Consider the following 72,089-nt stretch of genomic DNA (forward strand, 5'->3'; position numbering starts at 1 on the left):
TTTCGGCAATGTCATTCAGCATGGCCGTGCCGACGAGCAACCGCCATGCCGCTTTCACTAGTCGTCTTCCCTTATTTAGCCCACTTTTTGAATGATTCCCTGACTTTCCCAGATTATCCGAAATTCCCTGGGAGTTCAAGGCTTTCCAGGTTGGCAGACACCTTTTGAAATTTCGGCACGCGTTTGCGGGGTTTAGTGATCGGGAAGCTGCTCGAAAACAACATAACTATAAGAGAAGCTGGTACAGTACTGCTTACACGACTGTCGCCCCTTCACAGAAGGCACCCGGCAGGCGGCCGGGAGCCGCCGTCCGCCCGGAGTGACCGCCGTCGGTCTTTTTCACGTCACTACGGATCACATAGTGAAGTGGTCCGTAGTTAGCTCAGCACCGAGCAGTTCGGAGATTTCAACACTTCACTCGCTGCTTCAAATGCGAATCTTGACGGTCGAGCTAAGAAAATTGCCCGGGCACGTCCGCCGTACCGTTAGAACTCCGCGTTCTGGTTCCGTCCTACATACCTTTAGACTCCGCGTTCCGGATGGGTTCGACGTATCCTTCGACTCAGCGATTATGGAGGAGCTCCCGTGGTTAACGATTGCGGATATTTTAATTAAACTCGAACGACCGAGCGATGTCCGAGGTAGTGATCCGAGCCCGTACGAGAAGCACGGGACCGAATCTGGCTTACTCTGAATTAAGTAAAAAAGAAAAGCCTCATTCCCTCGCGCTTCACGTTATTCCTACGCGGGAGAGCACACAAAACCCTCAAAAACTGAATTCCGCTCACGAAATCTACACACTCCGATCAACGCCCACAACGCTTCCGACACGCACTGGGCGCTGCCATCTTTTCGTTGACGCCAGAGATTTGGTCTAGTTACGTCATAGATTTGGCCTGGTCACGTGTCTAGTGGTCAAAATTGTACAACATGGCGGCGGCCAATCGGGGGTCACTTTTGCCTGATGAACGGTATACTAGTTTATCACTCTAAGGCCCTCTACCTCGTTGGTAGATTTGCACAAAAATCAGTAGATTCTACGAAATTTGTTTTGCCATATTTTGCCATTTCCATTAAACCATTTTTCGAAGAAATACTGTAGAGCAAAAGATAACATGGTAATAAACACAAATAAAATATGAAAAAACAAGAACAGTTCTCGAGTAATTCTTTATGAAAAACAAAGTAAGATGGCACCGTGAATATATATATATATATATATATATATATATATATATATATATATATATATATATATATATATATATATATATATACCGGGTGTTTCTGCGAAGAATTTCAAAAATCCTAAAAATTAACGCGTCAGAAAAAAAAATCTTTCTTCGGGAACAAACTACCAGCCACGGCGGACGTCAGGAATTGCCAAAAATATAGTAACTAGCCAACTAATTAATTAAAATTTGTTAATTAACTTTTTAATTAGTGAAAATAGACATATGGTTCTAATTAGAAGTTGCTGAGCGTTATCAAAAACCACTAAATCAGTCATTTTCAAAAAGACCTTCGGCGCGTGAGAAGCGTAGTATTGTACTAAAGTTACCACTCGTGGAGCAGGTACTACAAGGCTGGAACTAGATAAGAGACGGAAAAATCGCGCGGGCGCCTTATCGCAACCGCTAGCTTTGTACCTGCTCAAAGAGCGGTAGCTTTAGTGCACCACTACGCTTCTCACGCGCTCAAAGTCTTTCTGAAAACGACTGATTTAGTGGTTTTCAATAACGCTCAGCAACTTTCTAATCGGAACCATATGTCTATTTCCCCTAGTTAAAAAGTTAAGTAACAAATTTTAATTAATTAGCTGGCTAATTAGTATTTTTTTGGCAATCCCTGACGTCCGCCGTGGCTGGTAGTTTGTTCCCGAAGACAGTTTCTTCTTTTTTCAAACGCCCTAATTTTTAGGATTTCTGAAAGTCTTCGCAAAAACACCCGGTATATATATATTATCAGCATTGATTAGTGTTGCGATTTCGAGGATTATTCATTGAAATCGAGACTGAGCCACTTTTGGGATCAACAGATGAGGGTGACATTGGGACATCCACCTGTCGGTATTACTGAGACGAAACCAAAACAAGACGTTCCAGCAAGTGCGCGCGTGCATGTCAATTTTTATGTCCTCTGCAAGCTGCCATTTTTCCTTACTGGGCTGTGGAAGGTTTTTGACGCAACGCTGTTGGCGCGGAGCACTGTCGAGGCTACGCGTCGTCTGCTGCGGGGTTATATCTTTTTCGCCTGACTCAAAGCTTGCGTTCGCACGTGGAGAAACTCAATTCGAGCCACCGAGGAATAACATTATATTATTTTCTTGCCAAAGCCTGGCAAATAAAAGTTAACAACCGAAATTTGGATGTCGAGCCCATGCATTCTGCCGGGAGAATGAATGAAAATGGCGGCCCTCCCCGCTCAGCTGGGAGCAGCCGAGAGTTCACGCGCATGCGCTCATGCCTCTCGCTCTGCGCCGCAGGCTGATTGGCTCACTCGGGAGGGAGACGTTACGGCGGCGAGATTATAGACTGGCCAAACTCTCCCCATATATGGCTCTGGCCCGGATGTCACCGTCGAACCCAACGTTGGTCGAACCTGCTCTGTGTGAATAGATATGAACATACGGTTAAATCGCTCAAACAGGTTGGGTTTCTGGGCCGTCTAGCCAGTGCTTCGTTTTTAATTGTGGGAGAATATGAGTTTCCTTTGATGGGTGACCCTGGGAACTGAGGGTGATTAATAATAAATTTTTAATATGTTTACTAAAAAAAGTCAGTAGATTTTCTTCTTTTTCAGTGAATCAGTAGACCCGGAACTAAATCAGTAGATCTACTGACAAATCAGTAGACCTGGCAACACTGGTTTCATGGTACATGTATTTTCCCGATGACATTGAGAATGCATTGTGCCACATTTGAAACAACAAAAAAAGAAAAAAAAACTGTAAACTATTTTTGTGCGGTACGCGCGCGACAGAACGAAGGCGACTGGAATGTATAGTTCTAGTTATTTGTTGTTTTTTTTCTTACGAAGAGTTTTGACGGCGCCGCGGGATTCACCGCATGTGAAACGACAAAGCGCTTTGCTGTCAAAAATGAATTGCAACAGAAGACGGCCGAAAGGCATGCATTTTTCACTCTCACAAATAACGTGTTTACCGATGGACAGGGCGCGGACATACAATTGAGGAAGTGTTAACATTCGAACAATATATCGTACGTACCACACAATGCAGCGTTATCCGAAAAGAATTTATTTGAGAAAGATCTCAAATAGCACAGTCACTGTCGACGACAGTCACATCTTGATGATCGGACGGAATCCGAGATGACTTCGTTTTGGGGCACGTTTTGGGGAGAGCTTCCTTTTTTTTCACAACCGCACCAAGGCAAAGAAACCAACGCGACTGACCCGTTTTTCACCCCAACCCGGAGAGCTATTTTTAGAGATGACTGAGGATTCTACGCGGATTATCTCTGGGTGGGGGGAGAACAATGTTTGCAAAATCGCGTCGAGGGTCGTTCGACGTACTTCAGCTCCTTCGTTTCCCGTGAATGTCGAGCAGAAAAGCTTGAATGGCAGGCACTTACCAGCCTTATTTCTCACTATGGAAGATAACACAGAAAGGGTAGACAGCATGCATAAAAAAAATTAAGTGGAAACTTTCAAGAGGAGCGAGAAAACGTCGAATGCAAAACCGCAAAAACGTAGGTAGAGAACCGCGCTGAGCGGGTCTTCACAGTCCCAGAGAGTGGCAGAAACTTTCTAGCTGATAGAGGGCGCGAGAGTCGCACCAGCCGCATCAGCATCAGCAACATGGCGGCGGCCTAGGAGCGTTTTTTGGAAAGGTGTATACAGGGGCCTTACTACTAACGAAACGTGATGCGCAGGCCTTGTCTTCTAGGTGGTATTGGTTCAAAGCTTTCTTGGCACGCCTTAGTGCCGTGTCTCTGTGTCTTTGCACGCTTGGATACCGACCAAAAATCGACGCTGTGGGAATGTGCTTTACGAGTGCAATGTGCGCGAAGCCGTATGTGCCTCTGGATCAGCGTCTTACTTTACTCTGACGACTGTATACTTGTGGCCAGGACCAACTTGAATAGGGGGGAGACCTGTCTATCGCGCGCCCCTCCTATGGGAGAGCTACTGGAGCTCTAGTTGGCGTTGCGGCTACGAGGCGGCGCGCAAAGCCCCCCCCATCAATTTGAACTGGGAAGGCTGCGCGAATCACGGTGCGATACTGAAACCGGTGATTTTGTCTTACAGGCGTCTATTAAAGCGTGAAATTATTTAGCACTGGTGCAGCTTATGTGCGCAAATATTTCATTTTATTCGATTCACACAGTAATAATTAAAAAAAAAAACATATATAGCTTTTTTCACTAATTACAAAACAAATTTTATGCGTGCTTTTTCATAGAAGTCCTACACCTTCAACACAATTCGGGAAGTCGGTTTTTCCTTTTATGACCTACTTTGCCTGGTGCTCCTCCATCATGTTTGATGCAATGATCGTCAGAAAAGGCCTCGTGAACTTCCTGACGACGACTGCAGCCAGGGCCGGTTCTGTGATCTTGTCAGTCGGTGACTCCACAGGCAAATAGCAGGTTGCTCGCAATTGCCGGCAGAACCCTTTTAGTAAACGTCAGCAGTGGCTTCCTTGGTGCAAATAACCCCGTCTGGGCAGAATTGGCTGCGCTCTCAAACGTAATCAGAAAGTTGACGAAGCGGGGGCTGGGGCTGCGCGTTACCCCACGGTCCAGGTTGTGTGCTATCGTAACGGTTGTGCTGTTGTGTACAGGAGACTTGAGCTGGTGCAAGCACCTGTCGCTGGCAATGTTGTCTTCAGCCGCCCTCACGAGGAAACCTCCGATGTGTGCCTCCGCGCTGGTTTGCAGTCCTGGAGCTGGAAAACCTACCAAAAATTTTGTTTCGCGTTTTTTACTAGCTTTAATTTGTTATAAACAATAAAATGGTTCCTTATCTGGGAACGTCTGAAGTTCGTTTAAGAAGGGGTGCAAAATATGCTTCATATTTCGCGGCGGAGCAGCAGGCTGCAGTTCTGGCTTTTGCAGCAGCGCACCGATATCGAACTGTGCCGCTCCTTTGTGGAATGCCCGTAAGAACCTACAAGGATAATAAGTGATGATGATGATGATAAGAGTTTTGTGCAGAGAGGAGAGGGCGCCTTAGGCATCCGTTCAGCCCCACCGCAGAGAAGGGCGACTCTTCTCTGTGTGAAGAGAACTTGGACGTTAAAACGTACTTGACTCCTTGGTCCAACAGATTGCGTGTGCACAATACAGTAGACAACGTTTTGATTGCTAAGGCTTCGCGCGTCTCGGACGTTAGAAATACGCTGAACGACGGTGCCGTTCTCTTCCAGTTGTCCATGCACTCGAAGATTCTGTTTTCAAGCGAAAATATCGAGGGGTCCATCGACTCCGCCTTGGCCCCTCTGAGGCAGTATTCCTTCTTTCACCGGGCTCGCCGTCCGTAGCAGATAAAAATCTTGTGTCGCCATGTATAACTCTTACAATTATCCTAAGAAATGAAATGCACGCAAAAAAAAAAAGCATACTTTTTTGTTTTTGCTATGGTGGTGCGGGCGTCGCCGGGTGTTTTCAAGTCTGCTTTGAATTGCACTGTTTGTCGATCGGATAAATATCGAACACGGAACATCGTTGGCACCGTTGTTTTTTTTTTTTTTTTTTTTTTTTCAAATTTACATTTTCCTTATCGTCGTCTGCTGTAAAATTCTGAGAGCATAGGACAGTGCCCCCGCTATCACTTGGGCGCCATTGGGAGTTCTATTCACATTTAAAAGAAAAGAACGAAAAAACAACAACAACAACATTGAAACATGTCCTGAATGCCTTTTTTTTCTTCTAATACAATATGACGCTATTATTCTCATTTTTCCAAATGACTGAGATGAAAAAAAAGTCGACACTTAGCCGCTCTTGAGATTCTTTTAATCCATTCTGCGGATACTTGGTGATGGAAATTTGTGAAATAGAAATCATTCGCCCTTTTTGTTGTGCGAGGTACACAGCGGCACGCAACAGTGCACCATTTACCCGCAGTTCGAGTCGACACTTCAATTTTCGTATCGTAACACACAGATTCCAGCGGCGTAGCCACTTCGCTTCGGTGTTTCCCAAGGCGTCCCGGACTGGATCCGGGAGGGAAGCTAGGGGGGCTCCGAGCGCCACCACGAGCGTTCGTGAGGAATGCGCGTACTACTGAGCCGGCGCTGAGCCTCCGTTCAGTAGACAGGTCTCCCCCTTATTTAAGTTGGTCCTGCTTGTGGCCCTCGCGTTTAGAAACGAGCTTAATCCAGCGTCCACTAGTGACGGAAGAGGGGGGGAAGGTATGTCTTTTTCTTTTTGTGACGATTTACACAATACCGTGCACAACAGCTCCTCATCTCTGATCAGTGCTGGCTCATTATCAACCTACTTAATTGCACTTTATGTTTGAGCGCGGCTCGCCTAATTGTAATTGGTCAGCATAGGGTGCCTACATGTTTCCGCCGCTCCGCTGTTTAGGGTGGCGACAACGTTTGTGATACCTGTTGCCGACAAACCAGTGTTGCTTACCTCGTTACCATGGCAGCCTCCGCTGTTTCGTCGACCATTTTATCACACTCGCCAGTCGCTAATCCTCCGCTAATCCTCGTTAGGGCTAGGGAGCGTCCACCGCTCTCGTTCCGACGGCGAGGTTTCGGCGTGCGATGCCGGTCTGTTGCGTTCCATTTTGTCGAAGGGACTCACGTTTCGATAAACGCAACGCATACTTCCTGCTCGCAACTTCAAAGTATGAAACACCCGAATAAGGAGAGCGACAGCCACGACGACCGCCATTCCGCTGAGCCTCCGACTCGTCCGACTCTTCTTATGAACGGAAACGGAAGTGGCCTCAGAGTGTTGCCGGTGTGTCGAAACTACGAAAACTCAACGTTGTGTACGTTTAGCCAAATAAGAAGTGGGTCAAAATGGCGGTGGGAGAGGATCTGGGAAAGGGTAACAAGAAGTTGGCGCCACCCTAAAGCGCAGCGGAAACATGTAGGCACCCTAGGTCAGCAGATTGCACACGACCATATCGGCCGCGCTTCGAAGATTTTCATTCTCGCCGCCTTATACTTTTGCTTTCGAAAACCCTCCTTGCTCCACAGCGTTGCTCTATTCGTGCTCCCAGGCAATCAATTAGAGTACATTTGGAACATAGCCATGGTTAATAGTACATAAGAGCACGTACAGATCACCCCCCCCCCCCCCCCCCCCTTTTATGGATAGCAAGTCACCGAAAGAGCTGGACGTTGGGGAACTCCGTGGCCGATATATATATGATCTAAAGACGTCTACGCGCGGCACACCTTCAGTACTTTATTAGTACGGCGTCGATTCTTGATCGGTATCCAAGCGTGCGAACGCACAAAGATGCAGCACTCGGCGTGTCAAGGAGGCTTTGATCCCGCCGTGAGACCGGCGAAACTTGCTTTCGACGAGTGGTCGCTTTTTGCTGCTGCACTGCGCACATAAACCGGAGCGCCCCTAGCGGACGTCACCGGCGCCGCGCATGCGCCGTGGATGGTGGGCAAGAAGCCCGCCGTTGCCCATAAACAGACCATTGAATTGCGTTGTTGTCGGCGTCGGTGGGAGTCCCCGTGCTCTTTTTCGCGCTGGAACTGTTGATTCTACGTCCTCCTAACAATGTCTGACTACTTGAGCGGCTTCAGCAAAACTAACGAGGCAAAACTTTGCGTGAATAATGTGACTTGCGGCGATTCATTTCACGTTGACGCCGCAGAATGGGCGCTAAAACCTGACTCCCACAATGAGATTCTGCTCGCTATTTTCAGTCGCGACGTCGCTCGGGCTGCAAAAGCGCGGACCGTAGCTGAGATGGTGGACGTCGATACTGAAAACCGCAAGTAGAATCGGGCATTACAAGTCGGTGATGGCCACTGGTAACAATAACGATAAACATCTTGTATCTGTTTACACTTAGCCTACTTACCCCAACCAACCTTCAAAAGTGTTTTGAGGCCTGCACTTAGTTCTTATCGCAATTACCGGGTCAACGTTTGGTTTCCGGGCCGCTGTCATTTGAACGAGCTGACGACAAAAAGCAGTCAAGTTTGAAAGAGCAGACGACAGTTCGAACGCATGCGTAATGGGGTACGGGCAAGAAGCACCGCGTCCCGCGTCAACAAACCACTCGAATGTCACGTTGTCGGCGTCTGTGTGAGTCTGCCTACTCTTTTTCGCGTTGGAGTTGTCGATTCTACGTCCTCATCGCAATGTCTTACCACTTCAATCGCCTGAGCGAAATTATCGAGGCTCGTTACGCCGCCAAACGTTCCGTAAATAATTTGACGTGCGGCGATTTATTCGCATGAACGCTGCAGAATGGACGCCAAAACCGTGATGAGATTCTTGTAGCTATTTTCGGTCGCGACGTCGCTCGTGCTGCAAAAGTGTAAAAGGTAGCGGCGATGATCGACATCGATACTGAAAATCGGAAGCGGGAAGAGAGAAAGCGTAACAAGTAGGTGATGGCCACCGGTACCAATAATTAACATATTGTATCTACTGTTTACACCGAGCCTACTTAAGTCTTTTGAGGCCTGCAATTACTTCTTATTGCAATCACCGGGTCAAACTTTGGTCTACGGGCCGCTTTTGTTTGAACGAGCAGACGACAAAAAGCAGACAACTTTGAAAGAGCAGACGAAAGTTCGAACGATCAGGCGGCCGTGTGAATTTGAAAACGCACTGAATCCGTGGGTGGTCCGGACAACTTGGGGGTTTTCTCTCGGTCATGTTGGAACAAAGCAAATACATCTGGCGACTACAAATTGTGGCCCGCACACGCAATCGTAGTTCGACAGCGTCAGGTTTGCCCTTTTCACGGCTGCTATCCACGTTCTCGGACGAACGGAGGGTGCAAAAACACATGAAAACTGATCTTCAAACCTTCCCAGACTCTCTTGGTAAAGCCCCCATCGCAGCATTTTGACGAGAAGGCAGGTTTTTTTCCTCGTTTCTTCCAAAGGAACACAGGAATGCATGCCTGGCACGGCGACTTCTGCCCACCGCCCGAGACCGGAAGTGCGTCCGGCGCGCCACCACCGCGGCGTGACGTAGGAGAGTTGAGTTGGTGTATAACGGCAAGTCTCAGCAGTACACAAAGTCTTAAAAAACTTCTTCAGAGAATGACGACGAACGAGTAGTGAACGTGTCTAGATCACGCTGGAAAATTACAGCGAAACGCTAGCAGAGCCGCAAATCCTACCCTAGCAAGATGGCCGTCCGGTGGGTTCAGTTGCGGGAGCGGGAAGCGCGATCCAGCATTAGACTTCTTCCAAAACCGAGGCGCCCCATTGCGGCGAAATACCACGCAGTGCACTCTAGGAACTAATTGGCCACTCAGTTTTGGTTTTGATTGAGCAGCTTCATCTCATCCTAACACGCCGCGACCAAACGCGCTGCTTGCTTTTTCGATTATCTTACTTTTCACGAATGTACAATACACTCATTCTCGAGCGATACAAAACGAAGACCGGGGCACTTTCCTTGGTTCCCGAAACACCGGATATTGTGCGAGCGTATGCAAACGTAGTAAGACGTGGCTTAGTCACCTCACCCCTCGAAAGCTTCTTTGAGCTCAATTTCAAAAATCCCGTCTAGTACCTGTGAACTACAACTGCAATTTGGTCACCTTGAGCCCTACACGTATTTTGTTTGCCAAACGTCCACTTCTTGTTACCTAATGGGGCGGAAAGCAAACCGCATCCTCAGAGGGGTATCAAAGCGGAGCCCAGCGTTGACGCACAAACTTTTAAGGAAACGCAATAAATTTGATCTCACTACTGCACAAAAGTTACTATGATGTCTTCCTCGTGTCATCATATATATCTCCCACTCAAATTTTATGCTGATAGAAGATTGAGTTTTCGCAAACACTGAGATCGGCTAGCTACGGACTAGGGTCCCCAAGTCCTCGCTAAGCCTTTTTGGACGAGCTTTTAGTGACGCCCAAGATCAGTGTCTGAACGATGTGTCTGAAATTATCTCGGCATACTCAGTCAGGAAGTAAGAAAACACATAACAGATATTATGGCCATTAGCAACCGTCAGATGCACTTTGAATAATTTCGTTCTTTTGGCGCACAGCATTGGTTCATTCCCGTCGGCGCGCTTCCGACGAACGGTGCGACGTTCTTCACACAAGTGCTCGACTTTTGCTTTTTTAAAATGGTTTGTATGTGCGAATGCAACCAATAGGTATGCATACATCGAGCTCGCGCGTTTACATTACTGTTGCTGATCAGGAAGTTTGTTTATTTCGTGCGTCCATAGACGAAATATTACTTTTTGCAATTACTGTTTTCTTAATACGCCTGTGTACGCGAGGTAAAACTCGGAGGCGCCATTGAAAAGCTCAATTATAACACACTTCTTATATCTCTTATCTTTACTGACCCGCAGCACTGCACGAAACGAAGTCCCCACCCACTTGCATTTTACTAATATTCAATATCGCGTATGTGCGTAAAGTTATCCGGGAATCGTATAGGCACATTCGCACATACAAACCGTTTTAAAGGGATACTTCAACGAAATTTGAAATGTTTCCGTCGTGTTCAAAAAGAGGTTTAATATGATCCACAATATCCGTAAATGACAATCGCACGTTTGTATTTTGAGCCTGGTGGCTGTAGTTTTCGTTATAAACGGCCCACTCTGGCAAGCGCTCGGAGAAGGCCCAGCGGAGACCACGTGACATCCAACGCAATCGTGACGTAGGTCGTCTCAAGACGAGCAAAGCTACGGCAAGGCTGACGTCGAGAGGATGGCCTAGTCGTTCCAGCCACCGAAGCGGCTGCTTTTGTACACATTTTGAGTGACGGCTTAATCTTCTTTAATCTCGTAGAGGGACAATAGCGACTTTTGCGACACACAAAAGGCATTCTCGTCGTGGCCGGAGGCAAGACAACCTCCGTCACTAGCTGCCAAGGTTCCTAGACGGGCATTACAAGGGAGGCGTTAGCGACATCCACCAGGTGCTCTTTGCTAATCGTTTAATTCGTTTTAAAATTCCTTTTCGTGACTTTTTTAACAAGATATTGGTATGTTCGATTTGATGGTGCTTTTTTGAACACATATAGACCAAAAAATTAGCGCCGAAATTTCCTTGTAGTATCCCTTTAAAAGACACATGCAAAGGAAAAAAAAAATTTTAGACAGCTTAGATGGAAAAAGGATGTCATAAAACGAGTTTACAACGAAGAAACAAAATTTTTAGAGCTATATTTACGGCGCTATACGAATTTGTAGTTGGCGCTCGCGGGAGCCGCCGCTGGTCACGTGGTAGGCCCGCGCGCCGCCGCGCTGCGTCGCCGCCGCACGCTGAGCGTTGTGCGAACGCCGCTTCAACGCGTTTCTCCACGCCGCCGTCGCCGCCGCCGCACAAGTTCGTCTGCTTCGGGGCGCCGCCGCCGTCGTCTGACCGGCGCACAGGTCTATCACGTCTGCTTGCGCTTCTCAAGAGTTTCCTTTGGGCTCTAAAAGTTACTTATTCGTCTTGGTTTTTTGTTATACTTAAACAAGGATGAATAAGTTACTTTTAGAGGCCATAGGAAGCTTCCGAAAGAGCGCAAGCACCACGTGATAAATAAAGACCAGTCACGTGATAAATACAGACCACTTTTCCGCGGTGCCCGCGGGCGCCAACTACAAATTCGTTTTGCGCCGTAAATATAGCTCTAAAAATTTTTTTCTTCGTTGTAATATCGTTTTATGGCGTCCTTTTTCCATCTAAGCCGTTTAAAAAAAATGTTTTTTTCCTTTGCATGTGTCCTTTAAAGGACACACGCAAAGGAAAAAAACATTTTTTTAGACAGCTTAGATGGAAAATGGATGTCATAAAACGATTTTGCAACGAAGAAAAAAATTTTTAGAGCTATATTTACGGCGATATACGAATTTGTAGTTGGAGCTCGCGGGAGCCGCCGCTGGTCACGTGGTAGGCCCGCGCGCCGCCGCGCTGCGTCGCCGCCGCACGCTGAGCGTTGTGCGAACACCGCTTCAACGCGTTTCTCCACGCCGCCGTCGCCGCCGCCGCACAAATTCGTCTGCTTCGGGGCGCCGCCGCCGTCGTCTGACCGGCGCACAGGTCTACCACGTCTACTTGCGCTTTTTCAGGAGCCTTCTTTGGGCTCTAAAAGTTATTTATTCATCTTAGTTGTTTTTTTATACTTCAAACAAATATTAAAAAGTTACTTTTAGAGGCCATAGGAAGCTTCCGAAAGAGCGCAAGCACCACGTGACCAATATGGGCCCGTCAAGGGCCACTTTTCCGTGGCGCCGGCCGGCGCCAACTACAAATTCGAATAGCGCCGTAAATATAGCTCTAAAAATTTTTTATTGGTTGTAAAATTGTTTTATGATATCCTTTTCCCATCTAAGCTGTTTAAAAAAAATGTTTTTTTCCTTTGCATGTGTCCTTTAAAGGGACCCTGCAATGATATTTAAGCGTCTACCTTTTATGCGGTTTCTACGTCTCTTGGGGTTCGGGCAAGCCAGCGGGCACGGAAAGAGTAGCTAAATATAAGTGCGCCATATTTTAACCAGACGACACGGAAACCTCCTCCAACGACGAGGGCGACCCGCGGTACCGAAAGCACGCAAAATGTGACGTCTTTGGTCCTGGGCTTACTATTGGCCAGAGCCACTAAAAACTTCTTTTTGGTCGAAATACAAAATATAAGTGGCGCGAACAGTTTCAATTATTTATAAGGGTAGTTTTTGTTCACTATTATAGACGAAAAAAAAGAAAGAAATGCAGTTTGTAAAGTACGGAAACAAGGAATGACCCGTCAACATACCCGCCGCCAAGCGGTGGAAAAGGCGGCGCATACTAGAAAGGAGTAGTGGGATAAGGCGCCGACACGGAAAAATCCCGGATGTGCGCGGTGGCGCTGCAGTGGTATGGACAGGAGGATCCGACCCAGACTTGTACACGTACGTTACTGAAAAATAGTAAGGAATTAGATTTACAGTTACTCAAGGCTAAATTGTAATTTATTACAATTACAATTACCCTCCCATAAAAGTAAGTGACCGCTACCCACAAAAGTAATCCGTTACTTTCGTGGCGTTACTTTTAACAATATTGTCCCCAAGGAAGAAACAAAGGGAAGAAGGTTATTCAAGTTCTTATCGTTGCCACCTGTTCCATTTATTGACCTTGAGTATTTTGAGCAACAGCTGACTATCGAAAGTCTCGTCAGACATTTTGCGTTATTTCTTGCTGAAGATGTCCACTGATACGCTGAACTCCCACTGAACTTAGGCACTGGATGGCTGCTCCATAATCGTGCCTCACAAATGTTTTATGCTCTGTGTCGAGCTTTTTCAGCGAAGCAAGGGAAGTACTATTTACCTCGAAGATAAAGCAAAGCTTGGTTGTTGCAGCCGTTGCCTGATATTCGAGAGTTTGAATAGAATTGGTAACAGTAAGGGTGATAATTAAATAATAAACAAGGTTTGGCTCGATATTCTTCTTCCTTTGATTCTGAACAGGTTGCGCCTCGGTTGAGACGGTGGTGAATAAAAAAACGTTTCCAATAATTAAATACAAGTAATCGAGAGAGAAAAAAAAAGCAAAACAGGGCACTCCTAACAACAATTTATTAGAACCTCAGTTAAAACATGGAAATGTAAACGCACGTTTGGCATGTGTACCTTTCTTGATGCCATTCAAAAACGCACGAAGCACGAACCGACTGCAGTTTACTCCGGTGTTCTCCAGATAGACGTGCCCTTCGCTGCCACGGGCAGCGAAGGGCAGAGAACTATGTAAGCCACGCTATGTAACGATAGCGCGAGTTTCACTCTTTCCTCAAGCCCAGAATATCAAGTCTTCGTCAGACGTCAGCCACCATTATGTTTTATTTGTAAAGATATCTGCTTGGAGATAAGATGCGTCCTGCTGGGGGAAAAACAGAAAGAAGAAGAAAGGAAGACTGTTACCATTTTCGAAGTGCTCGCAAAACGCTGACTCACAAAAAGGGTCACTGAAATGCAGATAACCTGGCTGGAATTCACAAATAAGGTGGGAGTCAGAGCCGTATATTGGGAGAGTTTGGCCAGCTATTGTGGTGACGAAGGCGCCGGAGAGGAGAAAAGTAAAAGAGCGCCGAAGGAGCCAGAGAGAAAGAAGGGAGCAGAGAGGAGACTACCGCCATTTTTTTTTGGCAACGCTGTCGGAGACTGGTCGGAGAAGAGCAGTGCTGAGGCTACGCGTCGTCTGCTACGGGCCGACTTCTTTTTCGCCTGAACAAAAGTTTGTGGCCATACGTCGAGAAAACTTCATTTAATAGCTTTTTAACCCACCGAGGAATAACAGAATGTCATTTTCTTGCCAGAGCCAGCGATATAAAAGGAAATAATCGAGATTTAGACGCCGATCCCATGTATTCCGCCGGGAGAATGAACGAAAATGGCGGCCCTCCCCGCTCAGCTGGGAGCAGCCGGGAGTTACACGCATGCGCTCATGCCTCTCGCTCTGCTCCGCGTGCTGATTGGCTCACTCAGGAGGAGAGCGTTACGGCGGCGAGATCATTAGACTGACCAAACTCTCCCCATATACGGCACTGGTGGGAGTGGGCCAACCCTAAAACTTTGACTACAAAAAAATGTAAGCAGCTTTTAAAACAGGATCAAATAAGGTGAAAGAAGCAAAAAAAAAAAAACACATCCTGTTTTTAAAAGATGATAAGTTTAAATCGACGAACGAGGATTGGGGGGGGGGGGGGGGCATTGGCAATAACACCTTCACGTATTATCACATCTCTTTTAGTGAATTTTAGGGTAGACGGAGCCTTATCTCGTGTTGTGACATTATGGAAATGGTCCTGTCACTATAACCGAGAAGGACATTGTTAGTTCATGTCTGAGCACTACCACCTTGAGCTTTTCGAAGAGGCACAATCACTTCTTGATATCCTCTCCCCGCCTTCGATCGCAAAGAAAAAACAAAGGCATTCAAAAAAGCGGATATAACTTGCCCCCGCCCCCTTTTTTTTTTTGTAGAAATGTTTGTTTGGATCTTTTGACATTGTTGTTAGGGTCTTTAAAAAAAATAAATTCAGGGGCTTGGTGTTGCAAACAAAAAAAAAAAAGAGGCTTTGAGGGAACTGAAGAGTGCCAAGCCTCCCTTTACGCTGATCAATTCGCGTGACAGTGTCACTGCGCTCGACCTCACCAAAATGAAAACGACCTTTTCTTTAGAAGGGGAGGGGGGGGGGGGGGGGGGGGGGCTGGTCCTGAAAAAATGTAACGGATTACAAGGAATCCGTTACGTCAAAAATGTAAGGGAATTACTTTAAAATTACTCTAGAAAAGATGTAATTATTCCGTTACTAAATTACCGATAAATGTAAGGGATTACAAGTAATTTCGTTACTTGTAACGGATTACGTACAAGTCTGATCCAACCTGCTCCGAGCGTTCCGAAGGCCTTCGGCGAGAGGCTTTGTCTTGCGGTTTGGCCGTTTCGCGGTATGGCAGCGCGAAGTGGGCTCCCATTCTGAACTGATCTTTACCCCGTGTTTGCTGTCGTTTGTGGCCAATGAAGTGTCATGCCGAATTAGTGCTTAATCGCGCAGCAAACGCAATGAGAGCCGCTTTGGCTGCCCGCTGCATACAGCCTATCCAGAACATGCTTTAGTGGCGCCCTCTGGCGCCGTCGACACGGAGTGCGGCGGCCGTGAGCGCTCGATAAGCTCTATTCGTAAATACTAAGGACCATGAACATCTTAACGCATTTAAATCTTACCGTAACATACTTACAAGGGAATTAAGAAATGCGAGCGCATGGTACTTTAATAACTACTTTGTGTCCACAAGTTCACGGCCACTCAAGCCAGGACCTACGACGTCATGAAGGTGGTTATTTTTTGCTTGTTTTTGTAATTCTAAATTGCCTATAACTTTTAAAATAAAGCGAATTTCGCGAAAAGAAAAGTTTCACTAAGTTTCTACGTTCAGTGCGCTCAGGTTCGGTGCAAATTAAAAAAAACAGTAAAAAGTCCTTGCAGGGCCCAAGAAAGCAAAAGTCGAGCACTTGTGTGAAAAATGTCGCACCATTCGCCAGGACGAACGAAATTATTCAAAGTGCATCTGACGGTTGCTAATGGCCATAATATTTGTTATGTGTTTTCTTTCTTCCTGACTGAGTATGCCGAGATAATTTCAGACACATCGTTCAGACACTGATCTTGGGCGTCAGTAAAAGCTCGTCAAAAAAGGCTTAGTGAGGAGTAGGGGACACTTGTGAGGGCCCCCGTCGTAGCTAGCCGATCTCAGTGTTTGCGAAAACTTAATCTTCTATCAGCATAAGATTTGAGTGGGAGATATATATGATGACACGAGGAAGACATCATAGTAACTTTGGTGCAGTAGTGAGGTCAAATTTATTGCGTTTCCTTAAAGGGACACTGACAGGGTATTTATGCTCGCCGAGGTTTTTAGTTGTACGTGACATATGAGAGCTCAACTACCCAGAACAGAATTTGCGGCTCGAAATTCGGTTTCTTTCCACCCGAAAACCGCCGATCAAGAACTGGCCGGTTCGAGTCTCGCTCACTCTCTTTTCCGCGATCACGGGCCGTTTTCTAAGGTATCGATGCGACCACCAAATTTAATCAAAGTCGTGGGTCACTGAAGGCAAACACTCAGTATTAAAAATAGAAAAAAATATGAAACCCATTTTTTGTGGCTTCTAAAAAGCTGCAAATACGTTGATTGAAAAAAAAGTTCCACAGACAACCGGAAGCATTCTGTGCGTGCGTCGTTTCGCGTATCGTGGGACTCGCAGGGACGGCGATGGCAGCGGACGACGGGCGTGGGACCTCTATTTCAGAACTGTCGTTCGCGGTACCGGCAAATTTTGTCTGCTTTTAAAAGAGAAATTTGGGACTAATCAAAAGAATTGGTATTCATCTTGTACGACACGCCCGACCACCAAGCCGATTTGCACGAAGACGTCGCCGAGCCGTCGCTCCCTTCTCGTGGCTGAAGACATCGCTCGCGCAAACGTCAAGCACGACGTGTCTACTTCGAGTTGAATATGCACGCGTACGATTTCTTTACTAGGTGAGAATGTCGCCAATGCGTGGTGCATCCCGACTTCGACCCGGGAGTGCGTTTGCTAGAGGAAAATCGGCAGCAAACTTTCCAACTTACAGTTTATTGGCTGAATTATCACCAAGGAGAGAGACCCCAGTTTGGTATGCCCCAGTAGCTCAGTGGGAAAGACGTCCGCTTCGCACGCGGTAGGACCGGGTTCGATCCATCATGAAACTTTTGTTTTTGTTTTTTTCAAATATTTTTTTTTTTATGTTTACATTTCTTTTTTTTTTTTACAATTATCATTGAAGAAACAAAAAATAAAAATAAATAAGAAACAAATGTTGTGGACGACACGTCGCTGAATTAAATGGTATGGGATTTCCTTTTTGACACCTGCGAACTCAATGTAATCACTTTCCACAAAATGCAAGGAGCATATAAATCAGCGTCCGCTTTCCGAGGTGCCCGTAAATGGTCTACAGGAATTGCAGCCAGCCATTGGTCCCGATCCCGTTGATCTTTCGGAAACTCTGTCGCACAATGCCACTTCTGTTTCGGACGCAGGACATGTGAGCCAGCTCTTCACGCAACATATTGGGTGTATTCTTTTCGGAGCCGATCAAAATTCACCACGGGCACTCACTACTCATCTCCAACTCCTCAATGTACAAAACATCTCATCTTGGAGTACAGAACGACGAGCGGAACATACATAACTGCAAAAGAATCCCACGGCGAACAGTTCCCGTACGCCGCATGTCGTCTGCTACCGGGAAGGAGAAAAAAAAAAAAGCACACGGTCGGGTGTAGATACGTGACTTCCGCCGCTCACTCTCTTCTCTCCACTTCTCCGACCTCCGTCGGGTTTCGGTTTCGGTTTCGAGCAGTTGCGTCTTTTGGCTTTATTAAAAAAATACGCTACTCTGTTGCAAAATATTAATTGGGTAGTCCTCCGACACCATAATGAAGCGCCTGGCAAAAAATTAAAAAAAAAATTTTGGGGGGTGTCAGTGTCCCTTTAAAGGGGTTATGACACGTCAAAAATAAAATATGAGATAACGGTACTGCTAGGACCCATTGCATGTTCCTATAATCCTGCTAAATTCGTTTTGACGTAGCCAGCCTCCAGCGCGGTGTCTCCTTGCACGCACTCACAGTCTTGGCTCTCTTGGCGTATCGAGCAGCTTCCTCGTTTACCTTCCACGTTTCGAGCATGCGGTTCGTGACGATTACGTCTACGGCATCGCTCGCCTTGTCGAAGTGTTCAACATTGATCGCAGCAGCGATGAAAGTGATTGCTATCAAGAGGTATTGGAAGCTGTTCATTTTGACTGCGACCCGCTGGCGACCAGCTCCAGCGACGACGAGTAACGGACGAACTCGCCGTGGTCACCGTCGTCCGGGAATATCTCGCAGGCACATGCAGGGTGGAGGGTCAACGGGCTGGGGGTGAGAGCGAGAATAGCTTTCGGGTTACCGAGTTGTGTGAGCGGTTTTGATCTTATCGCGACGAGGAGAGCTTGAGCAATCATGGGGGCGCCTAGAATGAGAGAGTGTTTATGGTCACGTGGTTTATGGACACCATGGTGTGACTAACTTGGGCAGTGTTGCCTGGTCGCCAGATGAAAATGATAAAAATTCGTAAATTGAATATTGCTATTACCAGAGCTCCAAATATCGCGTAACTTGGTGTTTATACTAAGTAGCCTATGAGCTTTCTATTTCCAGAATAATCTATCCGTTTAATTTCCATGTCATGCGTCAACGCTTGGCTCAACTTTGATCACCTATGAGGATGCGGCTTGCTTTTCGCCCAATGAAGTAACAAGAAGCGGACGTTTGACAAACATAATACGTGTAATGTTCCAGGTGACCGAATTTCACTTGTAGTTCACTGGTACTAGACGGAATTATTGAAATTGAACTCAAAGATGAGGTGACTAAGCCACGTCTTACTACGTTTGCATACGCACGGATAATATCCGGTGTTTCGGGAACCAAGGAAAGTGCCCCGGCCTTCGTTTTGTATCGCTCGAGAATGAGTGTATTGCACATTCGTAAAAAAGTCAGATAATCGAAAGCGCAAGCAGCGCGTTCGGTTGCGGCGTGATAGCATGAGATGAATCTGCTCAGTCGAAACCGAAACTGAGTGGCCAACTAGTTCCTAGAGTGCACTGCGTATTTCGCCGCAATGGGGCGCGTCGGTTTTGGAAGAGACTTCCATCTGACAGCATTGGCGCTGATCTGATCAAAGCCAATCCAAGTTTAGCTTTTGTGCGTGTTGGCGGCATGGACTACTTGCGTTTTGTTCGTTTGGTATATTTTGTTATCGCTGATGTTTTTCTGCGAATTTTAGCTTAATGTCAACATTTATTTGAAGAGGAATGTGAACAACACGGCGCATGGAAGGCACGGACACACGGATTGCGGCGCTGGATGCTTGGAAGAGTATGGTATTGTAATTGCGTGTTTTGGACTTTCATTTCCTATTATTTGTTTCAGGAGAGTCGGGAGCGGTGGCAGTCAGTTCATCGAAAGGCGTTTCATCGACACGCGATGTCTCACCGACAGATTGCTTCATCGACAGCTCAGATTAGCTTTTTTCAGTAATAAGCTGCCTGAAATTCGCCGCGCAGCGGCGTGTACGGGTCATCCCAGTGATACACGCGTGGGCAAATGTCCCTACAGCATGCAATTCGCGTAACGTGTGTCGATGAAACGTCCGTGTCGACAAAACGTGTCCATGAAGAGTTTCCATGAACTTTCTGTCTAAAGTGCCGTCTGACGGCATTCCACTCGCGCCTTCCAGTGCCGTCTGAAAGTGTCAGTCAGAAGTCACGCTTATTCTGACATAGTTCCATCAGCCGCTCGCCGACTTGTTTTAACATAAAGCGCGAGCGCGACAAACGCTACAGGAGTGAGCAGCATGCTTTCTTGTGTATGTTGATGCCTGCGCGATCTGCTCAAGTTTGCCGAAGTGGCACTCACGAATGTAGCGATTGTGGTTTAAAATAAAATTGAGTAATCTCACGTTCTCCAATGGCGGCAGCAACCTCTGCAAAATGCAAAGAACAACAGAACTTTTTTGTAGAGCACGCATATTTAACTTAAAAACTTGTGAGGCCATATTACTAGCCAGGCATTCAACTCTTACGCTATAGAAACGAGTCGGGGATGTCATTCTTTGGTTTTCAGATAATATTTGTTATGAAGAAAGTCTTATGGAATCTGAATATACACATAAACAACAAATTAAACACAAAAGGGTACAGTAAAAGTGGCCATAGTAATTTCAGTCAACAAGTGCTAAAAGCGAGATATTCTTCACTAAAGGACAGCATGTGCCGTGTAGTATGGCACTCGAATGTGGACGTAAACTGCTGTCGGACAGCACTTGAACGCTCCGCAAGAGTGCCGTTGCTTGGCACTTTTGACAGTTTGTTCGACGAAACGATAGGGACCCAGTTGGGAGTTTGCAGAAAGGCCGAAAACCTGTAACGGTTGGCCTACAAACACCAAGTGAAAATTACCGGACATGGTGCTGCTGCGTCCAGTAACGCGGCGGCACCACGAGATGCATGCTTTTCTGAGCGTTGCGAGAACCGCCCCGCGAGTCTTGCGCATAGTTTCTGTTTGCTGTGCTTTTTTTTTATGGTTATTCCAAAACTTAACTATAATGATAATAGTTATTTGCACCTCCAATATGCTGGTGACAGCAGAAAGACCAAATGTCAGTGCCAAATGCAAGCTGCAGAAACACCGGAGGCCTGCATTCCTTTGTCTTTAGTGCTTGTCATAACCATGACTGGCTTCATTCTGGCCTCAACCGTGAAATGCGCCTCTTTATGGGTATCAGGCGTTCAGTTGTCGACACGCGTCCTCCTTCGAATCACAATGAGTGGTTGGTAAGACGCGTCTGTTTGTCCAAATGGTCAAGCAACATTTTGGAACTTCCTTCGCGAATTGTGAATCCTGGTGCCATACTTGCAATTTCTGTGCTGTGTTGCCTTATTGAGACTTTTTTTTTTTCATAAACTTTTCTTTGAAGGACAAAGGAAATGTGAATGTGAATAGATGTAAAATACGTTACATATCTCCCCTATTTTACATGCATTAAAACTAAGTTAATCTCTGCCCCACAAGATTGGAAATTTCCCACGATTGGGCAACGCAGTTCTTAAGCTGTATGCGGGTATTTCATTGGCGAAAACACGAATCGGGGGAAAACAAAATTCTAATCAATTAGAACAGTTTCTTTTTTATATACTCTGAAGTCGATTGTCCCCTAAATTCTCATGGCATTAGGTCTTTTGCAGTGGAAAATGAACAGTTACTGGATGTGCATGACATATGGAGGCACTGCACCGTCGTCTGTCGTGCAGATATTGGAAGGTTTTAGCGTAGGGTTGCCCTAGAGAGCGGCATTGCTACCGTTAGCTCGTGCTGTGGCTTTGAAGCATGCTCTGAGCACACACCAGGCACTGTCTCGGGGCCACAGTACCAGCGGTTACACTCTGCTAAAATTGGCCATGCTGAGGAGCATGCGGAGGACTTGCAGCTTGTGCTCACGGTAGCAATGCCTCTCTGCACGACAACACTCTGCCGAAACTGCCTATTTACGCAAGACCGTTAAAGAAACTGATTAGAGTGTTTCGGAGTGGGTACCTATGGTCGAACGACTTGTGGATCAAAAACCCCCTTTGTTTGAAGTTTGTGTATCCAGATTTATCTAACGAAGCAAACTGCCTAATTGCCAGCAATTCCCTGCCCTCCTTGGTGTACAGCCGGCAACATGCAAATGCAAGTAATGGGCCTTTTCCCGAGTTGCAGGTGCGCAGTAGTAGCAGGCGTGGCTGTCCCCCATTTCTGGTCCTGCCTACAGTGCGGTATTGGTACTCGGTGAAGGTGTGGAGCCGGGGGTTACCCAGGGTTTCAGCTGTAACACTGCATAATTTTGTTTTTCCTTCGTTTGCAGTACCAACACTTGCATAATAGCTGCCTAAAGCTTTTAAAAGACATAAAAAAAAAAAACTTTCCAATTTGCCGATAGGTGGCACCGAGCAATTGCGGAAAAGACCGGTTACGCCGAGTTCACAGTACTATATAATTAATTGACAAAATGAAACTTTCTGATAAAGCACACCAATTTTGTAATGAAACAGCAGATATAGATAGGCATTGATGGGAGTGCCGCGCCATTTGCGCCAACTTGCGTCATGAATGACAGTCTGCTACATCTTGCGCCAAAGTGGCGTTTTTGCTAAGAATTGCACCGCACCTGTGCCGAGATGGGCAAAGCAACAAAAAATTATTATTGGCCGACTAATATTTAGGGAATTAGGAGGAATGGAAAAGGATACAAATATGCATGTCAGAGCGTCTCTACTCGCTGTATGGTTTGTTTTATCTTAGGTCAGGGTATCGTCCAAGGCTCAAACTCATACAAGAATAGACACATACTAAAAACGCAGCTCTTAGAATATTTGTCGCACTTTATTCATTGGTCGATCAAAGACTGTGCACGTGAAGATGGATGAATGCCATGATGTCGAGCTTTGACGCTGGTTGGTCCCTTTGGCTCGTAGCAGCGGCTGCACTTTAAATTAAGGTGAAACAAAGTGTTGAGATTGCTCGTCAACTGCGCTGGTTGGTTGATGCGCTGGCGGATTGGTCGTAGACATCGTCTAAATTTCCAGACAATGTCGGCGATGTGAGGAGCTTTTGCTTTTGCTAAATTGTGGGATGGCGTCTACTGTGATAAGACACAACCAGGGCCTTGTACTCCTGATGAGATCACTTAATTATCATGTCTTCCAGATGTCTCTGTGCTGCCTTTCACCAGCGTCCCTGTGTTGAGCTTCACCGCTTCGCTTCAGAGTGCTGGGTGCAGTTGCTGACATGGGTGGGGACCTCTGTTAGCACGGTAGGCTCAGTATTTATGCTCAGTACTATTCCAGATCTACCGTAAAATACCACGCATCCACCCATTCCACAGTAAGCGCCCATTCCCAAATTTGTAAGATCTGAGAAAATATGCGCAGTAAATTCATATGTAAAATTGATGACCGGACAAGTCCCCATCTCCATTTTTTTTTTTTTTTTTTGCGATTATTGCAAAATTTTGAGTGGGCACTTGCTCGGTATTTTACGGTACATTCTTTTGTCGAAATGGTAGGTTGATCTCCAATCTTAAACATTTGTGCTGAGAGAAAAAAAAAAGTGTCTGTGTATATTTGAATAAATGGTAGTCGAGGTTGTTCCAGTGCAGCTGCCGATCGAAAGAACAGCAAACTTATGGTGAATTCCGCTCGCAGACCTCGAGCGCTCCGTTTGGAGCGCGCATATTCTGCTCGCGGATCTGGCTTGAGCTGGTCATCTTCCACTCTTAGATCTCTGGCAACGCCCTCTCCACGGAGCGCCTCTAACCCCGCCGAACTTGCTCTGCGGGATTTCACAGATCTTTCCGGAAGTTGACATAGCGGCCCACGTGATTTCCTTCTAAATCGGCAGTGCGCATGTGCGGTGAGGTTGGCGAGGTCGGCGGGCCTGTTGGGCCACGGTCCGGTCATCGAGTTGGATTTGTTCGGGTGCGTCGGTTGTTTACACGGGATTGTGACGGCTCGAATGCTTCTACCTCGCGTAGATCAAGGATACAAACCCGGTCCCTTGGAGCATGGTACATCGTAAGTGCTGACATATGTGATCGTGAGAGGAAGAACGAGAAAAGAACGATAGAAAAGCCGGAGGCAGACGCAGGGTTAGGCCTGTTCATTCTGCAGCCAATGATTGTTTACCTTTCTACACTGCATTCCGCTGGCGTTTTCCTGTGCAATAAAGCAAGAAGAGATTAGGCAACGGCCGTGCAAGTGATGGTTTGTTACCTCTGTGTTTGTTAAAGTCGTACCAGAAATCTGAACTCCAGCGCTGGCAATCGCTGTCCGTGCCCCGCCGCTTCGAGGTGGCCGAAAGATATGTGACGGTGCCGAACGCGGACGTCTTTGTTATTTGTGACATGGGGGCCGTGGTACGTATAATTTCGCCCGGCTTGTGTCGACTTGCGTGTTATTTCTGCAGCTAAGCAGTGACAGTTGTCACTGGTCGTCGGAAAGATCAATCGGCTGAGGCGTTGGTGTGCTTGTCAAGTTCGAGCAGCGGCCATTTTGAACGGCGGAGGGAGAAGCGGTGGGGGAAGTCGTTTCGAAAATGCAAGTTCATCTTCCCCTCGTCGATTCGGAGCAGGTCCCACGGAGCGGAATTTCGCCTCCCTCGCGGATTTTGGAAAGCGCTCCGGATCTATGAGTGGAATTTACCATTAGTCTTCACTCCGATTCCGATGTCGCTAAGGGGCAGTGCCACTTGCACCGGTGTAACTTTTCATAATATTTGGGGGTGGTTGTTGTGGCAGTTCATAATATTAAAATCCTAAGTTCGATAGGTTCATAAAACTTGGGGGATGCATTTTTTTTTGACAGACGAGCTGGTTTTGACAGGTATTTTGTGGAAAGTGTGTATATAGGCTAAATGAACTACCGGCGCTAAAAGTGCGGGGGAGAGAATCTCTAATCAATTCTTAGTATCCATTGTAAATAGAACCTTCTCTGAAGAGAGCCCTATTTCTAAAAAGTATGCTCTGTGTTCTTCTGGTGCCCTATCTATTCTTATTCCAGAAGGTAATAAGTATTATGCTCCAGTATCAAAGAGGAATCCTCAGTAGTCATTATCAAAGATGAACTCATTAGCGATGCAATCACTCGTTCATTTTCGAGTGATGTGCTACTCAGAGATGTTGGCATTGCTCCAAAAGGATCAGTGACTGCTCCAAAGCAGTGTTTTGCCTGCTACAGAACTTGCTACAAATGGTCACATGCTGCTTCCATCACTGCATACATACTAGGAAATATGAACTTAAAAATATATGGCTGCAGAGAACTCTATTGTTGGTTGTCTATGAATTGCGATAGCATTCGTCACGAGACTTACGAAGCAGCTCACTGTGAATACGACAATGAAAATTTAAAGGTAATACCTTATTTTGTGAATTCGATTTCCCTGCCAAATTTCGTGCAGAAACTGAATTGGTGCATAGGTCGTGACGTCAGTTTTTCCACTAAACTTAGCGGGAAAGCTCAATTGGTGCGTAGGTCACGAGATGTACATTTTTTGCTAAATTTAGTGGAAAATGTATGGGGTTACAGTGTACTGTAGCGCTTGCGCCGCTCGTGTCACCAGCGCACATGTCAGGCTTCGCCGCTTCGCACCCGAGTGCTAGGAGGAGCGGCTGACATGCAAGAGCCCCTGGGTTGTGCGGCAAGCTCAAAAAGTTTGTTCAGTCCTATTACAGGTCTACCTTCTTTATTCTTGATTCTAGGTTGACCTTTAATTTGAAAAAGTTGTACCAAGAAGTGTGGGTCTATGTTCTTATAGATAGGGTAGTCAAGGTAGTTCCTTTGCAGCTATTGATAGAAAGGGCAGCAAACTTTGACTTAGTGAGACATGTGCGTGAGCGATCTTTTTTTTTTTTATTAATTACAAAAATTGAGTGAAATTTTCCCTGTTTATAGTGCCTGTTCTCGTTTTTATAAATCTCATGTTAGTTTTGAAATAGCTTATTTCTTATGCTCTGGACGCAATGCACATGCGGAAAAAACCATGTTCTTGTGCACATGTGGGGCATGGCAACACACCTAAAAGAGCCGAATAATATATGCTAATTAGCTCCTTTTACACCATTGAGTGGGATGAACAAGAAGAATAATGTGTGTGAGACCTATTTTATTTTAAAATAATTGAAAATCACAACATCCCTAGTTTAGAATGGCTAGCTAAAGTTTCTTAAATTTGCCATAGATGAAAAAGATGTATGACATTCAACATTTTAAAACCCGAGACGTAGGACAAAAAAATTAAGACAGCACAGACCTGTGTTGTCCCATTTTTCGGCCTGTGTCTGTGTTGTCCCAACCTTTTTATCCTACGTCTCAGGTTTTACAGTGTTGAAAGTTCACCACTAGCTTGCATCTTCTCTGTAATATTAATATATTGTAACCAAATCTTGATAGTTTAATTGCACATATTCTAAAGTATGTGCATTTCCAATTTGCTTGTGCTAGGACAGTATGAAGAACAAAAACTTGTGCACACACTGGGATGATGCTTTAAAATTATAGAAAGAGAAAAACACACTTGAATGTTATCATAGATGTGTAACAACTGCCTTTCACTGCAAGAAAAATTATATTTTAATATTTTTTGTAAGAAGCTGGAACTACAGAAGACTGTAAAAGAGGAAAAGGCTAGGACTACTTCTCAACTTGTGATGGCAGGCGATATCAGAATTCGAAAACAACTGCCAGGCACCGGACTGGGATCCAGTCTGGTGCCTGGATCGAGTTGCCCATGCACCGCCACGGACAACACTCGGTTAAAGGGCAACTCCGCTCAATTTCGAAAAATTTAGGCTTCCATGTGATTCACATTCACAAAGTAATACTCAACAACTCTACGTCTTCGGATTCGCGAAATGTGGAATAATATTTGTGTAATCCTAATTTAAACATCAGCAGATACCGAAACCGAAACTTCGGTTGCGTCAGGCAACATTGGTCTCGGGTCGTCACAGTCATGGGCACCTCACGTCGAATCACGTGGTCTTGTGACGTTCGGGAGGGAGCGAGAAACAGGACACGCGACGCGGGCAGGTCCTTTTTTTTTGGACGCGGGCAGGTCGCTTTGCATGGCGTGGACGGTGATGGCCCGGGGGAGAGGGGGAAGGGGAGAAGACGAAAGAGGAGAAGGGGAGTGGAAAAACAGACCGATAAGCGCGCAGGGCAGCGGTGATCACGTGAACGCCCGGTCAGGCAACACCGGGAGGAGAAACTCATGACGTCATCGTTAAATTTCGCTCTGAAAAGTAAAAACAAGCAAAACGTGAGAATGAAGTATGCATGCCTCTGACGTGGTGGTTCAACGTTGGCCGCTCCAACTCCGTGGCATTAACTGCGCTGATGATTGCGCCTCGCGCCGCACGCTAGAGTTGGCAGATTTCGGCGACTTGGCTCGCTTGAAGGTTCGCTGGCCAGTTTATTAAATATATAGACGGAATTAGATCGTAATATTTGACATGGGGTCTTCCTATATGATACTGAAGAGGGCTACATAGTTTTCTAAATATCAATAATGAAGCAGAGTTGCCCTTTAAAACAACTCTACGCCTCCTCCCCCGGCAAAAGAATCACCAATTTTCTTCTGGCCAGTTTTTATTTGGCGTTGCACCAGCATTGGGCCCACTGGGAGACAGGGTTAAGTCTTTGGGCCAGAACCATGCAATAGGGAGTCCCAATTTTCCTCTTTCCCGTCTTTCCCTGCCTGTGCTCACCTAACTGTTTACACCAGTCTTATTTCATAACTTTTCCCGTGTGGCCAGTAAAACCTTTCAGTTAAAAAAAAAAAAAGTATGATGAGGATCAGTTTTAAGAAAAATATCACTTTCCAAAAATTTATTTTGACCTATTATTGGCTACCAGTTCAACTTGTCATTCATATCTTGAACCAATATTTTAGAAAGTTGGCAACCATGAACATTCTATTCTTTTAAGACAAAGAGCTCTTGCTTGCCTGTTTTTCTTTGGTGCTGTCTCATGCTTGATGTTATGGCTTCAGGCGTAGCTGTTGGCTCGTTCCGAGATTTACGACATCATTCTTTTAGAGTGCTGTTAGGTTTCTAATGGGATCTGTTGTTCTCTCTTGCAGGGAGGATCGTCTCCGACAATGGTAAGTCTTCTGTAGCACAACTGCGAGGCAAGCACGCCTCGTCGGAAAGCATCGGACAGTAGTAAGTGATCGTCCGACCTTTGCTTTGGTTATGGGCTCTCTTCGGGATAATGATGCATTTTATTTCTCGTACGTGAAACAACAAAGATGAACTTTGGGTTCACGAGAGCCCAAAGCGGGTGGAAGATGGTCTAGAGACCCAACTTTGTTTTGCTGATACAAATCGCTGGTCAGCAGATCTATTATTGAAGAAGAATCATTGGGATGTCATCCATACTACCCCTGCATTCTGGTATTACATGTTGTCCCACAGAAGTCACGTTGGCATACAGTCATTGTTTCGGTAATATGGACCTTGTTAATATGGACACCTTACTCTGGAGACAAACATATGAAGGACCGTTCTCTACCCATACAACTTAGCCTTGGTAATAAAGATACCCACAGTCCGGACTGTGGACAGCTAGTTTGGGAACGAGCTGGGCAAGCACACATTTTTATATCGTTATTATGAACACAAGCTTCTGAAGAGGGCCCACAAACCCCCCTCCCTCCTTCCAACACATACACAAATAAAGATCAGTGAACTTCCTGGTAAACAAAGTACTCCCAGGGCTTCATTGTAATCTGTAAGTTCATATTCTTGAGTAAGAGATAGAACTTGGGCACCGAGCGATTGTTAGATTTTTTGGGGGGACTTCCCGGCCAAATGCGTCATCTGCCTTTGTCTCCCTACGGTGTGGTGGTCACAGAGGACAAACCTGAAAAACATTCGTAAGTCGTGCGTAGCCCGTGCGCATTAAAGCGGAACATGTGTCTCACCACATAGAAGACAAGACCATTCCAGGCGTGAGGTGGAAGCGACCAGGGACCATGGCAAGCGTAAAAACATAAACCATTTGCTTTTCCGGAGTAATAGAGACATGGAGACGTGTCTTCGAGGTAGCAGATATTTTATGTTTTTTTTTTTAATAAGAAAGTGGGCAGTAAAGCGTTTGTGCATATACAAAAGGCTGAACGTTTTTTTTCCTAAATAAGCGGTGTATATGTAGCCACGTTTTTCGCTTACTACATATGTGAGTTTGACCTCAATCATGCTCCTGGGAAGGCATCGTCTTTATTTACGATAACTAAATGAAATTTTGCAGTTTATAGTCTACGGTCTTTTCTTTATAGATCTGGTGTTAGATTTAATATAGCTTGTCTTTTTATGTTCTGGATGCAATGCACATGCAGAAAAATATGTGTTCTTGCAGACACATGGGACATGGCAGCCCATTTAAAAGAGCCTGGTAAAATAAACTTAATTTGCTCCTTTTACACCACTGAGTGCAGTGAACAATAGTAACAATCTATGGGAGACTTAGTTTATTTTAAAATAATTAAAAGTCACAAAAAACAATATTTCCAAGTGGCTAAGAAAAGTTTCTTAATTTTTTCATTACTATAAAATATATATGGATTTTAACCAAACCTAGATTGTTGCACTCTATATACTCAATATTTGAAACAAACATTTTGTGAAGACTGTGTAAATGCCCTAAAATTACATAAAGAGAAGAATATGTTAGAACATTACCATAGATATACTATGGTAACACTTTCCATTGTGGGAAAAATATTATGTTGTTAATTCTTTGTGAGAAATTTAAGCTACAGAGGGATGTGATGGAAAGGAGACGGGTAGGCCCTCTTGTAAACGCAAGTGCGCTGGCGGCCGATGTCACAATTTGAAGAACCAGGCACAGAAAAATGGCTCAAATTATTTGGAGTTCTAGGTTGCCAAGAAGTCTTCACACGCATATTTGACTAAATTCGCGATCCTAACCGCCACTTACTATTTTTATGCATAAAATATGAAGATTCAAAGATAATAAAATACTATAATATCCAAAATCAAACTTTTTGCAAAATGTTGCTGTATTTCTACTTGCTTCTCCACTTAACCTTTTGAATGCCACGCCGGAGTATAACTGGGTGCTCTCCCATGCAGGTGTGAGTTTTGATTGGCTCCCTACATCACCCAGATGGACTGTCAATATCATTCAAACATGTAGAGCAACATTTTGCCTCGTAAGAACAGCTGTTGGCGGCTTGTGGAATGTTTCGGTGATAGGACTGCGGTCTTAGTTTGCTCCTTTGTTGTTCCAGAAAGGCGAATCTGTCGTTGGAACTCACGTTTTATGGCAAGCACTGAGATGTAGAAATTAGCAATAAACGAAGTAAGGAAATCCTGGATAAAAGAAAAATGCTGTTTCCGGCCATTCTGAAAGAGTGACCCTAAAGTGGGAGGCTGGGGTGCCACTTTGTATGGTGACGTGTGTTGAAAATTATAATTAAATAGGAATGGTTTGTGTGATGCAGAGATCAATTAACTTGAGCCAGTAGATAAGGGGTCTTCGATAAATAAACATACTTCATAAAGGGCGCTAGAGCTTTTCTGCTTGGTAGCGAAATGTATATGCGACATGCGGGCGAAATACCCGGCACTCAAAGGGTTAATGAAACATCTTTGCATTCTAAAAGATGACCCTGACCAGCGGCATTAGCTAGATGTTTGTTGCCTCGGCAACAGATCCTTGCGGAGTTGCCGGATCATTGCAAATGAGGCCGTTTTGGTGCTTTTTTTTTAATCCTTGCCTTGCCTTGGATGCCTTCAGTGGCCCAAGGATATGTGTGGGTATTGAGTCACAGGATGTCCTTGACTAAGCTGCATACGCTTCTACGTGGTGCATTCATTAGAAGGAGCATTTGACACAGCTGTGGCATGGCACCTAGTGATCTAGATTGTGTTTGTATTTTGTCTGGGGGGATTTAATTATTTCATTCACCACCTAGTTTTATGGTCTTACTTTATCCGTTTGGTTTTTATTCGTGTAAAGCAGAAAAGCACAAACTTCTCAGGCCCACAATTCCTTAAATACTTTAATGCCCTCTTGCGACCCACCCCTCCCCCCTTCTTAATTGTACTTAATGGCTCGGCCTCATCGCCTATTGAAAGACTTACAGTGAGACTTAAATGATTTGTAGTAAAGCATGGTCTCCCACACAAAGGAAACTGTTGTTCGTGAATGTGAGTGGGATGGGTATGTCCCTAATGGTCTTTGCAGTCTCCTTGAGGCTTGGTGGAATTCCAGGAACGGCTAGTCTGAGCTCAGGCTCCACTTGTAGATCTGACTGTTTCTTGGTCTTGATTGTTGTCAAAGCCTCAGAATGCAGATTTGCTCAGGTGCATAGACGCAAAGGGCAGAAGTACTTAATAGCTCTGCAGGCCGTATTTGTCGCGACTGATGCGGGAGTAACAACTGCGCATGCAAGAAGAGTTTATTCTGGAAAGAGCTTTCTTTTAAGTCGGGGATCTCAAACATGCAGCCCGCGACTCGCTGGGATGCAGCCCGCAGGCAACCAGCAACGAGATCCGGTTCTTATGTCTCGAGCGCTAGAAACGGCATGTGCCATAGTAATCTCACCTCGCCGATTCATTTTCGCTCGAAAAGTATAGCTATACTCTTTTAACATACTCACATAGTTTATACTTATCGGGGTTCATTTGGCTACTGTTTCGCTTTATTTTTTGCTTCCACGCTTTTTGAATTTGCTGCTAGGCTGCAAGCGCGAGCTCTTTGTTGCTGGATGCGTCTCGGCTGCACAAACTCTCAATCAGGAGGAGCAACTGCCAAAATTAAAGCTACGAGCACGGAATTATCGCATTTAAAAAAATATCACCATTAAAAGAGAGCTGTTTGTCCAGAGTGTTGTAATAAAAGTCATCAGGAAAGCAAGAACTGCCAAATTAACTCATTGTATTTTTAGAAACATGTTGAGCTTGGTTAATTCCTGAGTTAATTGAGCAACGGGAACGACGGTGTACTTGTTCTCTTGTTCTGTTAAAAATGGCAGCATGTTTGTGAGCGGTGTCATTTTAATTCTCGTTATCACATCAGGTCAGGGCCCAAAGTTGTCATAAAACAAATGAAATCGAAAAACGTCACTCGCAAAACTGTGATTTTTAAAATGGGAGGGAACGTTTCTCTTTAAAACCTTCTGACCCCCCTCCTCTTCCTCGTCTTACGTGGGCCCGTGACCTTTCCGGTGTGGGCCATCTGGCCCCCACACTCGAATGAGTTTGAGACCACTGGTTTAAGTAGTCTCAACGGCGATGCTTATCGGACGTGTGGGTCGCGAGGCAAAAAGCAAAAAGTATGCGCGCTCGCTATCTTGGTGCACTCTCCCTCCCCCCTAGCTTTCATCGATGCCGTAACAATGCCCAGGTCGCCGGTGGAGAGAATAAATGTCGAAGTGGCTCAGGGTCACGGTGTAAGAGAGGAGGTTAGGTGAGGATACTCCGCCGGGGAGTCGGCCAGAAGACGTTTGCGCCAACTCTCGCCTCCGGTGGTCTTCGAGGTAGGGGGCGCTTTACTCAGGTGGCCTCCGAGGTAGGGGGCGCTTCACTCAGGTGGCCTCGGATATGTCGTCAGGAGCGCGGCGGCACAGGCCAGCGGGGCCGGCCGCCTCGGGTATTCGGCAAAGATCGCGCTCTTCGAAGTCATTCCTGATGTGCCCAGTTCCCCAGTGACTCTGGCATCGCTGCTATACTTTGCTTCATCTTAAATGCGAGCGCATGCAAAGCTAGAAGCGCCAGCATGTTTCCCTGAACAACCTTTTCATTGCACTTGCGCATCATTCATGTACAAAGTGAGTAGCTCGCGCTTATAGCTTTGGCTTCACTCGTACTTATGGTGGAACAGAGTATGCGTATACCTACTACTATGCCAATAGCATGCACTTGGTTACAAAGTGCCGCTCTGTTTATTCGAGGATGTGAGGGGAGCTGCACGATGGGAAGTCGAACATATAAGACGTTTAAGGCTCTACGTCTGTGTGCTGTAACGTAAACAAAGCGTTTCTCAGCGCAGTAGCGATTTTCAAACGCCTTAGGAATCATACATGGCGCCGCAGTCGCTTATTTCTCCATGTGGCTAATATCAAATTTTTGGTTCGTACCTCCTTCAACAAAGATAGTAAGCGAATAAAACCTGTTCTTTTAATAGTACGCTCCCTTCTTTACACAGTGGTCTTTTATCAAAAAGTGTCTGCAAACATATTTATTAATTTTATTATTTCTTTAAGCTTCGACACGGGAAGCGTCTCGCGTGCATGAAATGGGCGAAAACGCTGCAATTCCTTGTGATGCAGAGGTCCCTTCTGTCACAGCCCCGTTTCTGATAAGTATAGCACTTAAAATACAACATTTTCATTTCATTCCCATCTAAACTCATAAAAGTCGTGAACATGGGAGTTATACATACTTTCAAAATATTATGGTATTGTAACATGTTCAATGACCTTTTTATCAAAATTTCAAGAATGGAGGTAGTAAAAGTACTGGAAACTGGTCAAACCTTTTCAAGTCTAAATTGAATTTATAGCGAACAGTCACATTTATTCAATATATGGAACCATTATAACCCAGGAATGAGTGAACGCAAGCTACATATTTTATAGATATACACGTTTGCACATTCGCAGAAACGGGTGAGTGAACAGTTTCGTGAAGTTCACGTTTTTCAAAACAAAACAAAAATGAATCAGTCGCCAGTTCTTTCAGCTAGCACAGAGTCGTGTTTGTTTCTTCTTTTTTTGCGCCTCCTTTTTCAGCGAGGAGCTTACGCGCTTGCAGTGCTGCCTCATGCGCATGCTCACATAGAAGTGGAGTATCTGGGAGATGACGTCCCCTTTCTGCTCACCGCATGGAAATGACAGGGCGCAGGTTTCCAGAACATAATCGATGGTGCCCCAGTAAACATCTTGTCTATCTGCATTCTTCGAAAAAAACTCTTCAGCAGATTTCAATATCCGGTGGAAGTGAATGTTAGGGTGTACAAGTTCCCCTCTGCTCTTGCAATTCGTCAGGGCAGCTTCTGCCGAATCACTCCTCGTCACAGTGAATGCGGCCAAGCAAGAGTCACAGCTGGTCATTTTTGTCATTTTCCTGCTGAGGAATCCTGATAAATAATAAACAATGCAGTCTGAGACCTCTGGCACCGATGACTTTAGTGTGGATGCAACGTCTTCGCATTCCCATTCTTCTTGCAGAATAAATTTATCCAACCTCTTTTTTACCTCTGTCACAAAGTCAATGTTGTCCTTCTGGCTTCCTGAGCGAAAAAGACTTCTGAAATTAGAAACGTCTAAAGCTGGCTTCTCTCCTTCAACCACCGGTTCTCACCTTGTTCACCTTCTGTAGACATTTTTTCCTCCTCCAGTGCATCGGTTGCAGTTTGCACAGGATAAAGGGAACACACTTCCACTGGTTTGGTTTCCTTTTCTCTTCCCACATCTTGAATTAGGTCATCACTACAACAGGCCGGTGCAGGTTCTACTGGTAGAGTGATGTCCACTACTGTGGTGGACTCACTCTGCAACACGTTCAGCGAGCAACGCCGCTTGAAGGATGCTACGTGGGTAACGAGCGGTCGCTTTCTCGGTGCTTTCTGAGGTGTCTTGGACGACGTTGACAGGTAGTTCGGACAGTTCGGGAACATCGATGGCACTGCTTCCGTGGATAGCACTGACCTTTTTGGTGCGTCCAACAGCACTTTCCTCTCGTGCTCCACATGGTAGGTCCTTGAAATCAGGTGGGGACTAAAATGTTTTTCACACACACAATCGCTGGGCTGCAGCTTGCGGTCAGATCGCGGAATTGCACGATCCCACAATGCGAGGCGATCAGGGTCTGTGGGCGCTTTAAATAAGGAGGCCTTCTCCTTACACGAACGGTACCCAGAACTACAGTTCGGCACGAAGCACTTCTTGCCCATTTTGAAATCAGAAACTTGGCAGTTGACTAACGAGAGACGGTTTCTGCCATTAAAACATGCGGGAACAATCGGGAAGGCAAAGCTGACGGTGGCCCCCGCAGTGGTCCGAGTGGGCCCCCTGACAATAGCGCCACGGGAGCAGCGCGGGAAAAGAGCTCTAGGAGAGAGAGAAGAGGCGAACGAAAACCGGTTGCGCGCTTGCTGGGGACCGGATGGGGACTGTCTTCACCTAACCTCCTTTCTTACACCGTGCTCAGGGTGGTGGTGGTGGTGCGGGAAAACCCGCCGTGGCTCTTGGCACTGACGGCAGTCTGGGGAAAGGTGGCACTGGTAGCTCTGTTGCTTCTGGACCGGGGGAACGAGGGTTGGTTCTTGACGGTGCCGTCAGTCCGAAGGAAGGGCTTGGTTTCTGTGGCTTGAGGCGATTGTGCTGGCTCCCACGGCTTTTGCAGGGGGTCGCAGTGGCGTCGATGGACACTCCCTTCTGACGTCTCCACGTCATACATGACATGACCAAGACGACGTCGTAACACATAAGCTGCTAACCACCGTGGAGCTTGACATAAGTTTCGTACGTACACTGAGTCACCGCGCTGGAAGCTCTGTGAAGGCGATTGCAGTGGACACGCCGCCTCCTCGGTCATGTCGGGGTGCCATCTTGAAAGAGTAGATCGTAGATTCCTTCCCAGCATGAGTTTGGCTGGAGCCTTCCCTGTTTCTGAGTGCGGCATGGAGTGCTGCTTGAACAAAAACCGAGACACTTTACATGCTATTGTGCCACTGGTTTGCTTCTTGAGCGCTCCCTTTAGCTCACAGGCGATACGTTCAGCTCCTCAGTTTCTTGAGGGATGGTACGGCGCACTATACAAGTATCGGACGCCATTTAATTTAAAAAAACTTTGCGTCTCCCAACTGGAGAAAGCGGTGCCATTATTGGACACTACCAAATCCGTTTTTACGAAGCTGGCAACCGTTCTATGCAGCTTTTCGATAACTGCGGACCAACTAACATTATCTCCACCTCAGCCTTGTTTTATAGTGCGTCCTCGACAATTTGGAAATACACACTCTTGACAGATCATGCTGGCTTGTTGCAAAAGAAAAAGACGGGCTGATGCCTAGACGCAACTTTATCCCATGCCACATTTACACATTTACGCACTTTCTGTGTCTGTCGTTTTCTGAGCTGTATTGGTTTATTTTGCTTGCCACCCAATTTAAAAGCACATATTTTAGTTAGGCATCTTTGTTGTAGCTGCTGTAATCTGTTGAAATCTTTACGTCTCCTGCTGCTACAGGTGTGCATGTTGATCATGCTGGCTTGTTGTAAAAGCAAAACTCTGGTTGATGGCTAGGCATAACTTTATCCCATGCCACATTTGCGCAACTTCTGCATCTCTTGTTTTCTGAAATGTGTATGTTGATCTTGCTTGCATCCTAATGGAAGGCACATATTTCGGTTAGACACTTCTGTTGTAGCTGCCATAATCTGTTGACATTCTTTCATCTCCTGCTTTTACAGCTGTACGAGTTGATCATGCTGGCTTGTTGTAAAAGAAACACACTGGTTGATGTTTAGCCATACCTTTATCCCATGCCACATTTGCGCAACTTCTGTGTCTTTCGTTTTCTGAGCTCCGGTGCAATAGGCAATGCAGGGAAACATGCTCGACACACCGTGACTTCTCTTGACTCACTTTGTAGCTCCTAGGCACAAGGGGCAATGCAAGGAGATCTAACCTCACAGACTTGAGAATATGAAAGGCGGCACATTTCGGCACTAATGAGGTAATTTTCATTTTGTTTTCTGGTCAAAGGTACATAGAAAGCACATTACATCAGGGTGGACAAGAAGACAAATTTGAGGAAGTAAGTGCAATAAAACAGCTGATTACCGTATTTATTTGAATATAAGGCGGTCACGATTATAAGGCGAGGGGGCAGTTAAAGGACCCAAGAAAAAGAAAAAAAGTTTGCACACTAATATAAGGCGAAAGAGAGGAAAGAAGGCAATTAAATTCCTTACCTTTCAGTAAAGCAGACACAAGTATTTGAACTATCTGCACGCAAAGATATTTATTCGGAGCGAGACGAAAAACAAACTTAGAAGCTGTCGTCTTCAGAAGTGGTAGCATCCGAATCATCCTTATCACTTTCGCACTCAAAGAGGTCAGCATCTTCGGTGCCGTCAAGAGCATTGGAAATGCAGCCCTTGCGGAACGATGCCGCAACCATAGCTTCGGGGATCGCAGTAACGGCCAAACTGCGGCCTCTTCTCTCTTTGATGAAGTCCGTCAGCACTTCTTCCTCCTTGGGAAACGGTTCTTTTCGCGGGCCACGGAAACCCTTTCTCGTAACTGCGCAGGCTAAGAGCAAAGTCTTATGTTTGTGCCAACGACGCACGTTGTTCTCCGGAACACCAAACTTTCGACCCGCCGCGCAGTTTCCAGTAACTTCCGCCTCTGATATAACTTTCCTCTTCAAGGCTGCGTCATAGTGGCAACGACGACTCGCCATTGTGCTGGTCGCGTAAATAAGGAGCAAGCACTGAAAAAATCCTGCCGCAGAGACTCCAGGCACTCCAACAAAAAATGCAAAATGGCGTCCCGACTTGTTTACAAACTTTGCGGCTACTACTGGCTTGGAAGCGGCTCCTGCTAACTCAGCTCTTTGACATGGTCGAAGGCGTCTGCAACCATTGCGTCTGCTGCATCGCGAGCTATTCAATACACTTGCAGCTGCCGAAACTCGGTCGTTACTATCTGTAACCTGCGTTTGTGTAATATTTTGTATGTTTTATTCTTAAATCTCCGTTGCATTTCCAACAGTGTTGTCGGGCTCTTTTGGAAGCTTGGAAATGGTTGAAAGGCGAAAACTGAAACTGTTACACCAAAATCGCCATATTGCTATACTGAGCTTCGAATATAAGGTGGGGTATGACTTTGAGACTACGGATTTTGGAAAAAAACCTTGTTTTATATTAAAATAAATACGGTAGTTAGGAACATGGTGTATACAAATATTGGCAACAAAAAAGAAAAAAAAAAAAGAAAACTAAACAAGTAGGAAATATAAGGTGGTGATAACTAATCATGAAAATTATGAACAGTTTGGAGGTGTTCCTTTTAAAAGATCTCTGAATTTATCGTGATTAGGTTAATTTAGAATTAATTGAGGAAGAGAATTCCAGTTAATAATGGCAAGAGCCAGTGGGGAGTTCTTAAATTCATTAGTTCTCTGATAATAATGGCTTAATTTTTAGGTTATGGTCAAGGCACGTGGAATTGTGTGATGGCGGTTCTAAGTAAACATTGTGAAAAGAGGAGGAGGAAATTAATAGTTTGTGAAGGATGACAAGTCTGGAGAGATTTATTCTTTGAGGCAATGGGCACAAGTTGAGAGCAGATTTTAGTGCAGATATGCTGGGTTTTCGAGAGTGATCATGCAATATGAAACGACTTGCCTTGTTTTTAGTTGATTCTAGTTTGTTATCTGATAAGGCCACCAAATAAAGTTGGCATTGTCCAATTTAGATTTTACAAAAAGTTTTGTAGGCAGTTACTTAAAAAGAGTGTGGGGTGAGGTATGAATTATGTCTAGTATACCCCAAGGATTTACAAGCATTAGCCTCTATTATATTGCTAACATCGCTGATAATTTTTGTTTAAACATGCTGTTGCTAATATGTGCACTTCATAGTTAATATTTTACAGTGCTCTCGCCTCTTGAATGCGCTTACTTTGAGGGTATTTGAAATAAATAATAAATAAATAAATAAATAAAATATGAGTATTCCAAGTGAGCTACAAAGGCCACAAAGGCTGCTACAAATCTTACAGAGTCTGGCATCCCAGGCTGTCACCTGACATTCTAGAGTGTTCTGAGCTATCATCTTCAGATCTTGCCGAGTCCTCGTCACCAAGCGTCCTCAGTATCCTGTCGGCACTCTCGACGACGTCATCGATGACGTGGTCAACTTTCCTCATGGTGTCCCCTTCGTCCATAACATGGTGAACACTGTGTGCCCACTTCTCAGGTGTAACTTCAGCGAAGCCCCTCCCCCCCCCTTCCCAAGACCAACGGTTCAAGGTCGGCAAACTTGAACGTCTTTTTTTTTTGTCGGCCACATACCTGCCCCTTTACCATACTCCAAACCAGCTCTATTAGGTTGAGCTGGCAGTGATAAGGGATACAGCGTAAAACTGTGTGGCCAGCCAGGGAAGCCATCTGATCGACACGGTACTGGTCACCCTGATACTTTACTGTTGTAACAAGCTGGAGTAGCTGAGCCTTTACCATTTCATTGTTCCATGCAACACCCTTTCTGGAAGTCCAGTCCTGAATATCCTTTTCTTGTGTCGACATCCGTTGAACTTTCTCAATCTTCACCGAATGATAGGGTGCATGATCCATGACGATTACACTGTTGGGGGCAAGCTTTGGGAGTAGCTTTTCACTGAACCATTTTTTGTAATGCGTAATTTTTCGTAGTCCATGTCTTGGTGGCAGTCACCTGTGCCATTCCGCTCTCGGAATACTTCTCCCGCTCCATTAACCAAGCCCTATTGCCGCAGTGGCGGATAATGAGTCGGTCACCTTTACCGCTTGGACTTTTCAATCCGGTAGTAAGTTTAGAACCTCTGGCTTGACTTGAGCTAGCAATAGTTTTGTCTATCCAGACAGAATCTTTCGTGTGCCTGGCGTTTTCCCAGGTTTCGTCTGTAAAATATATTTGCCTCCCTCTTTGCAAAACTCTTTGATCTTCCGGAGGTAGCCGCATTGCTACTGTATGATGCTTGAGCCCTCAATCAGATGTGCGTTTCTACTTCGTTTGCGGTACTTGAAGCCGAGCTGGTTACGCATTTGGTTCAGCGTAGATACCGAAACTTTCGGTAGGTCGTCGCTCTCACTGAAGAGCTTTCTCACCTTTTCAACCATTGGCATCTCGTTCCTGCGGAAGAAATCATGCACTTTCCTTCTAAGAACACCAAGGTTGAAGTCGTCGAGCTTCTTCGTTCGATCGCAGTTCTTCCCGCCTCTGGACTTGGTTTGTGGAGTTGACACTCTGCCGCTTTTCTGAAAATCGGCAGACCACTTGCACAGTGCCCGTTCACTCACAGCAGTGAGCTGCGCCATTCTTTGAAAAACGCTCATGGTGCTTGCAGATTTTCCCGCCTCTTTCGTTAAAACTCCTAGCACATTCTTTGCAATTTGCTTTTCCTGTCTTGGAAAAAATTAGAACTTGGAGCGATACCTCATAGGGGACACAGCAATAGCCATCTTGCGATAACCGAAGTACTACGTGAAAAACGCCCTCTACCGTTGCAAATTCAGGAAACAATAAAACAGCTTTATAATATTTCTCATGTTTATTTTTAGCTTCAATACAAATTATGTAGTGTTTCTGCATAAACACAAAAAATTATGTAAGTGCTGCAAATGACTTTTTTGTTTTGGTATCTTGGAACTCATTCTTGAGTATTACTCAATCGAGCAATCAAAAGATATAGAATGAATTGTCCAAATCAATTACTTCGAAACAGAGGTGTGCGGTTAAGTGTATATTTACCTTAATGGTGTATACACAAATATAAATGCAAAACGCCTGTATTTTGTTGGAACTCTGTTTTTTCGCGCAAAAAGTTGCCTGTTTACATTTCATAGGCTCCACTGCACTGCACACAACTTCTGACACGGAGTATAGGTTCGCTCTGCCTGTTCTCTTGGCACAGCTTGCAGTGGCGGACAAATTATTTTATCTCTGCACCAATCTTAGGCCACCAGATGAGACCTTGCGATCGCTTTCATCGCAGTCACCCCCGAATGGTTAGCGTGTAGAAAAACGAGGATTTGCTTGTGTAATGCTTCAGGGAGAACGACCCGGTTTTGCCCAGAGCGCGCAGTCATGATGAATGGACAGCTCTTGTTTCCTCACCTGGTATGCTGAGGACTCTTCAGCTACCCCTTCCCGGGGCCACCCTGTGACGATCCACTCCTTGACCTTGAGAGTTGGGGGTCTCGCAGCCTGAACGATGCAACTTCAGCCGTTGTTACTTGCGGGTACTGTCCAGCCTCCAGCAGAAGGACGCTTCTGGGCAGCTCAATCTCTTGTCAGGTTGCGGGGGTTGGTAGCCTGCTGGAGCAGTCGGTATTGCTGTTTCTTGAGTCCTTCTGTTCTCCAGGCAATGGTCATTTGCTGCAAGCATCAGAGTCCTCCGCAGCATGCGAGGTGAGAGTACTGCTCACCTCGCATGCTTTTCCAGCTGAAAGATTTCAAGTACCATATTTACACGAATGTAATTCGACTCAATTGTAAGTCAACCTCCCCCATATAGCATTTTAAGAAAATGAAAAAAAAAAAGAAAAAAATGAGGTCATATTTGTGGGCGCATTCCACTGCGAAAATTGATTAGTCTCTGAACTACTCATCGGCCACTGGTCTACTCGTCCTTACCAGTGGTGTCGTCGTCCTCACTAGTGGTGTCATCGTCCTTGTCGTCGCTGCTTCGGTCCCAGTGCACGTCGTCGTTCAATGAAATCCCGGACTTCGTGAACGACTGCATCACGACTTCTCGTGGCACAGCCGTCCATGCCGAAAACACCCAATTGCACACAGCTGTTAGGAGGCCCTTTTCACCTGCAAGGTTGACGTAAGTTTGCGGCCTTCTGCCGCCAACCACTCATTGTATTCACGTCGGAGCAGGTCCTTAAAAGGCTTGTTGACACCGACGTCGAGTGGTTGCAGCTGCCTTGTCAGACCTTCGGGGATCACAAGCAGGCCCTAGTGCTCTTTTCACAACTCAGCTTTCAGGTGACCTCGAAAAAAGTCCTACACCAGAAGGTTGGAGGTGTGGTCTTTCAGGGATGCTACCGGTCGCAGAAGCCACGCCAGGCGGTACCATTCTACCACCATGTCATCAGTCATGTATCCCTTTTGGTTGACACGCACAACCACATCTTCAGGGACAGTCTCCGATGGCATTGTCTTCCTCTTGAAAACAAGGTACGAACGGAGCTTGGTACCGTCCGCCAAGCATGACAGTATCATTGTGAACTGGAGTTTTTCATTACCAGTTGACAGGAGCTTCATTTCCCAAGCTCCTTTCATGTTCACCATCGTGTTGCTAGTCATATCGAAAAGACTGGAGTTTGATCGACATTGCTGATTTGGCCGATCAAGTAGGTATTGCTGGGAGTCGCGGATCTTGAGGAAGTACCTATGAAAGGAGAGCACCTTCTCCTTGTATGCAGCAGGCAGCTTTTGGCACACTCTAGTCCTCCGATGGAGAGAGAATCCAGCTCTCTTTATGAACTTGGATGCCCAAGACCTGCCGGCTTTTAACTGCGTCCTGGGTATTCCCGCTTCCGAAGTGATGATCCGCGCTTGTTCTGTAACCATGTCGCACGTCACTGGCAGGAAGTGATCACACACTTCTGCGACATATACTGCGAGCTTGGCCTCCAACTGCAGAAAGCGTCCTGACTTCGGCCCATGGAAACCTCTTTGTTTGCCATTGCAGCTGAAGATCTGGGGTCGCTGCACCCACCCCTGGCGCACCACCCGTTCCAAAACGTCAAACTTGCGGCCTGCCGTGCAGTTGTTCGTTTCTTCGGCATAAAGAATAACAGTCTTTTTGAATGTTGCTGGGAGCGAGCGCCTAAAGCCACTCGGACTTGGAGCACACACGACGACGTAGAGGATAAACTGTAGCGAAGAGAAAATGAGACAAACAGCAGTTGGCAGTTGCGTGGACTGGTTTGGAAGAGAACAGCTCGAAATCTAACAAAGAGCCAAAGCTGGGCAGCAGAGCTGTTCTCCCAAGTTATTGGCTCTTCCATCAACTATCGACACTGCTGTGAGCGCCACTCGTTGCTGTGCGTGCGGTCATGCGGATCGCGGTGGCACGGTTATTACGTGGTGTGGCGACGCTCGTGCTTAGGTGTGCGAGTTAATGTTAAAAAAAAAAAAAAAGATTAAACAATTCATGTAAACAAGCGCACGGAATAGCCGAATGCTACGACTAGAGTGATCAGAAGATTGTAAGCACATCGGGACGGACCTGATATCATTTGTTTCGCCCTTATCGGTGGTGGCATGCTTTGTTTTGATTCTTAGTCGACCCCCCCCCACTTCAGATTTTCAAAATTCCAAAAAGGGTCGACCTACATTCGTGTAAATACGGTAGTGGCTTGTGGTCAATCAAGATCAGGAATTTTCTGCCACTTAGATACTGGCGTAAATGGCGAACCTCAAGAATCACGGCTAGTGCCTCTCGATCTATTTGGACATAATTTCTCTTGGTTCTTGAGAGCGTTCTTGATGGGTAGTCCACGGGCTGCACTCGTCCCTCTTGGTTGCAATGCACGAGTACTGCTCCAGCGGCTACCGGCTACCGGCGGTGCATGAGCAGCGACTCGGATGCGAGTAGTTGCTTCAAAGCGTCAAAAGCTTTTGGGTGTTTTTTTGTCTTTTCCGCAACATTTCTGTCCAAGAGTCGGTACAGCTTTTTGGTGACTTTGGTTCTACCCCGTCAGAAACGGTTATAGAAGTTCACCATACCTAGAAAGGCTTCGAGTTCCTTCTTGTTCGTTGGCGCGGGGGCTTGGTGGATAGCCTCGACCTTTACCTTTGACCGGTAGCTGCCCTGGCCATCAATTCGATGTCCAAATTATTACAGGCTCTGCTTGAAAAACTCACACTTTTTTTCCTGGACCCGTTTTTTGGATATGCGGACATGGTCCCCGATCCGAAATTTCGGTTTCTTGGGTGCTCCCGACGGAGGAGGGAAAAGATGAGGAAAGAAATTTGTCTGATTCTCCTCGGTGACGTCGATGGGACGAGCACCCAGCATTCGGTGGTAGCTGTGGTTGTAGGATTTTACGATTTTGGGAAGGATCTCTATTAACCGCCTCGTTCTTGCATACTCAAAGTATTTATAGATCCGACTCATAATGGTTTTTTGCACGCGTTCTACTATGGAAGCTTTTTGCTTTGAAAACACAGAATACAATTTAACTCCCTTCTTATTCAGATATGACACGACTAATTTCCAGAAACCGTAGGTTACCCACGTCGAGTTGCTTAAACTGTTGACAGCTACTGGCGAGAACCTTGATACCTTTCGACTTGAATAAATGTAGTTTCGGTAAAATAAAGGCAAGGTCGTAAGAGTGGTTGTGTGCAACCAGGGGAATGACTTTTTTGTTACTCCTGTCGTTTAAATTACAGCCTTGGCACAGCCTGTAAGGTCCGGTAAAATGATTGTTGTCCTTTCTTTTACGTTTGTCAAACGACTCGCCACATACATCACAGTGACTGTCGGAGTTCTGTGTCTTTTTGACCGTCGTGAGATCGCTCCTAATCCACTCGGGAATGAGTTTGGACATTTGATTGAAAATGGAAATGAACTGCTCGACACAATCCTTGCCTCGATACAAGAAATGTTCCATGATTCGTGAGTCTGTAGAACGAAACACTGGAATACAAAACGAGCTGGGTACGTGACTCTCGTAAACGTGACCCGTGTTTTCCGGTTTTAAGATGGCCTCAAAGTCGTAAACGCAGAAGTATGGGAAAGGCTCCATGAGGTGTGTGTTACGGAAATAAAGCGCGTCCCCTTTTTTAGGAGAGACCGTTCGGACTGGCTTTTTTTCTTTACACAAGGCGAAATGACTGGTTAGAGAAGTCCGAAAACGAAAACCCATCATGCATCTTTTACAACGGAATCGGTAGCTAACCCTGTTTTCGAAAAGCCTGGCGAAGTTGGTAATGAGGACAAAGTGGTCGTCAATCAAAAGCAAATCTACATGCCTTTCCAACTCGTGATCGTTGATTTTGAGAGGATAGACAAACTTTTTTTCCCGTTCGTAACCGTACACGTTGATGGACACGCAATTTTTTCTTTCGAACGACTCTACGTCTTCTGGAAACGTCACTGGATAGTTTATAGGAAATGAAAATTTGCTCGGATGGTCCCTGTATGAGGAAGCTCTCGTTTTATGTTGAGTGGGATGCAACCCCGCAAGCACGGAAAAGGTGAAGCACATTTTTCTTTCAAAGTCCTTCATGCGTTCGTTCACATTCAAAATACACTGTTTCTTTGCCAGTTCCTTCGGCAAAGTGAAACTTTGACATCCAGCCGTCTGGGGAACGAAACGTCCAACTGTGATGCTACATTGTTGGATGGCGACGAGCGCGAAACCCGACCCACGTTCCTGATACTGCTCTAGACGGGCGTTTATCTCGCCGCAGGCAAGCTGCAGGGCGCTGGCGATGTTACCCTCGGCCCAGATCGTGTGAACGAAAGAGTGAAAGTAATGCACCCTAAAGTCAAATTCGCCTTCGGAGTTAAGTCGTGTCAGTTCTGCGGTTAACGTGATAAAAAAATGCAGCGGCATTCCGTAATGTGTAAATACGTTGGACATTGCATCTGAGTGATGACGGAACAGTGTAGAGACGTCGTGAGCCTCGTCGTCGTGCTCGTGCAAATGCATATCATAGCGCATCGTAAAGTTTCGAAAAGAGCAGAGGCCTTCACAAAATGGAATGCAATCTTGATAAGGAACATTATGTACTAGAACCAGATGAACTTGTAATGCCTCTGCGCTGAAATATTGATGCCTCTCCCGTACGTTACACAAATGGCAGGTTACCATTTCCGAGAAATAAAAGAAAAGACACCTAAGTGTCCAACTTCGAGAAGACAATGATGAGTGACCGTCCGTCGTCCTTGCTTTTCTGTAGAACTAATCCCGTCATGTGACGCATACTTTCAAGCGTTTAGTGTATAGGCAAAAATACCTTGACAATGTCGTCTGGCAGCTGGTGGGATATGAAGACGGACGGCCCGTAACGTGTGTCCAAACGTCCGATGTCTAACACAGGCAGCTTGACATCAGACGGAATTAGATCCATCTTAACAAAGCTTGACGGCGATTTCAAGGAGTTAAGCTTGTCCAGGAGGTTCTCCATCATTGGGTCGGCGGTGGCGGCAGTGGGCTCCTGTAATAAAAATGTATGTTAAATATTTTTTCCCCTCACCTCACGTATAGTGGCACGCTCTGAAGAAACGGTGGACGTCCACCAGTTTTATAGCAACCTGTTTACGAAACTATTTTCACTGCGAGACATGTCTGGACGTGACAGCCTCCACAATCCCGAATTTGACACCGTGCATCGTATTAGGTTTCTGTTGTTTCCGCTCTTCGCTTTAAAGCAATCTGTTTACGATCTGACGAACGGTTGCGCGTGTTAAGTGGGAATTCGACACCAGGGTCGGTTTCTTTTGAGTTTATGGTTATGATAAGCCAGCGCGAGGAAGCTAGCGGGTCGTCTCATCATGTATTTTTGTAAGGAAAGTGGTAAATGTATCCGGCGTATATAGAAAGGTGTAGATAAACTGCCTTTCACATTTGCAAACCGGCCGTCATGACGGTCGCTCTCAATAAATTTGAATTTGAGACGCCCGCGTCTGTAACAATGATTGGTTCCTCGAAATCAGGCAAAAGCACGTATATTCATAAATTGTTGCATTATAGAAAGGAAATGTTTGATAAGAAGTTGGACGTCATTTTCTGCGTGTATGTTTACGAGGCCCAATCTTTTCTATCGGACAAAATGAAAGATAAATAAATTAAGATGATAATTTATTTCCACGAGTCCACACTATCCGCAGTGACCAGGCTGTATCGAGGAACATCCGCGGCCAGCCGATGCACGTAGGTTGCTTCGATGTGATACTTGCACCGCACTGACCGCTTGATGGTATGCACCGTGTCCGAGAGGAACTCCACTACGTCCGTCGTTTCCGCTTCGATCACTCTGGACATCACCTTGCTCACCCATCCCGACAAGAATGTGAAAGGACCCTCGTGCGATGGCCACTCCTTGTCCTTTTCCCTCGTAGTGCTCGTACACGCGGGACACTACACGGAACACAACTGGGTCCACTTCGTAGGGAGGGAACTTTCCGAACACAATCAAGTCGATGAGCAGTTCCAGTGCAGTCACAAAGAAGCTGTTGTTTGTCTTACGGTCTCCAGTGCAGACTTCTATCTCGCTCCAGCGAGTGTGTTCTCCCGTGCAACTAGTCAGACGTCCGCTCGCAAACATCTCGACAGTTCGATCTTCACCACACGGATGTCATAGAGAGTTCGTTGCCTGGGTCATACAACACCTTACGAACATGTCAACAGATTGAAAGTCACCGATAAGATAAGCCGCACGACTCTCGATATCTTGTGGGAATATCACCAACCACACTGCACATGGCGCCATCCAGCGGCGTGTCCCCACACTTTCCCACGAGCCAACGAGGTAGGCGGGGAGTACGCTGATTAGTGTGGCGACGGCGACCTCAAGCGCCACCTTGTGGAAGCATCACCAACTATAAACTGAACTTGACAGAGCGTAACAGAGCGGCGAACCCTAGCACTACCCACGATTGCACACAAAGTCTAAGTACTGAATATTCACTTCCCTTTGTGGCGCAGAGGTACCGCGTCGGGCTACTGAACGAAAGGTCGCTGGTTCGAAACCGGCCGAGCTGAAAGTATTTTAAAAGCCTTTTTCGGAGTAAGTAAAATTCGCAGTTGTCGCGTGACAACTGCGTGGCACTGATCGTCTATCGGCCGATGATCGACTATCGACCGATGGTCAACTATCGGCCGATGATCGATCATTGGTCGATAATAAATTTATTGATCGATTATCAATTATCGATTATCAAAAATTTTTTCAGATATCAGAAATGGATGTTTCTGATATCTGAATAGGTTAGGATAGGATAGGATTGGCTAATTGGCCGGTCGCGACTCCTCGTCAGACCCAGCGGCGGGCGCGCAGTTAGCCATTTAGATATCCGAATAGATAGGATCGATGTGAGAAATAGACACCCGCATAACCCGCATATCGATTCCATAGATAGTATCGATGTCAGAAACCGGACACCCCGATATCGGAAACATATCAGGAACATATCGATATCGGAAACACATGTTTTAGTATTGATTAATTATTGGGCTGATCGTGTACACGTTTACTACTATTTGTTTTATTGTGTGTTGTTTTGAATTGTTTATTTATATTGTTGTTTGCTGGCTTGTGCTGTTTGTGCGAGTTTCCAACGTATAAATATGATCTGTACCCCACTCCTCTGCTGTAATGCTCCGGCACTGCAGAGTACAAATAAATAACTAAATAAATAATTACTCTGAACACAAGTGTATTGTTGGCAATGTTTATAGAGGCGGTTTATTATAAACAGCTGTTGTATACTAATCTGACAATATCTGACAGCGTTGCTTTCAAAAATTGCCTTAAGAATGTTCACATTTCAGCGTTTTACTAATATGTACATATTGTTTTGCATTCATAGGTTGTTATTTATTGTATGTTGTTGAATTCTATTAATGTAACCCACTCCCCTCTGTAATGCCTTCAAGCCCTGAGGGAACTTTTAAATAAATAAAAAAAAAAAAAAAAAAAAAATAAACAGTGAAACACAAAGTAACGACAAACTAACAAACTGTCGTATACTAACAGTGAAGCACAAAGTAACGACAAACTAACGTAAAAGTAACGTCCGTTAGTCATGACAAGTAACGACACCGGTATTTCGTTACATTTGCAAAATAGTAACGGAGCTCTGTAACGCCTTAGCTCTTTTCCGAGCTAACGAGTAATGCTGTTTCGTCACTTAGTTTCGGTAACAGGCGCAACACTCCGTGAGAGAGGAGGGCCGGAGAGCGCGGCCAGTCTGACTGGAAAGTGTCTGCACTGCAAGAAGTTGGAAAGGGGGCGCTGTTCTCTTTCATTGGTGCCCGCCACGCCAGCTACCTTTGTTCACGAAGCTCACCAGACTGCGAAGCGTTGCTGTGGTAGTGTTCTCAAAGGTAGGAAGCTCGCATTGGAGGCGGAATGATTGAGGAACCTCCCTTCCTTTTTGTCTGGTCCATGACTATGAACCGTTCCATAAATGCATCTCGGGCGCGTTGATTGGTGTTTTCGTAACTTTCGCATGTCTTCTGGCATGCCGCAGCAATGCGAATGCATGGCGCGCTGGCTGGACTTGTGGGGTCGAGCACGTTTGGATTGTGATTTTTGAAACGGTGACTGCCATGCACATCTGTCTTCGTGCAGGCTAGTGTTGGCGGAGTTTAGTGGCACATCAAGGGTAGTTGGAAGAGTTTTAAATCATCGGGACTAGTTGGAAAAGTTTGTTTTTTGTCTTCCGATGGTACTCTCACGTGATTGGGTTGTTAGGGATCTCGGTATGCTTGTTTTCGATGTGCCTGTATACGCATGCTTGTTTGTGTGAATGACCCTCGTGCGTTATGTGCATGTGCGTTGGGTGTATTTGTCCTACGAGGCTATGACACCTTATATCTCTCTGACGAAACTCAGTATAAAACGCAATCTGTGGAGGTCTACAAGTGACATAAAGTGAAAATGAAGCACTTTTCTTTGCTAAATATCCTGGTTTAATTGAGGACCGTACCCAAGTGGGCAAAACTAAATCTGGCCAATTTTCAAAAATTGTTGGGGCAATTCTTTTTGAATGACTGAAGACATCAGCAAATTCTCTTTATATATAAGCATTGTGAGCACAAAACCCACCTCCCCCGACGAAGGTTCTTTGGTATTGCCGTGATGCCCACAATCCCAAGTTGGAGTGCTTGGTGGGTGGATAAAGGAAAATGGTAAACCTATACCAGCTCGCCTGCGCCATCAGTCTTATCGTTAACTCCTTTATCAGTCGTCGAGAGCGGGACTTCTCTCAGCTGTAGGTTAGTGATAAGTGCAACACAACTTCTGACCTGCTACATTAGGCATGAGATAGGATCAGTAAATTTCTTTCTTCGACTAACTGGCTACGAAAACCGAAACTTTAAGACTAATACGTCAGATCTTATTTTTGAAAGTTGATTGTTATAATTGCGTTTCTGCTAGTTTGCCTGAGTCTCGCTAAGCCACATCTATTTAGTAAAGTCAAAACCCGGTATATATTTACTGTAACGGGCCTTTAACCCTTTCAGGACGGCTTTTTTTTTCAAAAAACTTGCTAAAAATCCTGAAATTTTTTACTTCTGCTAATGGTTCAGAAAGGTTTATAAACCAAAGCCACGTGCCAAATTTTCTTGGAAAAGGCATGGTTTATTATTAGCATTGCAGAATGACAAAAGGTGGGCTTCACTGCAAACACATTTTTCTAACACACGTTTTTCGCCACAAAAAATTGTGCATCACAAAACAGGGAATAAAAACTGTCTCACAGTTTTCCACAAAAACAGGCAGCTTCTGTGCAAGAAAGAAACAATGGTCATAGAGCTTCATAGAAAATTACAAGTCTGTGCTTGTGTGAAACACACGGAAACAAGGTATTGCGCACAAGGCTACGCTGCAATCAGGGCACCATGTCCTTGTTTCTTTTCGAGACGACTTGGTCTTCGTGCAAATAATACACCGTCTCGTCGGGTTCGTCCTTTTCCCTGTTGGCGCCAAGTAGTCTGGGAAATGTCGTGCTGTAAGCCTTGTGAAAGAGTGGTCAGAGGCCCTTCCTCTTCATTGTGGGCCCAGATTGTCACAGTTTTGCTGTATCAGTCCCTCCACTAAGCTCAGTCTAAACTCGAGATGGCTGATAGAATTTCCGCTCTTCGTGTATAATGCAGATGCATTATAAATCACCATGTCCACTAAATGGCGAAACAACTTCTTGTAATAGATCTTTTGGCCATCTCGTGCACTCGGGTAGTCAGAGAGGTTTTGGTCGCTTTTATCCACCCCGCCCATGGTGTTGTTGTAGTCGATGACAATGATCGGCTTTGAAACCACTTCGCCTTTCCGATTGGTGACATCAGTGCTCCCTGCTGAATGTACAGTGCTCAGGAAAGTCACAGGCTTCTTGTCTTTCCACTGGAGGCATAGACACTTGCCTCTTTGAAACGCCTCTATCTCACCTTTCCGAAGTCGTTTTGTGTCAAAGTTCGGCATCTCCTTTCGACGGGGTCTGGCTGTGCCGTAGACATCAGTCTTGCGTGCGATGAGCTTGTCAACAAGCTCCGGGGAGTTGTAGTAATTGTCTACTGTAACACAATATCCTTCGTCCAACAGCGGACCCATGAGTGATGTGACCACACGCGTTCCCATGGCTTAGTCTTCGTTACCACCGACAGATCCTTTTCCAGTGTACAACATAATTTTCGAAATGTATCCACTGGAGGCTTTACATAAAACGAAGAACTTTAGGCCAAAACGAGCACGTTTCAAGGGCATAAATTGTTTCCAGGAAAGTCTTCCTTTGAAACGGAGCAGGCTTTCATCGACGGACACGTCCCGCTCTGGCGTGTAGAGTGCCTGAAATTTGTCAACGAGCCTAGTAAGGACAGGCCATAGCTTCCCAAGTTTCGGATAAGGGTGCTGATCGTCCGGTGAGTCGTTGTCCGTGAAGTGCAGAAACTTCATCAGGAGGAAGAACCTATCTCTGCTCATTGTGTCGCCAAAAATTGGTGTGCGGAGGATCTCTCGCGTCGACCAGTAGAATTTCACTTCAGGCTTGTCGATCACTCCTTGCAAAATGACTAGTTCCAAGAAACACCAGCAGCTCTCTTGTATCGGTCGGCTTCCAAGCTTTTCTGTGACCAGCCGTGCGCTGGTGCGACCGAAGAAACTGCGTTGCGCGGCGGTTGGTTTCGGCGACGACGAGATCAACGAGCTCTTCATAAAAAAACTGAAGGAAATACTCCACAACTCCGCCACCCTCGTCTAGTTGGACGTTGATACGAGGAGAGCCAGTGAAAGGAAATCGAGGCGGTGCACGAGGGATATTATTCATGTCAATTTTTGACCAAACATGTGAAGAGTTTATGTCGTCAGTGCTCTCGTCTTCACTTTCATCAAAAGTGAGGTAGTCTATCCAAGACTCACCGGAGTCAGAGTGCAGTTCCACATCGCTTCCGCTTGAAGAAGACGAAAAAATTTCCGAGTCCACAGTTTTTCTTCTTTTTTTTGCCCCACGTGAGGAATCGTCGACTCGTCCTACGTGGGCCGCCATTTTTAAAGCACAGAGTAGCGAGCGCAACAACAAAAGCCCCTGTTAAAAAAAATTCTTTCTACGGGCTCCTTACGCCATCTGGTGCCTTTTCCAGCAAGTGCAGAGCAACGGACGAGCTCAAGACGTCTTTAGGATCATATCACCGGCGAAACTATTTTGGACGAGCTGAGCTCGTCTTTCGTATTTTTTGCAAGTAAATGCCTGACGAGCGGAGCTCGTCTCCCGTACGGAAAGGGTTAAACCTAATCTACTCTGCTTCGCTTACAAACAAGCACGTGCTTGCTGCACACACCAGGTTTGAGCTCCACGCGTGTGCAAGAGCGCGGAGCTCGAACTTTTGTAGGCGAGGCGCGCCTGTGCATACAGTGTGCCTTGGACTTAAAACAGTGTGCTTGAAATTCTGTATTCTTCGTTGAAGATGACTTAATTGTGTCGAAAAGTTACAGGAGCATATGAAATCTTATTGGAGATATATGGAAAACATCGTTCAAGTAGCAAGACAATGTGACACATTTGATTTTGTTTTGTTTATTCACAAACACAAACGCTTGCATATTCGAAAAAGAATTAAAAGAAAACATAAAATACATGAACCAATAACATGACTTTAAAACAGTGACATTCTTCTTCGACGCTTAATTCTATTTTTGATTAGCTCTCACGTGCTCAGCCACCATTGCCATCTGTTCCATTGTTTGCGGGTTCAGGGGCGCTCTCCGCCCTCTTTGGAGGGAACTGGTCGTGGAAAGCAGCCTTTCTTCTGCTCCAGAAGGAGCGGGAATGCCCATGCAAATTGCTGCCAACTGAGCGAGCTTCGGACAGTTTGTCTAATTCTTTTTTCCAGAATTGCAGGATCTCCTTGTTTGAATATCCAGTTTTTAGATAAGCATCTAGCTCCGACTGCTGTCCAACCGTCTGAACTGGGCTAATGAGGTCCAAAACCTCATACATGTCATGAGCATCCCGAAGTGGTGGAGCAGCAAGGGCAGCTCTTGATTGCGTGCAGCTGCCGCTGGTGGACAGGTTGAGGAACAGTGGTGACACCTGCATCTAAGGGAGGAAGAAGATAAAGTTTCAGCAAGGCTGCACACACAAGAGTACAATGTTTTAGGTGTTTTCAACTTGCAGCTCGGTTTCTTATGTCACATGCCTTTCTTATAAATTTGACTTGGTCAAATATAAAATTGTCTACGTAGCTCCAGGAAGGTTACTCTAGTATTACTAACATTTAGGATTTTTATGGGCACTTGTATTGACCAAAGCACTGGACGGCACCGCTGCTTCAGGCCGGAACACTAAATGCACACCTAATTTGGAAGCTTCCTCCTACTTTTACATCAGTGTTGAGTCATTGATCGAGACTGTGAAGTTTGCTTGAGCAGGTTTCGTTTTCAATATAGTCCATGTTTAGTACGGCTCGTCCCTCACTACTAAATTAGTGTACATATTACTGAAACCATTTTTTTAGACTTACAATTCTCGCTGTTATTTGGGCCACGAAAGCCACCGGTTACTTTTTCAAATACTTTCCAAAGCCAAGCGAGTATTCTGGTTTCATACGCTGAACATGACCGAAGGATCATTACGTCCATCTGCACCAAGATGGGAGCACAAGGTCGGCAAGAAGCTCAGAGATTAGCGAGGAACCGCTCACGACAACTGTGACATTCAATGTTGCCTGTCAAATCATCTGTCGAAGCAAACGCCCATTGCCCCTGCTCACCTCCTCCTCTGAAATTGCCACCACTACCTACTGCGGCCGCGCTTCTCTCAGTTCCAGAACAAAAACGAGGGTGAAAAAAACTAAACTAACAACAAATCAGAGGAGGTTGCAATGGCGCCGGGTAGTCTGGGAACACGAGAAGAGCGATGAGCTTACGTCACCAATTCAAGAGCGAAGGCCCGAAAAATCCGAGGCACACACGAACCGCGGACCTCGGTGCAGTGCAACCCTTTCCCCGCCGCGCTTCCCCTTTTGTTTGCGCCGTCAGGCCTGGGTGGACGTAGCGCACGAACAGCGCGGCTGCGCCACGCACGACTGACGAGCGAAACGGCACAGCGAGAGCCTTCAGGGATTCTGGACCATATGCCCCGAGACACGGAAGGGCAAGGTTGGCAAGGAGCTCAATTGATTCGCGAGGAACCGCTCGGAACAATGGCAGAATTAAATGGCAAGTGCCAGAAAAAACTACTAGCCTCCTCCCCCTCCCCTCCCGTTCATTGCCACTGCCACCACACTTCCCTTATAAACAGCTGTTACTGCAAAAGTGCTCGACAAAGGGCCACCGCGCTGAGGCGCGCACGGCTTCGCAGCGAGACTGATGCCCAAACCGCTAAAGTCAAATGGGTCCCTGTCATTTGCGGTGAAGGATGAAAACAACTAGCAAGCAAGCAAGCACCTGTGTAACATGTTTTCCGCCTATTCTGAATTCATAACTGTATTCACTATCACATTGAGAATTAAGTTCACGGTATTTCTTTCCATCCCAAACTTATCAAGTTCACAAGCCACTCACATCACAAATTCATTGAGTCATTGACATCACAATGAATTCTATTTAATTCACGAAGTCATTCACAATCACAAGACATCATGAGTTCATTCAAATTCACAAAGTCATTCACCATCACATCACAAATTCATTCAGCATCACAACACGAATTCATTAAAATTCACGAAGTCATTCACCATCACATCACGACTTCATTCAACACCACATCACGAATTCATTTACATTCACAAAGTCATTCACGTCACATCACAAATTCATTAAAATTCAGTCATTCACCATCACATCCATGATTTTTTTAAATTTCAAGAATTCATTCAGTGCCACTCACATTCACGCTGTGAATGTGAATGAAGGTGAATGAGCGAGTTCATGAATGAATTTGCCGAGGTATGCCTGCACCACGTTGTCGGCCATTAAAAAAAAAAAAACGGTTGCGCAGCATTATGTCAGGCGGAAACTGCCTCGCCAAACCCGCAGTTTTCAGCCAGCTTACAGAAGGCTGTAATGTAGTCAGTGATAGAATCTCCATCTTGCAGGTAACGTTTCGAAAAGACGTACCTTGAGTACAGTTCAGACAACTTTGGGTTGATGTGATTTTCCACGGTGTCGACAATGACCTTGTAATCCACAACCGGCATTCGAAGAGGCTCGACGAGGGTTGCTTTTAGGGAGTAGGTTCCTTGCCCATAGCAGCTGAGCAGCGTGAATCTTCCCTCAGCTTCTTCATACCTGCCAACTCTTCTGAATGTTTCGTAAAATGTATGAATTAGGTCTAATTTTACGATTTTACAAATCTTGCTTCAAATTTTACAAAAAAAATTATATAAATTTTTTTTCTTACATTTTTCTTTTTGGTGTAAAATCGTTGTTGGCGGTATCTCGCACCAACACAGAGGGCGATAGGTACCATCCACGGCAGCGTCGTGGTTTTTACTATCTGTCTATCCGGTGGCCACGAATCCAAAACAAATCCAAAGCCCAAAGCTTTTGTTTGTGTGTTCGGCGGCGCACGTTGGTTCGGCATGTTCAGACGTGTCTGGGCCTCTCTGTTTTGGCCAGTGTTGAGGCGAGCAATGTGGCGGCTGTGTGTGTCGGTTGCACATGTAATCGTAGCACCCCTAATCGCGGTGGCTTCGTGGCGCAATGGCGAACTCCAAACCTCAAAAGAGGTACTTTCAGGTGTTCCTGAAGTCCTACACGTCGGAATTCCCCAACTTTGTGCCGACCAAAAAAGGAGAGAAGTTTGGATTCTTTAGCACGTGCACGTGTGATGTAAGTGTTTCGTACAGTGGCGAGCACAGTTTATCATGTACAGTTTGCCCACTGTAGATTAAGCCTGTGGTAATCGGGAGACATGGTGGCACTCAACACATATCGCAAACTAAACCACTTTTTATGCTTCGGTTTTGTTGTTTTGCTTTCAAAGATGGCGGCCCCCATGGTCTTTTAGTTCCTTTGTTCCTCGCGTTCTCGCGTTGCATATTGCTTTAATTTGAAGCGCCCGTCACAGGACACCGTTTCCAGGCGATCACATTCAGACAAGAAAGCATTTTTTTCACGTAAAGGACTGTTTATTTGAACTCTGCATGGTATAATTCAATCAAAACAACGTTTGCACGGACGCCGGTCGATTTACAAACATAAATTGGTGCCAACAACCTTCTTCTTTCTTTTTTTTTTTGCGGAGTACGGGATATGTAATAACAGAAATATTGTAGATGGCAGCTTTTAGGCAGCAATGATCAAACATACAGCTGAGTGCAACAGATTTTGACAGGTCACAAGGACATCAAGAGGCATGAAAAATATTGCACATCAAATCATATATGTACAGCACAAGTAAACAGTACAAACTCAAAACTGCACGGACTAGAATTATCTACAGCAATTAAGAAATTCTACAGAATTGAAAGCATCTGACTGTTCTCTGTGTCATAAGCTATGTTGCTTAGATAAAGCATAGGCTTTCTGGAGTGCTCGGAACTCTTCTACTGATGAAGGGGCATGGGAGATAGAAGTGTTCAAGTGAGTCTTCCAAAGTAGAAAGACTCACTTAAGTCAACGCCACAACAAGACCATTTAGCATTCAACCAAACCCTCAATTAAACACTTAACAAAACAAAGTGTCCACTTGACACAGAGCACAACATCAACCTTAACAGAGCTACAAAGACGCCAGACACTTTATGTACACTATCTACACCGGGGTAATAAGCTCTCAAACAGGTATGTACATCAAGCCCGGAAAACTGTACACTATTTACAACACATCAACACACAGAGGCTGGCACCAACAATTTTAACAACACTCAAACACAAGACAAGAGAGAAATGTAAAAATAAAAAAGATGGCCAATACTACCAATGGACTTTATGGTAGAACGCGCTTGCACCTTACACTCCAACTGGGTTTTGTGGTGGGACCACTGAGCAGATGTCTCGCTGCCTTACTGACACCTGGTCTTTGGTGTAGGTGCTCTTTTAGGTGGCCACTCACCTTCATCCTCTTGGAGAAACCAAAAAAAGAGGGCCGATACTGTCAATGGGCTTTATGACAGGCTTTATAGCTAGCTAGCTCATCTCCGTAGAGGACCTTACTCACCAGGCGGTATTTGTGGTGGGACCACTAAGCAGGTGTCTCGCTGCCATACTACTACAAGGACTTTAGTAGTAGGTGCTCTTTTGAGGTGGAGCACTCACCCTCGCCCCGTACCAGACCACAAGGAAAAGGAGCGCTTAGTCCTGAGAAGGACTATTTTCTGGTCTGGTACTGGACGGCGGCGGCGTTGACGGCCTCGGCGATGGTGGCGCTCAGGGTCACCTTCTTCCCCTCCTGGTCAACCGTGAGCCAGCCCTCCTCTTCCAGCCGCAGGACCCGCTGGCGCTGCGTGACATAGTCACTGTCCATCGCTGCGCGAGCGAAACCCTCCAGAGACGATTTCTGCCTCTGAAGGTCCCACTTGGGGTAGTCTGGGTTTATCACCAGGCTTACCTGGTGCTGGTAAAGGAGGTACGCCGAGAGCAGCGCCTCCGTCACGCCCTCGACGCCTCTCGGGATCAGGGAGGGGAAGGCCGAGAACATCATGGCTCTCGGGTACCCGGCCACCATGTTCACCATGGTGGAGTGCCGAACAGGGCCCAACTCCGCGATCTTCAGGACATCCATTGCCATCCCCGGGAAGGTGGCGATCACTCTTGGAAGAGTGATGGCTGCCGAGTCCACGGGCTTCGACTGGATGCCGAAGTGTTTGACGAGGGCGTCAAAGTTGGCCCTGTTGGCCTCCTTCATGCCCTTCCTCACCTTGTCGAGATTAGCCCCACGCATGAGGCCAATCACGACAAGGGTGAGGCGGTCCATGAAGGCCCCGGCCTTCGGTCCCTCAGCCCTGTGGAGGGCGCTGACCCCAGCCTTCTTCATTTGCTGGGCGACGAGACGGGCGTCAAACCCTTGATACTCGTAAGCTGACTTTAGTTCAGCTACGATCTCAGAGGAGACAGTAAAGTCTCCCACGTCCCGTAGGACGTCGCCCCAGGTCTCGGCCCCCTCCACGAGGCCCTCCTCTGCCGCGCTGATGCCAAGCGCGTGGCATGCCCTCTCCAGGGCTGCCAAGAGCGCTTCTGAGCGCTCAGGGGTCGGCCTCAGCCGATCGGCGTACACCGCCGCTCCGAGCCCAGCTTGTTGCTGGGCGGCTGCCATTTCGGCAGCCCTTTGTTCTGCATCTGCCATGGCTGGCTGTGTTGGAGTGGCTCTTCTGGCCTCCTCCCTCAACAGCTCTCTTTCGAGAGCTCTTCTCGCCTCTCTTCTCTTCTCCTCCTCTTTCTTCTTCTCCTCCCTTCTCTTCGTCTCTTCTTTTCTTCTCCTCCTCTCTTCTTCTTGTTCCTTTTCTCTTTCCTTCCTCTCCCTTTAGTTGTACAAGGTTTCTTAAATGACAAATTTATCTCTCTTAGTTTTTTGCGGACTAATACCATGAACAGAACATGCGAGAGTTTGAGCAGCAACATCCCTATGTTCCGGGCAGCATACTGCACTTAGCATTTCTAAGTCCAGGAATCTACAATACTTACTGTACAAACCCGTCCCGTGCAAGTGTCCAGCAATTGCACTGTTAAAAATTTCTGCAACCTGCTGCACCAAAGCAACCACAGTTTCAGATGGCCATTTTAGACCTCGAGCCATCAATGTAGGATCATATTCCTTGAAATAGAGGAGCATCAAGTGGGGACTCAGAACCTTCTTTATGATTATGAAATTGACGCATTGCAAGCACTGTCCAACTTTGGGTAATGCGCGATTAACACAGTAACCTGCTAGGTAGGCTGCGGCATTTTTTTCAGAAATCTCCATGCCTTCAGCAGCATCTACAGGGTCATCCAACTGGCTCTCTTCTGCACCCTCCCCTGCACCCTCCTCAATAACCACCTCTGATGGCAAGCTGCACGAGGAGAAACTACCTGCACAAAGGAGGACTTCATCGAAGTCCTCCTCGCAGTTGGTGACCTGGCCTGACCGCATAAGGTTTTCAGTCATGAGTGCCTTCACTGAGGCTTTAAACTGTTCTGTGTCAGGGCTCTCCCGGAAACCCCCTTTCTGGCGAATGACAGAAAAGGAGTTTTGGAGACAGTCCTGATTCAGTCGGTTAGTCATCAAGAAGCTGAGACCTTCAACCCGAAGCTGTACCCACATCTGCAAAACTGCGGCTATGGTGATGAGCCAGCCTCTTTTGCAAAGGGGGGATGATGCGTGCCTTTCTTCTACTGTGAGGAGCTCCCACGACCTGATGAAGTCCTGCTTCGTTTCTAGTGCCGCAACATGTGTAGAGGTTGCAGTAATGGCCCGAGCAAACACTTTGGTGTGCGACAAGGACCGCGAGTTCAGCATGTCGAACAGCTCGTCCATTTGCTTGACGAACTCTGCCGTTCCAGAGTAGCCGTCAATACCGCTGCTGCATGTCTACATCATGCGCAGGCCAGCAGCTATGCTATGGTGGCTAGAAGGGGAGGTGTGACGGTCGGCGGAGGCAAGGCCGTCACGTTGCGTTATGATGCCGCGAGCAGCGCTGTGGTCAGCAGCCCGATCAGCCTGTTCCGTGTCCGCGCTGTCGTCTGCACGTTGTCGCGATCCGTTCAGTTTGCGGTGTTAATTCCGATGCAACCGTTTTTCTTGTATCACAAGAAATAATGGACCGAGATTTTAATTTCGTTTGTCAAATGTAGTGTGTCAGTTTGGTCACGGAACCTTGCACGCAGGGGCCACCAAAATTCTTGCCTTTATCTTTTGATGAGTCAGTGTGAAATAAAATTGGAGCAGAGATATTGAGTGTCACGTGTTACAAGCAAAGGGCGATAATGACTTGATTTGTCATTGTTTAATGTTAAATTTTCTTTCCTACAGTACCTAAACTGTTGTCAAATAATCCAGTGGTACAAGCGAACTTACGCCTAATAAATGCGAAATAATTGGCTACCCGAGAAACCTGAATTTTCCTCGCGTGTTCTTGGGTGCGGGTAATCAATTCTGAGGGAGGAATTTTCTTGAAAATACTATTTTTAAGTTTCATAAAGTTGTATAGCTTTGGTAGATCACACCCAAAAATAAAGCGTGAATTGCACAGTGTAACATACTTTAATGTCAATCCAAAGAATGCATGAACACTTTAAAAAGCACGAAACTCAAAACAGGGTTGCGAAAATCTCCCCAACAGCACAAACATGAGCCGGCAGTCAGTCTCATAACCTCCTAAGTCAGGGTTTCTTGACAACAGAACTGCAAAAAATTCAGTGGTTACAAATGGAGCGCATTTCATAGAAAACTAAAAAGAAATACAATAATGCCAACTAGCAACGAACTCGATACCAGCTACAGCCCACGCCTGATCTTGAAGTGTTTTTTTTTTCCTTTCCCGGCTCTCCTGCCTACTTGCATTCTTTGTAGCGACAAGGAAGTGCGACCTTGTTACCTGGTACCTGATACTCCTCTTGCGCGAAAGTTAATTGAGCAGCAGCTTGCGCAGATATTTATACTGCACACATCTGTTGTTCTCGCTCTGAACAGTGTCAGTGCACTTCAAACTAAATACTGTGCGTCCAAATGTCTTGTGCTTGCACTTCGAGCAAAGTAGTTCATCAAGGCCCTGCACTTCTTCCAATCCCATGCAGGCTTTCATTGCTTGTACTTGTCAAAGCAAGTCTTCGGCTTCTTGTATGCTCTCTACTTGAACTGTTTTCAAAGTTGCACCCGGAACGATCACGAGGGCGCAAATTCCGTTGTTCGTGTTAAACACCACCGACCGCTCCAAAGCCGTCCCTCCGTCCATCTCGCACACTGAGAACGCAACAATCTCAGGAGCACCTGAAACCAGATGGCTTCCCCAGTAATTGTTAGGTAGTGCACAGCCTTGCAGGTCCACACCCTGCAGAACGCTCGTGCTGGTGCTCGGCAGATCAGCGTCGTTTAGCTACTGTGCAAAATCGGACCCTTCAATGTCAGCTCGAACTGCTTTCAAAGGGAGCCCGTCAGACGATGTTTTTGTTCGGCGCTTCTTTGGCAGCGGCTTTTAGAAGTACGCCGGCAGACTGGGAAAAACTGCTGGTACCGCATCGTCCGTGAGGATAGTTCGGTTGCGAGGGACCTGAACAGCTCCCCCCTCACTGTATGCGGGAAGTGTACGATATAGCGTTCGTCGAAGTGCGGTTCACAGAGGACTGACCTGTCGTAAAGTTCTTTGTCGGCTCTGGGAACGACGCGCTGTCATGCTTGGAAGCGATCTGCTTGTTTAGGCACACCGAACAAGGACACGTGTGTCTTCGCTCGTGTGGAAACATTGCCGCTTGAACACCCCGGGGCAAAGCAGTGCATCTGCTTCTTCCCCATTCTGTCCACTTTCCTGTCTCGCTATATTCCGCTCACATGCTAGCAAAAGGCACGGGTAACAGAAAGACATTTTAGCTAATAAGTGGTAGCTCACGGAAGCACACGAACCAACCAACACGAGGTCCAGGCGAATGACTCAACACAGGCAGACCAGCGGTAGCCGCCGATGTCTCCGGAGAAACCGATTGGGCTGGGCTTGCGAGCGCCTCCTGTCGCCGTCATACGACAACGTAACACTCCGCACAACGGAGCGAGCCGTGGGACCAATACACCTCCCCTTCTAGCCACCATAGCTACGCTATGACTTAGAACCTGTGCTGCAAGTTTTACCCTCATCTTGTTTTCTACATTTATGTGCTGATTGGTTAGCTTAGGTGCCACCTTGTACACATTCCGGGAATCTTTGGCATAAAAATACTCAATGGCTGACCACTTTGCCTTTTTCGATCCACCAAACCTTATGTTGTACTTAGGGAGGATGTTCCTCGTAGACTTGAGAAGGTGTGGTGGATCAAAAAGGGCAAAAATGGTTGACTTGCCGAAAACAAAGAAAGGCCTTTCAGGCGAAACGCCGAGCTGAGAAAACAACCTCTGGTTTGTTGGCCCTTGATCGCAAACAACACCCACAACCTTGAGGCCGCACTCTGTATGATGCTGCAGAGCAGTTAATACAAGCACATGCAAAATGTCACTTGGTGTTGATGACGAGGAAAAGAAGTAGCCTAGCATTTGCTTCCATTTTCCAGCGATGCTTCGGACCATGAAGCAGAGCGATTCACTAGCAGGCTTCTGCGCAGGCCGGGGAGGGTGTTCTTGCCCAAAATTTTCGAGACCCACGACAGAGCCTGAAGCACTTAAATACTGCAGCTGTGTCTTGATGTGCAGTTCATCAAAAGACAAGATGCACATCTTTTGCACATCCGGCATTGAGGCGGCAGCATTCTTAACAGCCTGAAGGATCACTGGACAAAAGCCAGGAGCCTTCGGAACTCCAAGAATGCTGCGCTTCAATGTCGACTTCTATGGTAGCTGTAAGTACTTCCTTAGCACCCTGTATGCCGCAGGGCTCTTTAGGTACAAGTTAAAGGCCAGCCTTTTATCTGTTGCGGTCCACCTCATGCTCCGAGGGCGAACAGAAAATGCCCGTACCTGGCTGATGATGAAATTGCAGCTATTGACTGACACGGAAGACTTGAGCTTCTCCAGCATTCGGTTCCTGCATCGATGCGTTTCGGCACTGAAGGTCAGCCTTCGCTTGAGCTTGCTGACCCTCACTCGGAGGTTCCGGATGAGCTTGGTCTTCGGCGTCACCGGCTGTCGCTTGCCACCGCTGATTTCCTGAGGTGTCTTCCTTTTCAGGCTCCAATGTGTGGGAGTTATCCGTAGTGCAGAGCTGGAGAAAGATAACAATACATAAATAAGTGTTTAGAACTCGTAGGAGTCAAAAATGTCATAGAAACATCATGGAATTCAATATGGCAAGCTCGACTTGAAGCCAGGCAGAAAACCAGAAAAACTAACACTGTCCCTTGATTTTTCTCTTTAAAAAGATATGGAGACAAGAGCCCAACTTGCTCCACTCAGGTGATGAGCGGAGAGTGAAAATAGATGGTGAAACTGGGGATGGCTTTTGAACCAGACAGAAAATATCTTTTATGCCTTTTTTCGACATGAGAAAGTGGCATGCTATAGTGTCCCACACACTGTATTCACTTAAAGAATGAATGCACTCTTTATGAACAAAATTCACGAGTCTACTTCCTTGCAGTGCTCACATGCAGCCAATTATTGTGTTTTGCTAAATCAGAAAAGCAAACATATCAAGCTCATGAAAGCTACTTTTTGCAAGAGTGCAGTCTGTTCCAAACATGATGACTGGTTTTCTGCGTGTTCTACGAGAATGTAGACGCACATGCTTTTTTCATAGATAGCGCATTCATTATTTGGCTAAATACAGTACTAGAGAGGGTGAAGGGAAGATTAAATTGAATAGCACTGCATCAGACATAGCATTTATAATGCAAAGAAAGCCATGACATGCTGGTGCTCCTGGCAGTTATAAGTTATAAGCTGTTCGATTTGGACACTATTTGCCCTGGATTCGCCTAACCTTATTATATTATACACGAAACTGATTACATGTGTGTTGGGGCTATGGTTTATACTCGTTGGAGGGCTTTAACAAAAAAAAACCTTCAGTCCCCTATTGCCGACGTTTGTGAATTGACGCCACCTCGTGGCTAAATTGAAAGCTGTAACGGCTGGTTTGTTCGCCTGCTTGCGTGAGCTAATCAGGTATTCATGGTGTGTGGCTGTCTAAACGTGCAGCCAGCGAATAGTGCGCACATGCAAGCACCATGTCTAAAGAGCACATTGGCAAATGCTGTTTCCACAATGCTCCATTCGTATGACACAGTTGAAACAAACATTTGCTTAGTTAAATCAGCTGTGCTATTTTTTACAAATTCTTAAGAAACATCAATTTAAGTCTTACTCTGAAAGGTAGCCAGGCTCAGGGCTTGACATGGGGACCAAGGATGGTGGCGACTGGCCGACGTGTTCCACAGGCGGACAGGGCGAACTGAAATGGAAAAGGTTAAATAACCCCTCGGAAAACGTTTAGGCCATGGGCAAGGTTCTGCGTTTTTGGATAAATCTGATAAAATCTGAAAAACACCCACCGGTACGAATTTTCCCCGATTAGGATTTATTCGAAAAACTCTGAATTTTTGGGACTGACAGCTGTTATGAACCTGACCGGTCTTTGTATTTCGTGGGATCTTTGAACATGTTTTGCGTGTCAGTGTCAACATCTGTTTTTAAGAGCCACAAAAGATTGTTGTTTAGGCCTTATCATAAAAATCACCTAGCCTCCCTACGACCACAGTCGAATACGTCTAGCATGAAAGAGGCTGCTCAATAAATTCGCAAGATGCTGTTTTCTACCTTTCATTTGGTTCACCGAAAAAGTTGAAAAGCTCGGAGTAATAGTGTTCTATAAAAGAAAGCTCTGAAAAACTCTGAATTTGTGGTAAAAAATTACTGTGGTGGCGAGGCTGACATTAAGGCGAGACACTGGTTCTAAAATGGACTATTTTATTTTTGCAGCTATACTAATGAAAATCACTGTGCATATGTGTTCCTTCTTCCTCAATTCAAATATGAAATCAGTTTCAAAATATCTCAATTAGTTTTCAAGTTATAAAAAATAGTGTTGCCTAATTTGGTTAATTTCTTACGGGTCGTTAAGGCCATTTCGAACAAAAATATTTTTTTTTATTGATGTAGATGCATAGCTAAAGGTCTGCCATGCATTATAAAGCTATTTATATTTTCACAAAATTACATTATAATACAAAAATGTACTAATTATGCTAATTATGACACTAATGAGGTCGCATTATTTATCATAAAATTTTTGTTGTCATTATAAACTGCAAAAAAATAGCTTTACTCCACAGTCCAGTCCTTTCTGAATAAAACGGTATAAAAAGTTTCAAAATGCTACGATAAAAACCTCATGAAAACCCCCGTAAGGCTAAGCACGTTGACAAAAAACATGAAGATGAGAAAATCAAAGTTAAAGTTTTGACATTGAACATAGAAAATTGTGTGAACAATGATAAATAATAATTGCCACCAAGGTGTAGTGTAAGTCTTCATGAACAACTTGACATAAAAGATGATGTAATCCATTTATGGGAACATTAGGAAAAAAAATATGAAAGAAGTAAAGAACGAGTGAAATGTTGATAAAATCACATTTTCCTGTTTCGACGCTGACTACAATAAATTATGTGAAAACCCTTATGCAATAATAGTTATCAAGATGTAGTGTAGTGCATTCTGAACAAATCATTTTAAAAATTGCAATAATTTGTTTTTGAGAAGATTGCAAAAATGGTGAAGAATTACTGATATAGGCTAAAAATTGCTTCTAAAGTGATGAGCCGACAACTTTGGACAACGGGAGAGGCGAGCAAGAGTTTCAAGCTCCAAACGTAATTTGGTTTGGCCCTGAAAAGGGCCTTTGTTCCGCATGGCACTGGAAAAAGCCATTACAGCTGTCCTGGGCTGTAATCTCGTGATGCTCCTGCCTGGTGTCGCTTGGAGAACCTTTCCTTCACGCTACTGCTGCTCTGGTGCACCGCGTTTGCTTTACGTAAACGGAGACTGTCCTTTTCGATGCTTCGGCGGACAAGGCAGTCACCGGTGGCGTAGCCCAGGCCTGCAGCAATGGACTCGTTGGTCGCTCTCCTTCCCTGGTTGTAGACAGCAACAGCTTCAGCCGCAGCCCTCTTCACGCTGTCCAGGGAGGCATTCGCATTCTTTGAAGTCTGCGTCCAGATCACCGAATGCAGGCTCTCACTGGCATTCTGCGTCTTTCCCTCACTACACCGTGCCAACAGGTCTTCATTGCTGAGCCTTTCAAACACTGGCTTCAGTGCAGCCCGAACACAATCCGGAAGAGGATTCTTGTGCGGCGGCGGAGGCTCACTGTTTGCCAAGGCCCTGTTGTACTTGCACCAGGACTCCGCTCCCTCGGGGCACTTGCTGTGGTCTGGGGCGCCGTCTGTGGAGGTCATGTGCAGGAGTGTGGCTTCCACCGCCCTCTTCATCCCTGGAACGTCATGGCTGTTGCTCCTGAGAGCATAGCCGTAATAGTTAGTGATCTTCTTGATCTTTTCCTGTGTCAGCTTTCCTCTCCCACCAAGTGACTCGCCTTGTGCCTTCTTCTTCTCAACAACGTTGCGCAAGGCAGCTCCCATCCGCTTGTGGACGTGGTTCACGCAGTCCTTCTCTATCTTGATGAAGCCGTAAACCTTCGCTTCAGACAAGGCATGGAATGTCCGGCTGTCCCCATCCGAAAGGACGGTGGTGTAGCGGAGACCATGCTTGGTCAGAGACCTCTGGAACATTGTGAGCGCAGCCTCCACCTCCATACGGCCAGCATTGCAGTCAATGTTCCTCTGGCAGTCGTGGGTTGCGTACCAGTCGCTGTAGCCATCGTCCTCGGGCTCCGGTCCCAAGGCACATCCAAGGCAGAAGTTGGAGTACACAACATGGTCGATGACGAGGCCAGAGTACAACTCCACAATGCAGCCTACACCAATGTGGGAGCTGCGTCCTCGGGTCATCCATGATCCGTCGAAGATGACATCGATGTTGCCAATGGGGTTCATAAAGCCTGTGTAGAGCCCCTTGACGACAGCAACACTGGCGGCTTCACTGTCGGTTGCTGCATTCTCACATGCCCGCACAAGCGTTTTCAGGTGTCCCTGGTACGTCTTGTGGTGCAGGCCCCGATGAGAAATGTTCATGGAGGCACAGAAGTCTGCCAAGGCTGTCACTCCTTTGCCAATGGATTGGATCCCCTTCATGGCCCTCATGTTCACTTCAAAGGGAGTGATCTTTGCTGTTCCAGCAACCCTGGGAGAGGAGAACTGCTTCTTCTGGAAGTCGCAAGTGCTGCAGACGAGCACAAGCTTGACGGCCAAGCCGTACTCCTTGTCCGCGGCCTTGCTGAGCGTGAGAGATCCCACACCGCAGCTTCCACACCTCGCGTGCGCGAAGAGGTCGTTGAGGACTTTCATGTCGACGATGACAAACTGGGTCCCGGCATCGCTTGTTTGGCATGATCCGTTGACTTCAAGCAGATCGAACTTCCGCTGGGTCGCCGACTTCTCCGATAAAACGCGCTTGCTTTGCTCCGATCGCTCGGCGCGCTGCGCTTGCTCGGCCGTAGAGTAGTAGGTAGAGTCGACGCGAGTGGTGCCGGCAAAACTTGAGCCATCCGGACCAGAGCTTGAGGCCGCAGCATCGTCAACGGGAAGGCTAGCCGATGGTCCCGGCAGATCCAATGCGTTCGGCAGTGGCGCAGATCGTAGCGGCGCACTTGCAGGTGATGTCTTCCGCTTGTTCCACGCACGTCGCGTCTTCCTCCCGAACGTCCGCCGCGTACTCTCCTTCAATCGAGAGTCCCCCGGCATCTCGATCGCTCGAAATAAAACTCCCGCAACTTTGTAGCGAGAAACCAACGATGTCCGATGCGAACGCGCGAACGTAAACGATTTCGAAACAACGTGCACTCAGCCGCGAAACGAACAAAGCGACGGGCCAAAACGAAGCAGACGACGCTTCTCCACGCTCCCCTTGCGCTGCTGGAGGCGCGCGCGCGCCAAGAGGAGGAAAGGAGCAAAAGTGGAAAGGGGCGCGTCTTGGCCTATGACAGGCGCGCGCGGCACGACGTACCCGTGACGTACGCGCGCGGGCCAATGAGCAATCGTTATTCCGGTCGTGAAAACCCGCGGAATGCGGACGCTCTCCAAGGTTGTCGCGATAGTGAGCGGGATGAGGACGTAGGGAAGAGAACCAGCTCCCCAACAAGACCAAGATGGCCGCGATCCGACGATCGGTCGTGAAGCGACGCGGGCGCGCAGTTTGACTATTTTTTTGCGTTGGATTCGCGATTTGAGCGTCGCGGAGGCATCGTATTTATCGTTTTTTTTATACTTAGACGTCGAATAGGACATTGAAACTTCGCAGGCAGGTACTTCAGACTATATTCTATCCAAACATGTGATTTTTGAAAAACCCCAAATTTCGCGATTTTTTACCATTTTAAGACCCGCGTCTCGCCTTAAGCTGCACATCGGTTTGCGTAACCCCTGCCCCGCTTGGTGCGGCCGTGGGAGTTTTTGAATTCAAAAGTCCACAGGGTTGGCAGGCATGCTTTTTAGCCGCACAGCAGAGTTCAATGTGCTTGACGTATTCCTCCCGGGAATAATTATTGTTCAAGTCAAACTCTCGAATTTGACTGCCGAAAGCCATCATGCCGGTGGCGTCCGGCCCGCACGGGTAAGACCTTGCCTAGTCGCCACTGTGGTGACCGATGCGAGAGCAACAAATGCGCTTGCAAGAAGGGTTAATTCTGGAGAGAACATTCATTTAAGTTGTGTCGACGGCGATGCTTATCGAACATGCGGGTCGCGATGCAAAAAATAAAAGGTATGCACGCTTGCCATCTTCGTGAGTCATCACAGTATTCACACTGTATATTCAATCAAAAGGTTTTCAAGGCAGGCATTTGAAGTCTGCCTCCAGCATGGCTTCTGAGGATAGGTCACTTGCCACTTTCACTTTGTCGTGGGTCACCGGTGGGTTATGCCGCGTATGCCAGCTGTGTGGCGTTGATTATTCAGTACACTTAAGTGTTGTTTTTTTCCGGTAACCATAATCGGAACAAAACTAGTATTTTAATTTGATGTTAACCTTAACCGTATGCGTAATGTCTTAACTGGTAACCAATATAATATATTGATTCAACATTTTATTTTTTAACAAGAATACAGCGAAACATTGCCGATGATCTTGAAATGCCATCGGCATTTGAAGGCTGCCACATCGTCTCCAGTTCGCTTAATTTCTTTGCAAAAGCAGCCGGGGAAAGTAGCAGGGGAGTGAAAACAAAAGCGTCGACGTGCGGAGCCGGCAGTGGGTCTGTGTTCCAGACAATGGGATGGCTGTGGATATGGCACTGGCGGCATGCTTCATTTACTGCCCTCCAATTTAGCTTACCGTAAAATCCCGAGAGATAACCCACCTAACATCAAGAGCAAATCGGGTGAAAATATGGAGTGGCCTAACTTTCGATGTACAATGAAGAAAATTTTAAAACATTACTATTTTTACGTTGTGTTCCTTTCAAGCTTGTTATGGTGGCGAGGGGCAACGAAGCAAAGATGTCTGTACTTCCCAGCTAGCAACATTGGCTTATATTCCGCCATAGCTAACTAGCCGCATTTACGCCGGGGTCATCATTGACCCCAATACTACTATTACTAGGAGTCGGGTATCTTTCGGTGTTCAAAAAAAAACAAACAAAGCAAATCAAGTTAAAAATAGGGGTGGGCTATCTTTCGGGGGTGGGGCATCTCTCGGAATTTTACGGTAAGCTGGCAAATACTGGATTTTACAGGGCTGGTGGGACAGACAATAGGAAAGCCGGAGTGAGGCACGTGACAACGCACCACGGAGCCAGAAACTTGCGTGGAGCGCAGTCACCTATTTTGCTTCGACGCTCTTATTGGCTTTCATTGAACCATAGACTTGGACGTTTGCCGAGCTCAGGCTTACGGTGACAGCTCTGCTGTGGCCAGATTTAAACAAAACGAGAGAAACTGCTCCCCATGCATGACTTTTAGGAGCACATAAATACCGTTGACGCCATTCTGATGTCAACAATGAAGAGCAAACAAAACGGCTAACCAGAGGTCAGTGAGCGTCAGTTTGTTTTTGCCATGTATAGGACTGGCGAGTGAAAGCTTAGTGGCTCTCGGTTCCACTCTTCCATGGTACGTTCCATTTCTATTCCCGAAACATTTTATTGATAGAGAATACAAGATAGTGTTGGAAGTCCGGATATTTTTGGTGGTAAGGCCCTCACTTGAGCAAACGACGCTGTAGCAAGCGGAACCTCGTCCCAAGATTTTTACCTAATGGCAATGTTCATTTGAACGAATGCGGTCATCCAGTCAACCAAGAGAAACATAAAATACAACAGATGCGATGAACGCGCACCGCGCAGCAGTTTTCTCCGCAGGTGGGGAGTGGCATAGAGCAGAAAGCCAAGAGGACTTCCCTTTCACTGCTCCATGCTTGCTCACTTCGTGGCTTCCCAGGCAGCATCGAGTTCTGGGCCAAAACTTGGCTTGCGTCTGGGAGTTTAAAGCATTAAAAAGCCCGAAGAAGCCAAAGTAGAGCCAAAGCTGACCTCCCTTGGCAACAGTCTGGGTATTTTGGCCCTAATTCGCCAAACAAGTGCCAAACTTAGGTTTCACTGCCTGGTAGTTCGGCTGTCATCTGGCATCTTTGGGCCTAAATCGCCTAACAAATGCCAGATTTAGGCTTACTGCCCGGTAGTTCGGCAGATCTTTGGCATTTTCGGGCCAAAATTGCCAAACTAATGCCAAAGTTAGGCTTCACTTTTTGATAGTTCGGCTGTCATCTGGCACACTCGGGCCAAAATCGCCACAGATGTGCCAGAGTTAGGCTTAGTACGTTGTAGTTTGGTTGACATCTGGCATCTTTGGGCCCAAGTTGCCAAACGAGTGCCCAAGTTTGGCTTCGCTTCCCGATAGTTTGGCTGCCCTCTGGCAGTTACGGGCCAAAGTTGCCAAACAAGTGCCAAAGTTAGGCTTCGCTTCCCGATAGTTCGGCTGTCATCTGGCAGCTACGGGCCAAAGTCACCAAACGAGTGTAAGTTAAGCTTCGCTTCCCGATAGTTCGGCTGACATCTGGCAGCTGCGGGCCAAAGTTGCCAAACAAGTGCCAGATCTAGGCTCACTGCCTTGGAGTTCGGCTGATGAGGTATTTGATGTACGCAGGTGGTCTTCATCTTAACCCTTTAACTGGCAAGATAAGAAACAGTTAGACTAGAATTTTTTTGTACCTTTATTTATTCTCTGCAACACGCTAATACACTCCAGAATAAATATGAAACTGTTTCATCAAAAACTAAACTAGATACAAAAGGTCGACAATCTTGTTGATCTGCCGGTTAGCGGTAAAGTTACGGGCCGAGTCAGCGGCAGTGCAATGATGTTAACCTGAAACCTGGGCCCCCCGGTGGCAGTCACAAACAATTTTACGGCTGAACGAAAACGACAAAGCAGTTGTACCCGCCCTTCAGACGCAAAAAAGCATTTCATTTGGCTCACTTGTAGCCAGACGTACATTGTGGCAGAGAGCACGCCCGCCTCTGGCCTGGTTTCTGGCCAATGAACCAAGGGCATACTCTCCTGTGGACCTTGTCTGGACTGTGGACATTGTCTAGACCTTTTCGGTCCAGACTTTTTCGGTTCGGACCTCGTGGACTTTTTTGGGAACTTGCAGGTTGGGGATGACAGCTCTTTTCCATTCCCTTGATTTGGCACGACCCTTACTCGGCCTCTGTGGTCCCTCATCTTCCTCGTCGTCAGGAACGGGAACGGGAACGAGCACATGCCTACGGCTCTTTTTCTTTTTTTGGAGGGCAGGTGCTGGCAGCTGTGAGCGAGCATTTTTGACGCGATGAACCGGTACCCGCATTCGAAGCAAAAATTGTGGTCGCGCATTCGTCTTTGCTTGCTGACCTTTCTGGTGCGTCCGCACCTTCTGTTTCACGAGGTACGTCGTCATCGCTTGAGTCAAGCTCCGAGTCACTCGGAGCTTGACTCAAGCTTGACCTCGCTCCGCTTTGGGTTTCCCATAAAACATAGTCTTGTCCATGGCCACAAAAAAAAAAACAAAAAAAAACTCCTGAACTGCATTTAGATCAATAAACAATCTTATTTCTAAACGGACATTACCTGCTGCACAAAATCATCTCTAAAAAACAATGCGGGAACTAGGACATAAACCAACAGCGCACTCGAGAACAGATACCCTAAAGTTGCAAGCGCAGACACACACAAACACACAAAAGATTCACTTATACAGTGCTTTGTAAGTGTTTTTCTTGTTGTGCTTAGAACATGAAATGTAAGCCTAGATATTACACACCAATTTAATTTTAATACGAGAGCTATTGTCGATAAATACTTCCAATACCAAAGCTGTAGGAGCACGCGTGCAATCACTTTCGCTATACCAGCATGAGGTGGGCTTCTTTGCCGTGAACTGGCAACTCAACAATTTTGTCGACTATGATCGCGGACTGCCTGGGAGCGTTTCACACACCTAAACGTGACAATATTTCTATACGGTGTTACTGATGCATGCTTTTACGAAGTTGTAAAATATGAATTCGCTTATCTAAGATAAACGCTTTCCACAGCTCCGAGAATGCAACCACCAAGCAGAACGCCAGAGAATGACAAAACACGCGCTTTTGACCACTGAAGCAGCAGCTTGCGGCGTCTATTAATAGTTTT

General features: G+C 46.2%; 1 pseudogene; it reads right to left on the bottom strand.

Moving 5' to 3' along the window:
- Positions 1-28,499: 28,499 nt before the first annotated feature.
- Positions 28,500-39,521, bottom strand: LOC115312924 (annotated as a pseudogene).
- Between the last annotated feature and the right edge of the window lie 32,568 nt (positions 39,522-72,089).

The sequence above is a fragment of the Ixodes scapularis genome, unplaced genomic scaffold (genome assembly GCF_016920785.2).
Source record: "Ixodes scapularis isolate PalLabHiFi unplaced genomic scaffold, ASM1692078v2 PGA_scaffold2__306_contigs__length_199485367, whole genome shotgun sequence".
NCBI lineage: Eukaryota > Metazoa > Arthropoda > Arachnida > Ixodida > Ixodidae > Ixodes > Ixodes scapularis.